Here is a 71,067-nt window from a genome sequence, read left to right as displayed (position 1 = left end):
AAATAAAGAATAATCATCTCATCAATATGTGAGAAACAGTAAAAATAAAAGAATAAGACAAGTGAGGGGCTCAGATACACTCGGAAATCATCTCAATTTTTGAGAAACAGTGGGTAAACCCAAATACCACAGAGAGTAAATCATCACAGCAACCGCATTGCACCAGCCGGGAATCGAACCCGGGTCTGTACCGTGGCAGGGTACTATTCTACCACTAGACCACTGGTGCCTCTTGTTCTTATGCATCGATCTAGTTTTATAAGGCTGCATTTACTTTGATGAAAAACGAGAAAACAATATATTTTCACATGTTTATTACTCCCCCGTCCCGCTCTAAATGTCTCCTTTCTTTTCGGCACGAAAATTAAGAAATGTGAATAAAGTAGATAAAGTGGGTTGGTGGAAATTATTTAAATATTAAATAGAGAGAGAGAGTGTATTGTCAAAAAAGGAAATGAGACATTTGGAGTGGGACAACCCAAAATAGAAAATGGGACATTTGGAGTGGGACGGAGGGAGTATGGTGAAAAAATTTCTTCGAACATGATGAAATATTTTCTCGGACAACAGCTTTTCACTCATTTTTCATTCAATGTTGGATAATGGAGTATTATCCTAAGGTAGGAGTGTGAAAATATTTTCAACATTTTCATCTTTTCATCTCTAGTAAACATGTGATAAAATGAGGAAATGATAATATTTTTCCATCTTTTCTTATCCATCATTTTCCAGGGAAAATTTTACAACTAAAGTAAACGCATTCTAAGTATCAATGATACGAGTCCCAACTCCTTCACTTCTCAATCCAAAAAATGTGGTTTATTTGTCATTTTAATTCATCCACAATAAATTTTGTGTTTTTATTTTATGACATATTCTCACCGTTCTACTTAACTTGATCTATATTCTTTTTGAATTGTTCCATTTAACTTGGTCTATTTTTTTTTTGAATAATTAATTTTCACTATAATAAATATGAGCTCACACATTTTTACATTATAAATTTTATTTTTTAAAATAATCGTGCTAAAAAGAACTAATTAATTGAAGTGGGAATGGAGAAATATATCTTTATTAGAAATCCAACACTTACTTTTTGTCATTTATCCCTTTCTCAAAAAAAAGAAAAAGAAAAAGTCATTTAATGGGCCCAATTTCACTAAACCAAAAATAAAACAATACTAACCCAACTCACTATTTTTTTTTTATGTTTAGGGTGATTCTCATACCAAATACTTACGACAACAAGATTCATCTTAAGATAGGTCTAAAATTAAAACACTAAACAATTTTCGCCACTCCATTAGTGACTAACTATACTAAAACTTAGAGTTATTGATCATATTCAAAATGTGCAAATCGATCGAAATTACAATTATTATTTATGTGATCATTGTTATTTTAAGGATTTCTTTTTATGGTATTGTTATTTTAAGGATTAAATACACATAACATCACAAATTTTGGTCAAAATACGTTTTGCCCACAAACTTTGAAAAAATTATTTTTTTAAAATAAAAAAATCTCATATTTACCATAAAATTGGTGCGGCACTGATGTAAATTTATTTTTACACATAACACTGATGTGGATTTAACATTATCTAATTACACCTAAAATCATAAAACATAAGCTTATGAAACTACATCTTATAATCTGTTGAACATCTTATAAGCTCCAAGAACTTATAAGCTTAGTAAAATACCTCCATAATACTCTCACTGTTCACAAAACATATTCCTAATTCATCTTTAGAAATAATTTCACTAACAATCAATCTATCACCGTTACAATTCTCATATATGTATACACATTTTCACTAATGGACCCATCACTTTTGAAAATAATCCCATTAATTATAACTATTTTTTAATTATAGAATCTATTTTTCACTTACCAAATATACAATTAATCTGTATCCCCTATGTTTAAGAAGTTGTTTCGTACACATAGGGAGTGTATACACAACAGGGGCGGACGGAGAGTAAGGCGGTGGGGGTACAATTGTACCCCAAAATCTTTTTTTTTTAATAGTATTATGTATATTATGTATTAAAATATTTCATAATGAGTACTTGTACTCCCAAAAAGTTGCATTTCCCTGCTTCATTATTCGGTCCTTAGGATTTTGAAATGCATGTATTATGCTTTGAATTAGTAAAAAAATATTCTCTTCCTTTTATCATATCTCAAATTCAAAATTCAATATATCACACATCACACACGTCGGATATTTGAACTCGAACATTTTGGCATTGATCCTCAAAGGGAAACTTCTATGCAAATGTGTAATTACATAAACAATGCTAGCTTGTGGGAGTGGGGCCCCAAAGATTTGGAAAATCTGAGCAAATCTAAAGCAGTCACCCTAACCTTTCACCCAAAATACCAATGTAGGGGGCAATTTCGGGATTCTTGCTCTAATTTACGCACAAGAAACGCACCACTCAAAAAATCCCATAACAAAATTCGTAACGTTTCTTCAAATAAAACTGGGACATATGAAAATGGGCAAAATAAAACTAGTTGGTGTGAAATTAATTACTCTCACTCCCTGTCGCTATCGCCCCATCCCTCCAAAAAATCAATTCTGTTGTAAATATATCTATAAGATATATCTTATGTGTGTTGACCAAGAAATCTCCCTAAAACCCTAGCTTCCTACTTGTATAAATAGAGGCCTTTGGCCCTCATATTGAATACGCTCAATACATATTCTCTTCTCTATTCTCTCGCTTCTCTCTAGTTTATAACACGTTATCAGCACGATAGTTCTACTTCTCTCGTCTCCCTTCGATCATAGAAAGGTAGTTTTACTTTAATTTTTGTGCCATCAATATGTGTCGATTTTATGTGAATCATATAAGAGTGTAGTTAATTAAATAACTTTATCTCTATTTGATTTCACGATATTGTCATATTATGAATGATTTTTAAGGTTAGTTTTTATTTGAATGTATTACCGGGGAGTACCTACAATCTGAGTTATAATTATTAATCTCAACTTCAGTTGACGCAATTTTACCCTTTTCTCTAATTTAATATGTTTTCGATCTTGTCTTTAATTGTGTTGCAATATGCACTGATATATTATATTCGTTCTTTTTATGAGATTGATTCTAACATATAGATTCATTTGACTTATATATTTGTTCGATCACTTAACTTGCTTTCAATATTTGCAATTCAAATGATTGTAATTTTTTGTATAAGATTAAGTTAAAACTCATTCATCTATATGATAGTTGGCTCTATTTCTTTAAGCGCATGTATATTCATTAGATAATTTAGATCTGTCATGAAATATAGAATCAATCTATATGTTTGTTTACTATTTGTTCTAAATTAAATCCATGCTTCAATATGTTATGCCATTAATTGCTTTTATCCCTTGAATCAATTACTTTGATAGTCAATTGCTTCAATATTTAATCCAAAAAAAAAAAAAAATCGATTGCCATCGAATTGCTTTTAATTGTTTTCAATTTTCATATATATGGATTACGGTCTTCTGTTACAATTCATATTTCTATCATCATGATTCATATATTATATATGTTTTTTTTTTGTCAAGAATTGATAAGGTTTAGTACATGAAAATTTGATATTCCTTCTAATATGACGAATTGATATTCATTAAAATAAATTAAATCAATTTGTTTATTGTGAAATTTATTGTTATCAACTTTCATGTTAAATTCTGTGATTTTTGTGCTCTTATTTCGAGATTTGATATGTTATATATAGTCTATTTTTTTGAAATAATCTTGAAAATTAATTGATGCTATTAAAGTAGCACAAGTAGTATTCCTGAAGAATATTACATTCAAAATCTTAAATTGATGCTATTAAAGTAGCACAAGCAATATTCATAAAGAATATTATATGCTTTTGAAGAACAATTCATATTACATGCTCTCGAAAATTAGACCTTGAGCACAAATAGTATTCCTACATAATATTACATTCAAGATCTTAAATTGATGCTATTAAAGTAGCACAAGTAATATTCCTGAAGAATATTACATGCTTTAAGAGCAAATAAATTAAATATCTGGATAACATATCCTTGAATCTTTATCTATTTGATTCATATTGTTGCTCCCAATGTAGCACAATCAATATTCCATGAAGAATATTATATATTCTTCAAGAGCAATTCATATTACATGCTCTTGAAAATTAGACCTTGAAGGTCAAATGGCCCTAAAGGGCGAATGGTTGTACTCTTTTTCCCTTACTAAGTTTTTTCCTACGAGGTTTTCTTAGTTAAGGTTTTTAACGAGGCAACTAGTGTAATATATGAGTAAATATATATGTCTTGTATTCTTTTCCTCTACCGAATTTTTCCTATAAGGTTTTTGCGGAGAGGTTTTTAACAAGGCATGAACATCTAAACACTAACATCATATGAAATCTTGTGATATTTGTCTTGGTGAAATAACTACACATATTATTCTTTAAAAGAAGAAGTAGTATTTCCCTAAGTTGACATTAGATGAGAGTAATGTTAACACAATATCAGGTGCATCAAACATCATTGAAGGCTCCGGAAGAGCTTGTATCATTTTGCCAAATGATACTAAATTAGATATTAAAAATGCCCTGTACTCTAGTAAGTTTAAAATGAACTTACTAAGTTTCAAAGATATCCGTAATAATGGATACCACATCGAGACAATTATGTGGAAGGTAGAAATGAATATCTTTGCATAAATTCTTTTGTTTCAGGCTATAAGCTGACAAAAGAAAAATTAGCATCACTACCTTCTGGAATGTATTATACATTCATAAAAGCAATTGAGACAAACCATGTCATGAACGTGAAGTTCAATGACACAAAAGCTTTAAGCTTTGGCATGATAGGTTTGGACATCATGGAGCAACTATGATGCGCTGAATAATCAATAATTCATATGGGCACAACATAAGAATCAAAAGGTTCTTTCTACAAATGAATTCCCATGTGATGCTTGTGCGCAAGGCAAGTTAGTCATTAGACCTTCATATACGAAGGATAATACTGAATCTCCATCTTTCTAAGAAAGAATTCAAGGAGACATTTGTGGACTTATACATCCACCTTGTGGACCTTTTCGATACTTTATGGTATTGATTGATACTTTTTCTAGATGGTCACATGTATGCTTGCTTTCTACTAGAAATGCAACATTTGCTAGACTACTTGCTCAAATCACTAGTGAGTTTACGTCTCAAGCATTTTGAAAACTATTTGTATGGCTATTGAAATTGAGATTGAACATCCAGTAGCTTGTGTCCATACTCAAAATGGTTTAGCAGAATCATTGATTAAACGTCTTCAAATTATTGCTAGACCATTACTTATGAAATCAAAACTCCCAACTATTGTTTTGGGTCATGCCATATTACATGCTGCAATATTAGTTCGACTAAGGACATAAGCCAATCATGAATATTCCCCAATGCAAATTATTTTTGGCCGAGAACTTGATGTTTCTCAATTACGAACTTTTGGTTGCACGGTTCAAGTCCCAATTGCACCCCACAACGAACAAAAATGGGTTCCCAACAAAGACTTGGGATATATGTTGGATTTGATTCACCTTCGGTTATAAGGTATATAGAACCTTTAACAGGTGATTTATTTACTGCAAGATTCGCAGATTGTCATTTTGACGAAATGACATTTCCAACATTATGAGTAACAAATCTACATCCAGAAAAGCATAAGGAACTCTCTTGGAATGAGAAAAACTTATCACATTTTGATTCTAGAACAAATCAATGTGAATAAGAAATCAAAAAGATCATTCATTTGCAAAAGATTGCAAATCAAATTTCTGATGCTTTTGTAGATACAAGAAAAGTGACACAATCTCACATATATGCTGCAAATACTCCAGCTAAAATTGATATCCTTGAAGGACAAATAAATTTGGCAACAAATGAGTCTAAAATTCGTCAAAAATGTGGTCGACCAGTTGGTTCCAAAGATTCTATGCTTAGAAAAAGAAAGGGGCAAGATGGAAACCAAACAATGACGAAAATGACTAATCAACCAATGAAAGCGATGTAATTCCTAAAGAATTACAAGTATCTGAAAATCATGAGATCTCAATAAATTATTTACATCAGATACTAGAGAGAGAAAATATCATTGTTGATGATATATTTGCCTTTCATATAGCTCTTCATGTTTTAAATGAGGATCCTCAACTAAAATCTATTGCAGAATGCAAACAGAGACTTGATTGGCCAAAGTGAAAAGAAGCTATAGAAAGAGAATTAAATTCCTGTGATAATCGGAATGTATTTGAATATGCAGCTCTAACTCCGGAATCTAAAATCCATGTTGAATACAGGTGGATCGTTATTAAAAAGAGAACCGAGAAAAATGAAGTTACGAGATATAGAGCAAAACTCGTAGCACAAGGTTTCTCGCAAAAACCAGGAATTGATTATGAGAAAATATACTCTCCCGTAATGAACGCTATTACTTCCAGATTTTGATTAGTCTGGCTGTGTCACAAAGGCTTGATATGCGCCTTATGGATGTAGTAACTGCTTATCTATATGGGTCATTATATAATGACATATATATGAAAATTCCTGAAGGATTTAACAAATGCCTAAAGGATTGCAGTCAAAACCCAAAAGCATGTATTCAATTAAACTGCAAAAATCGTTGTATGGGTTGAAACAGTATAGTCGTATGTGGTACAATAGACTGAGCGAGTATCTTTTGAAAGAAGGATACAAGAATAATGATATATGCCCTTGTGTTTTCATTAAGAAAACCGAAAGTGGATTTGCAATCATAGCAGTTTATGTTGATGATTTAAATTTAATTGGGACTCCTGGGGAGCTCAATAAAACTGCTGAATATTTGAAGAAAGAATTTGAGATGAAAGATTTGGGAAAGACAAAGTTTTGTCTTGGTTTGCAAATGGAATGTATCCGTGGAGGAACGTTTATCCATCAATCCACATATTCAGAAAAAGTGTTACAACGTTTTTACATGGATAATGCACATTCATTAGCATCACCAATGGTCGTTAATTAGATCTATTGATACTAAGAAATATCCATTTCGACCAATTGAAGAGGGTGAAACAATACTTGGTCCTGAAGTACCATATCTAAGTGCAATTGGAGCGTTGACTTATATGGCTAATAATACTAGACCAGATATAGCTTTTTCTGTCAATCTTCTAGCAAGATTTAGCGCTGCACCCACTTTGAGACATTGGAATGGTGTTAAGCACATTCTACATTATCTAAAGGGTACCATTGACCTTGAATTATATTATCAATAAAAATCTGATAATACTCTAGTGGGGTACTCGGATGCAGGATTTTTATCCGATCCGCATGAAGCTAAGTCACAAATTAAATACGTTTTCACATGTGGTGGAACTGCTATATCATGAAAATATGTGAAGCAAACCTTGACGGCAACATCCTCAAATCATTCTGAAATCATTGCAATCCACGAAACAAGTCGAGAATGTGTATGGTTGAGAAATGTGCGGGTTAGCTTCATCAAAGATCAAACCAACTGTTTTATATGAAGACAATATTGTTTGCATCGCGCAACTCAAGGAAGGATACATCAAAGGCGATCGGACGAAGCATATTTCTCCCAAGCTCTTCTACACACACGACCTTCAAAAGAATGGCGATATCGACGTTCAACAAATTCGCTCAAGTGATAATCTGGCGAACTTATTCACCAAGGCATTACCAACATCGACATTTAGAAGTTGGTACATGAGATCGGCATACGTCGACTCAAAGATCTTCTATGATTTCAAGTTCAGGGGAAGCAGTTGTACTCTTTTTCCTTCGACTAGGTTTTGTCCCATTGGGTTTTCCTAGCAAGGTTTTAATGAGGCAACAACTTTTGTTTTAGGGATTGGTCAATCAAGGGGAAGTGTTGTAAATATATCTATAAGATATATCTTATGTGTGTTGACCAAGAAATCTCCCTAAAACCCTAGCTTCCTACTTGTATAAATAGAGGCCTTTGGCCCTCATATTGAATACGCTCAATACATATTCTCTTCTCTATTCTCTCGCTTCTCTCTAGTTTATAACAAATTCCATATTTTACTAGTGATAATTGGCAAATGAATCACAACATTTTTATGAAAATTGATTAATAATTTATTTTCTTAATATAATATACTTTTCGTAATACAATTATAAATATTAACTTTTAAACCGTATAATATTTTAGGCTCATATTTAGATACTTAGCTTTTTTTTATTACTATATACTCCATCCGTCTCACCTCACTTGACCTAATTCTTTTCGACATTATAAAATATTATGACCGATTTGTTTGTGTAAATTGATAACTTAATTTTTACTTAAAATGGATTAGACCAAGTTAAATGAGACGATCCAAAAATAAGTATAAATCAAGTGAGAAGGGAAAACATAAATATTTTCTACTATAATATATTTTTTTTCTAATTTTGGTTAGGAATGCCTTTACTTTTATTTAACTATAACTATTGTCTTAATATTTTTTCTCTTAGACGAGTACTCTTTTTCCTTGTTACGATTTTTCCTACGGCATTTTTCGTAACAAGGTTTTAAAGAGGCTCGGCCCTTATTATGTTTTCGTTGTGCATTCAAGGGTTTAGTTAGGTTGTTTTTTCTTTTTTTTCTCTCAATAAAATCGTATTTTAATTATTGTCATAATATTTTTTTCCCTTCTAATTTTAGTTGGGAATGCATTTACTTTTATTTAACTATTAACTATTGTCATGCATTGCAAAACAATAGCCAAATTCATCACTTATCAAACCCAATAAAGTGCCACCCAGAAATAAACGAGTAGAGAAAGAAAGGTTAAGAAAGTATTTAAAATGTTTCCATACAATTACCAAATTCATAATCCACTTCAAGGTTAGTGGGCGTAATGTAAATGAAGAACATGTTCGTTTTAATTCGCAAAGACACTAGAGGAACTAGGAACGCTCCCCATGCCTCCTACGGTGGCTACTATCATCACCTGCCCTCCTACCGTAAGTGGAGGACCGTCGCCCTTGCCGTTCCCGGGGATCAGAATCTCTGTCGTGTCTCCTCCGTGGTGAGTAACTACGAGATCTTCGCCTGTTCCAACTGCTTCCTGTGCATAAATATAGAAGAAAGAGGGGATTGAAAGACTGTTTCCAAGAATGCAAATGCAGGACAGTAATCAGTAATGGTTCACAAAGATAGAAGAACGAGGATGTCGTTCAAGTAAAAAGCCTTGTACGGATAGTAATGGAGACAATTATTCTATCTATTTTGATATAGAAATTCAGATTCTTGATTTTACGAGGGATCATTCTTTTTTTAGTGAATTAGAAAGTTAATTTTCTAGTTATCCCAATTCTAGTTACGTGTGAAACTCAATTTAGTTAAAATAATCACAACAAATGTGCAGGAGATTATTAACTATTATTGCAACATATCTTTGCCACGCGTAAGAACATTTACTGAAAGACGTCATGCAACATTATTACTTACTTCTTTATATTTTGCCTTTTTATCTTTTTTCAATCATGCATTTGATTGCATAGTCAGCACATCAAATTCAAAGCAAACAGCTACTGGTTTATATGGGGCTCAAGTAGTGAAACTTTCTTGGACGATTTGGAAATTTCATTTGCTACTTGTTAGTAATTGTTTTTCCAGAGATTGGAGAACAACAAAATGCAGCGTACCTCTTTTATCTTTAAGACCTTCATATTGTCCAGGAGTTGGAGTTCTCCCTCGTTTCCTTTTAGCCTGCATGCAGAAAGACAGTGGGGAATTAACTTCACGTGCAGGAGTTGCAGATGCCGATCTTACATGCTACTGTAGAGTACAGCGTAATTAAGATCTAGGAAATAAACTTGACGAGGGATAAGGGCAAAACAATTTTTTTTTGCTATCCACAAAATCTAATCAACAAAACTGTTGGTTAACCTGTAGCGAGAATACTAATTGACATGACCATGAACCACAAACCAGAAATTGAAATTGAAAATAACACATAAAATTCTCTGCATCAGTGCCTCTTGAAATAAAATTTTCTTTAAGTAAGACACACACCTTCACCATGACCATGGCAAGCAGTGCCAAAACATAAGGAATAACTCTGAAGCAGAAACAATTGAATAATACGTAATCAAAGTCATGCGACCCTCTCAACAATATCAGGTTGGTACTAGGAGTTCAGGTGTCGGTGCAGAGCGCATGTTTCAACTGTTAATATATCTTAAGAGTTTGAATTCGATGGAGATACACAGACCAGGCCTGCTGCCAAACATTAGCAGGCAACATTCTGAAGATAAGTTGTGTTAGTACGATATATTAGTTGTGGACCAACATAAAGCTTCTATAGAAAAATAGAAAACTGTGAAGAGCAATACCTTTTCAACAGTAATCAATCGGCCTTCCATAACAGATCGGTTCAGGTTCTGAACACAATGCTCCGCATCTTTGGTGGTCTCCATAGTAACAAACCCAAAACCACGGGACTCCTTACTATGAGGGTCTCTGACCAAATGGCATTCAACAACCTAACATTAACAAGAATAAAGACAAAATTACTCAACGGGATACAAAGATCATTACCCTGTACGTTAAGAAGTTCGCTGATTTGCCTGCAATCATCAAATATAGAGCTTTTGATATAAATACTGTACACATTACTACTTTGTAGAATGTACTAACAAGAACAAGGAGAAATACCAAGAAACCCTTTCCCTGTGAACTCTTGTGCAGCTCTCATATGAAATCAGTTGATTTAGGGTACCCAATTAACTAAAACACACAGGCTAACTATGGTTTCTTTTTGCCTCAGCAACATTTCAGGACAATGTTACTTTTGTTTAGGGATTTGTTTAGTCCTCATGGTTTAACCACAACCGAATTCAAAATAGAGAGCTGCAAATTTTTCTTTGATAAGAAGAATCCATATTCAGTCTGTACATATACCATTATCCATCACTATAATGAGCTTATGCGATGTTTGATTTCATAAGATACATAAAGAAGCATACCTTTCCTTCACGATTGAAATACTTTTCAAGTTCACTTTCAGTAACCCTTGTAGAAAGACCGGTGACATAAAGATTGTTGCCAGGATTAATAGCATCCTCAGAATCACGGCTCCTGAGAGTTTGTAATTATAGAGCAGCAAATAAGGTCAGATAATCAAATCAACAGATCTACATGTGTGTACACCAGGTGATAGGATGGATATATTCTGAAGTATTTAACCTTACATCTCCAAATTATCTAGGGTAAACATTACTAGCAAGAAGGCATAAACAAAAATAAAAATCTTCGAAGGATACATAATTTGTGGTTAGTCCATATTTACAGGCACCAAAGTCGCGCATCATGTGCATGATGTTTACTGAAGGGAGAGAAAGGGAAGAACGAGAATTCACTGTTTCCAAAAAATCCATTGGACTTCTCCTTTCATGCCACTATATTTTGTTTATGATAACTTTTCAGTACAATACCATGTCATATGAGCTTATCCATATTCATAAGCACCATCTCAGCATCACAAGTTGATCAAACCACGATAAAACTTCAGGAATCCATACCTAGAACGACTTCTCCTGGACCTGGATAAAGAGCGTGACCTGCGACTTGAGCGTGGCGGTGAGGTTCTGGACTGTGGCGGTGAGGTTCTGGACTGTGGTGGTGAGGTTCTTGACTGTGGTGGTGGGGTTCTGGATAGTGTCGCAACATGACAATCAGCAAAATTGAACTTTATATAAACTGACTATTTAATAATAACAGACAAGGTATCACTCAGAAATTCACCTTTCCCCTTTTGTCATCTGCATAAGATTAAAGGAAGAAAGGTAAATAAATGACAACGAATAACAAAAAAATAAGTTAAAGACTAGCAAAGAATTATAAGAGTGCTCGGTTTAAATTCAGCAATGTCAACGAGTCCGATCAGACATTTAATATTTTAACAATTTTCATCTCCTTTTAACGTTAAGTCAAGTTCTTAAAAAATATTAAATCTAGTGATTTTCAATTAATTATGCATTGATCTATAAAAAGTTAACTTCAAAATCTAATTTACTCTCGAAACAAGGTGCTAGGAACTTATAAACTCTGTAATGTAAATTAAACTAAGGAGACCCTAACTTTTTCCAGGGGGAAAAATCTAATCTCAAAACTCTTTAAATCTTACAACTTCATCATCAATAATGTTTCATTAGCTCAATCATCGAAATGCTACAACAACTTTAAATAAGAACAAACATCATATAAGGTCTATAAACATCGTAAAAGATGCATCCAACGTCTTATTCAGAAGGACTGGCATTTATCAAAATTCTGAGGAAGAAAAACACAAATAATTGAAAACAAAAACACAATCTCAGCACTAGCGTAATTCAATGTCTCGTTGTTGCCTAAAATTACTAACAATCATGCTTCGCGACAAACTCAAGGAACAAGATGTTCGTAAATTTCGTTATTCAAAAACACAACCATGCTGAAACAATATTAAAGGAGCAATGCCGTGAAAATTTCAGAATTTGATCATAAGAGTATCCACGGAGCTGAATCGAACCTTAAATTCGCGCAATAACTGCTGAGAACAGAAATGGGACAACGAAAACCCTAAACTGTTGATTTTGAAAGAAAAAAAAATCACGCAGTGTTCTAACTAAGGCCGAAGTTTGGGGGCGTTGACGTTTATAAAATTTAACTCTATATTAAAAAAATATAGTATATACTTTAATGAGTTATTAGGGGAATAAATGTTTTTCTTTTGTTATATAAAATGAGTAATTGATTGAATGTGAGTTTAGCAACGACGAAGTTTGTAAAAAAAAATACTAATATTAAAGGTTAAAATTAAGAAGTTATAGGAGGTATTTTTACTAAAAATGAAAATGAATTGAGTGATTTTTTTGGAGACAAACCAAAATAACAAAATGGTTAAGTTTTTGAAGGATGAATAGAGTAGAAGATAAGGCATGGTTTAAAGGGTGTTTGACTAAATTTATTTTAAAGGATTTATAAATTGTCAAATATTTAAAAAAGATTATAAGTTATAGAAGAATTTTGAGCTATAAAGAAAATGTTCTTGTTAGAGAGAAAATTGAAAAAATATAAATTCGCAAATGTATATAATAAGAATAATAAATCATAATTGAATAAAATTTGTGAAATAATTGTTACATATGAGAACATAAAAATAAGCTGTGGTATAATTGATTGTTTTTAAAATAACTTTTTTGTTTTTGTTTTTCTTTAGAACTTATAAGCTGTTATAACTTATTTTTATGATTTATAAGCTCAGCCAAACACACTGCTACTATAGTCTGTAGATAGAAAAATATAGAGTGAACTATAATAAAATTATTTTTAGTTATTGTAAAGATACAAAAAATAATTATTAGATAAAAGGATAAAAAAAATACTTAGTAATTCTTGAAATTTTACCTTTATTATTATTATTATTATTATTATTATTATTAAACTTGAATTGACCTTATTTCGACTGTAATTCATGACCAAAATGCTTCATGAACACACTATTTTTGCTACAATTCACATTCAAATGGAGTAGTTTTCTTGTCGTGAATTGACATTATTTTACATATTATTTACAATTAGAAAGCTTTTTAGTTATGGATCGAGCTTATTTACATTTCACAACTACAAAACTTTTTACTAATGAATTAAGGATAAAATAATGCTTTAAGCAAAAATAACATTTTTTATTTCTATAATATAAAAATGTTTATTTTTATATATAAACTCGAAAATGTACAATTCAAAATAAGGCAAATTAGTGAAATTTAATCTTTGGAAAGAAAAATATTGACACTTAAAAGAAATTTTCAAAAGTTCAATTGTAGAAGTCCGATGTACACTTTAATCCAAACTAATTTGTCTAGATATTTTTCTTAATGTTTAGAGTCTTTAGACACAATTGACTATGAAGCATGTAATAAGTGTCAAATTTTAAAACAAATCATATTAATTAAAAAAAAATAATCATGTTATTGCAAATTTTGATTGACTGCCCCACTCCTCGATTTTCAATTGCGACTCATATGTAGCCATTTCAGTTATGAGGTGATCCGAAGAGACCCACAAAATATCCTAAAAATGATACCCTCATCCGTCCCACACTATTTATGCCGATATTCGATATCCACATTTCTTGCTATTAGATTTAATTTGAAGAAAAAAAATAATTATATAAAATTGTTAATAAATAAAATAAATAAATTAATTCATTAAGATTGGATATGCGGATACCCGCATTACCCAAAGTGGATACCCGATTTTTTTATAGAATTAAATACTTGAACTCGACTCTCTTTACAATTTCAGAGAGTATTGGGTACTCGATATACACGTCGGTATCGGGTCGGACCCGACACCCTCTGCCCGAATTTACAGCCCTACATACTAGGCAGCATGTACCTGTCAGACTCTCGGTACACTTGGTACGAATTGATCAATTCATACCAAGTGTACCAATTTTATACACATATTTGATTCAGCCATGTATTTGCTTGTTGATTTTTAGCCACTCTAGACATAATGTAATCTCTTACATTCTTCATCAACTTCTAATGTTCACGTGATAACTATTCAACTACTTCCTCCATCATTTTCACTCTTTTTGATGTAGATGATCTCTCTTATCTCCCTCATCCTTTCCAAACATTCAATTGCCGTTACTTTCTTCAATTTCAGCCCTGCCTTCAACGTTACGTACTTCACTTATTTCTTCAACGAATGTCACCCTTTGTGAATACCTCAGGGGGAGCTTCGGAACCTATGACATGACCTTCTGTTTGCTCAACCCTTGCATCATTACGTGCTCCTAGTTTTGTTTTTGTTATTAGAGTCTTTGAATATCTCCCCCAGTTACGTATTTGAAGGTAAATGGCGATCCAATTGGTTCCAATGCTTCTTCCTCATTTATTTTTCATCCGACTTCAATTTTGGTTCAATCTACAACAATAAATTATTCCCAATTGAAGCAGTCATTCCAATAATAAAAAAATAGATCCAATTCAAATGAACAAAATTTGCAGTTTGTAACAAAATTGATGACTAAAAATTGAATCAATAAACAAAATAAAACGAAATTGGACAACAACCATGCAAAAATATATTACCAGCAATTGCAAAAAAGGGTTTAGTTGTTCAATTTCTTACTCGTTGATATCTCCGTTAATTCTTCTGCGGTTTTGAATCTAGTTTTATCAAAGTGTTAGTAAAAGAAATAATTTTACCAACAAAATGAAGAAATTGATAGAAAAATATTATTACTAATCGGAGTAGATTGTTGTAAATGTGGTCGAAAATGTTGTTGTTGCGACACCACAATAGGAGTAGGGTTTGAGAGAATGGTCACGGTTTATGGTTTCAGAGAGAAATCATGTAGAGAGAAAGTGAGCAAATTGAAAATATTTGAAATGGTAAAATACAGCCAATGCGGTAACATAATAAATTGATAGTGTTTTACCTAAGGGGCATTTAGATTCGAAATCACAAAAATTTGCTAAAAATTATACTGCTTTTGTCCCAAATATCCTATTACTTTTAAGTACGAAAATTAAGAAATGTGTAATTAATAGATATAGAGAGAGAAATAAATTGGGTTTACAAAAGTAAGTATAGAGAGAGAAAGTAGGTGGTAGGCCCATTAATTAATTAATCTATTAATTATTGTCAAAAAATAAATGAGACATTTATAATGAGATATTTCATTATAGAAACTGAAACATTTGTGATAGGACGAAGGGAATACAAATTATGTTGAGGTTAATTATTGACTTCACTATCTATATAAGGCTAGTACAAATTTCGTCTTTTTTTTTGTAGAAAAAATTACTCCATTCATCTCTGAAAAATACGTGGTGATATATGATTTAAAAAAGTATTAAATGAGTATATTGTAAATGGAGAATGAGTCCATTTTATATAGCGATTAATGAGTTAATTAATAAAAAATAATGATGGATTATGATATTTTTTTGTGATAAGTATAAAATGACAAAATGTGCATGTTTTTACGAGACGATCGAGTATTATACCTATCCAAGATTTAGGGTTGGGTTCTTCCCTAAGCTGTATGGTGCCCTCAGAAACCATCTAAATTACATCGTCTTTCATCCCAAATTAATCTTCTTTATTTGAGGAAAAATCAAATACCTTTCACTCTTTTCCTTAAAATTCACCTGATTTCCTTTAAGGCCCCAGATTTCTATAATCTGTAGCCGTATCTCATGATCTGATTCTTCCTAAGACTGAGACAGCTAGCTAATCACCTGATTTTTTTTGTATCCCTATCAATTATTGCTGCAGGGTTTATTATACATCGTCTTGCAATTCTCACTGGATTATTTCTCCAATGCCATTGAAACCGAAAACCAGGTAAAAATCCAAGCTTTTTTTTTTTTTTTTGTGATACACAAAATGGCAGCATTTGTATGTAAATATGTGTAAAATGCTGCATGTAATCAATTTTATTTTATTTTATTTATCGAATATTTTCAGATAAAATAGGTTAATGGGAAAATGGTTAAGTTGAGAGATGGCAGTGGTGGTGGTGGCAACTTTGATGATGGAAATGATATAAAAACATTTAGGTTTGCTTTTGATCTCAATTTTCAGATAGAGAAGTACCGTTTTGATTCGTGTAAGCAGAGGCTAAAGAGTTTGTTTGATCAAGTTGTTGTTGCTTTTTTGAGAGATAAGTCTGCTGGCAAATTTCATAGGCCTATTCCTGCATTCTGTGGTGATGGGCAGCAAGTCGATTTGTTTAAGCTCTTTTGGCTTGTGAGGAAATTCGGTGGATACGATGCCGTTTCAAGGAACAACTTGTGGGGTTTCATCTCGGAAGAATGTGGACTAGGATGTGGCGCGATTGCATCCCTTAAGTTGGTTTATATGAATTATTTGAACGAGCTGGATCGATGGCTACAACAAGTGTTTAGCAAGAGAGTGTTGGAGGATGACCATTGTGGGTTTATCCAAAAATTGGATTTATTGTCTCGGGAGTTGGAAGTTCGGTTCAAAGGTTTGTTGCCGGAGAAGCAAGAGCAAGAGCAGCTAGAGGAAGTTGCTATGTTTGTTGGAGAGGCAAATGACATGTCTCTTGTCATGATTGATGATTTTGCTTCATCAGCGAATAATGCAGCAGCGGAGATCGCGAATGAACAAAATGGCATCTCTAGAGGACAAGATGATGATGATGGTGGCATCATAGGATCAGCCAAGAAACTCATTGACAACATTACCAACAAAGTCCTAAATCATAGAGAAACTACTATTGCTGGCGATGAAAATGATGGTGAAAGTTCTTCGCCCCTTGGAAAGAATGGTTCTTTTGTATCTGCCAAAAAAGTTGACGTGGTGATTTGTAGAAAACCTGATTTTTCTGAAAAAGTTCCTGATGATGAAGAAAGATTCATAGCTCAACCGAGTAGCGATGATAAGATTACATCCAGAAGCGATGCTGGAAATGTGCTATCTTCTCGAAAGAGGAAGCAAGAACCTCGTTCCTTTTCAGGAATGCTGGAGTGGTTGATCCAGGCTGCAAAACGTCCAGGTGATCCTTCACTTGGGTCGATACCTGAATGTTCCAAGTGGAGTGACGGGGATGGAGAATTCTGGGCTGAAGCCCTGTTCGTTCGAGAAGCATTGCTGATAAGAAGGCATGCTAGTAAAGCTGCAGCTGAAGTCCTCCTGAAGGTAACAGCTTTATCCTTTCTTGATAGTTTTTTATGGTTCTATGTACTGCAAAACTTTAAATAAATAAATTTGGAGCTTACATTGTTTCACCTCAGAACTATAATTTAACTGCAATTCCCTAATTAAAGTTTGTGTTGAATTTGCTACATGTGTGTATCAAGTTTTTAAACTTAGTTATTTGTTTACCACTATTCCAAAGGGGTGGCTAGTCGAAATGTGCAAGTGATTAGCTCTCTATCTTGAGCTGTTATACATATATCATGAGTCATTTTCATCTATATAACTATGGAGAACCGAACTTTAAGGGAGGGTTTACTTTGAAGGATTAGCCTTGATAGACAAAAATAGTAAGGCTAATCCCTTGTTTACTTTGATGGATTGAAACTTTGGGATATCCCAAGGCGCTTGATTATTTCTATCATTTAAGCTAGTTTTGCTTTATTCTTATTCCATTGAAAGGGTGGGATTAGAGAAATCCTACTTTTGAATAAAAATACTCAATCATGCATCTTTATCAATCATGCAAAGTAAACTCCCCTCTAAGAGAACAACATGGTCCAACTGATCTTCTTGTTCTCCAAGTTTACGTGTACCATGTGTCTTATGGCAAGATTCTAACACAAATGAGTGGACATATTTAATATGTTGTGTTAATTAGGTAAAAAAAAGAGATACTTATCTAGAACTAATGAGCATCCTGGCTTAGCTGCAATGGTTGCAACTTGGTGAATATAACTATTTTTTGCTCTTTCTATATATTTTATTACCTCAGATTGGGACAGATTTTCCTTTTAGGATAGCTCTCCTAAGTAGAGAGAGAAATCATAGACTGCCACATCATGACTGTGTAAGCTGGAAATATCCTCATAAAACACATAAAATGTGAGATTAATTTGTGGGAAATATAAATAAGTGAGTTGTGACACACAAGCCCAAGAAAAACCTCGTCCACTAACAAATTTTGATTTACATGTTCGATGCGGACCAGGATCAGCAGAAAAAGCAAAGGATGCTTCCCTCGATGTACGAGGATGAAGTTAGCAACCACCAAACTACTGAAAAACTAAGATATAGCAGGAGGATACCTGTAATAAAATCGCACTCATGTTCGTGCTGCAATTCTTCTGCAGCCCCTCATAGTCCTCGAGAAGCAGATGTGGTTAGGCCATCTGAAGTAGCTGCTACAGTAGTTAAGGAGCAGCCTTCAAACACGAATGGTCACAAGCCCTGCGATGTGCCAGCTGAGAGGAAAGTCTCTGTTGGTCCTCAGTATCAAGCACATGTACCACAATGGACGGGTATCGCTTCCGATAGCGATTCCAAGTGGCTGGGCACAAGAATGTGGCCTCCAGAAGATGGTAGAAACAACTCCATTGTAAAACTCGATCCTATTGGAAAAGGAAGGCAGCATCAGTGCAATTGCTCGTTTCCAGATTCTGTTGAGTGTGTTAGGTTTCATATTGCGGAGAAGAGGTTAAAGCTAAAGCAAGAACTTGGCTCACTGTTCTATCGTTGGCGATTCAACCTCATGGGAGAGGAGGTTTCACTTTCTTGGACTGAAGATGAGGAGGGGATATTCAGGGACAATATGAAGCTGTATGCTGCTTTCTCGAACAAGTTCTGGAACAACGCTTGGAGGTTCTTGCCTTCCAAATCGAGGGACAAATTGGTTAGCTACTACTTCAACGTCTACCTTGTCCAGCGCAGAAGCTATCAGAACCGGGTTAATCGGGAAGATGTTGATAGTGATGATGACGAAAAAGTTTGTGGGTTGATTGGTGGGTGCTTTGGACATAAAGCACTTTATATACCTCGGCCTAGTTCCGTTTCGTGTACCCTCAACACAGAGTCGACAGAATTCGTGTAGTCGAATCACAAGGTTCGTGTTTCTTCCTTCCTGCAGCATCTACAGCTTGAATGCCTTTGATCAAATTGGTTTTAGTGCTCACTATGCTGAATTTGACTCTCATGATATATTTGCATACAGTGATTTGATGGTTGTTGAAGTTATGGAAGTGGAAGTTCCAACAAATTTTGATCAAGTTTTGGTTGGGTTGTAAATACCTCTGTAGTGAAGCCAAGTTAACCAGTTTTGGTTTCAGTTGCTTCTTGTTAGCAAGGCTCTGTCTCTCTCTGGATCACATAAGCTCATCAATTTTTATTTTTTAAGCAGGAGTTTGATAACTCCAACCTAGCTGGGAATCAGCAACCAAACTAAACATATGTTACCTTTTATCATTGGAAGACTTGTGTGAAAATCCTTGTTCAGAGACTGGTTAAGATTTGGATCCAAACACATATTCAATGGCATCAGTGTGAGTGTAATCGAATCGAGCCGAACTGAATAATGGTGTTCTCAAATTTGGTTTGTTTAGTGTCGAGCCGAATTCCGAACTTTATTTACCGAATACTTTGAAGTTTACAAGCTTAATCGAGCTTATACGAACTTTCTAAATTTAGATTTATATTCAATATATTTATTATCTTCTTTTGAAAATAAATTATTTCATTCAAAATAGTAAATATATTAATTATTTTTTATAACAAATAGAATTAATTAGAGAGTTAATACAATTATTATTAATTTTAGTAGATAAATATAAGTACTTACTAATAATTTATACTAGTATTTTTTAAGTTGAAATACTTAACGAACTTGTTCACGAGCTAATGAGCCGAGTACTATCAAGTTCAAGTTTGGTTTGTTTGTTTTTTGAACTTCTCTAAATGAACTTGAACGAGCTTTTTTCGAGCCGAACTTCGAATAGTTTGCGAACGGCATGATTTATTTATAGTTCGATGTGATTATAATTTATAAACACCAAACAAAACTACAAATATGTCAAATTTGAATAAGGATCTTCAACCATTTTGGTGAGCCGGTCTCAGAAAAAAATTCACAAAATACTGGGTTCCATCCCTCTTGGGAACGAATTGGTGATTGGAGATATAAGGTGGAGTTTGGTGAGAATGGAGAGATAAGGTGGTTCTTGAAGTGGATGGAGAACTAACTACTAACATCTAACATGACTTTGTCCGATCAAAAAAAAAAAGGAGTTAATTTTGTTGATTCTCGATTGAATATCGGAAGAACACATAAGAGAATCGAACCGCAATTTTTTAATTTATCAAAATTTAATTGCATAATTCATAAAAAAAATCTCCTATATATACATTAACTAAGTAGACAAAGCAAGAGACATATCTAAATAAAAGATCTAATAATTAAAATAAACTAATACTAAATAAAACGTGCATGTACCATAATTCATCATTCTCCTATGTATCGAAACGATTAGTCACAAATCAGATGCAACTTTAACTCCAAAAGAATTCACTCGCAAAAGGCATAAAAACTCAGTGCACCTCACGACGACAAATATGTCTTTGTATTTAATGTATTTAATATTAGCATTTTCACAAATAAAATTGACTTATTTGAACACCAAAACCAATAAATGTCGATCCACAATCACATTAGAATTTTAATAGGGTTAATTGCCCCTAAATACACCACATTTTCTTGAATTCTACAATTGCACATCACCTTTAAAATTCGCCCCTAAATACACCATCTTTCCTTGAATTCTACAATTGCACATCACCTTTAAATCCGCCCCAAAATACATCACCTTTATATTTTTTCTGTTTTTGCACATGACTAAAAAATCCTCAAGAAATAAATTAAAGTGTTAATTTATAAATTTAAATATCTTTTTAGCAACGGAAATATAATAAAATAAATTCTTTATAAAGTTTAAAATCATATATATATATAAGTATTTTCGTAAAGAAATAAATTCTCTAATAAATTTTTAGAAAGAACTTGAATTAAAAAAATAAACAAGTCATGACATTAAGAAAATAAAACGAAACTTTTATTTTAATAAATTTCACACGAATTCGATATAATTTGGAATTTAGAGTTACAATAATCAAAAGTACCACATGAATAATATAATGAGTTTGAAAGAAACATTTTTTTTATTATTTTTTTTTAAAGAGGTTCGACGCGCCCATTCGACTCTCCACGCGCCTCCAATGTCATTTACCTGAAATACTATTAAATATGAGATAAGCATACATAGTAAACTTAGTGTGGAACATGCAATTATTGTCCACGTTAATAAAATGGTAACACATACGATCATAACATTCAAAACGACACAGTTTTGCCAATCTGGAAGCCACGTCATTTAAAGTGGTAACACCCTAATCTAATTAAAGTGTTAAATATAAATTTAAATATCTTTTTAGCAGTGGAAATATAATAAAATAAAATTCTTTATAAAAATAAATAAATAATTTTATTTTATTATAATTCCGCTGCTAAAAAGATATTTAAATTTATAAATTAACACTTTAATTTATTTCTTGAGGATTTTTTTGTCATGTGGAAAAACTGAAAAAATATAAAAGTGATGTATTTTGGGGCGGATTTAAAGGTGATGTGCAATTGTAGAATTCAATGAAAGGTGGTGTATTTAGGGGCAATTAACCCATTTTAAAAATTCCTAATACATTTAAAGTGACGATACATTTATTGGTTTAATAATTCTTAAATTCATAAAATTATTTATATACATATATATTTTATAAAAGTTGGTATGATTATACGAGTTTGAGACGAAAATGACTAATTAGTGGGTATTAATATGATTTATTATTATTGTTTACTTCGTAATGTGTAAATTTTATTGATACAGATAAATAATTACTACAACAACTTAAATTTAATTATGTAGATATATTATAATAAATTTGGACAATTAGCGGATACTATTATACATTAAGTGACATGTCTACATAGAATTTTCTCTAATTTTTAGTTGTTTGTTGTTAAGTCTATTTATTATTAATATTTATTTTCTAATGTTCGAATTATTATTGTGACGAATAATCAATTAGTGTAACAACTCATATATTTATAAATTCAGACGGATTCATATATGACTAGCAAATATTATTACACGAGTTTCAGAGAAGAATGAGTAATAAAATTATTTTTTAATCAGGTTTAAGATGGATACATATATATACATTTTAAACGGGTTTAATTGATTGAACTCTATCCTCATTATTTTGATTCTTCAAATTATATTTTAGGAATCTTTGCAGATGAAAGAATATAAATAAATCTCACATGTTTTTATATTTATAAAATTTATTGTTAATGCTTGAGACAACTAATTAATTATTATAATTTTTTATGGGTTAAGGTGCAGATAGGCCCCTCAAGTAGAGGCCCTTAGAGTGTTTCAGTCCCTTTACTAACTGTGTGTGCAAATTGGCCCCTCAAAAAAACGGTGAAATGCTCTAAGGGCCTTCACTTGAGGGGCCTATCTGCACCTTAACCCTTTTTTTTATTAGAGTTGTTTGCATGTAAATACACAAACTTTCAGCATTTTTTTTATTTTTTTCACGATTTTTTTTTCGAATTTAAATACACGAATTTAGTGCCTGTATGATATTTCCCATGAAACTTTTTTTTTATTTTCAAATTAATGCTGACATGTCCGTTTGAACAGCCAACATGGAATGACCGACTGACATTCTTAATTATTTTTTTGAATTATTTGCGTGTATATGTACGAACTTTCAATAATTTTTAGTTTTTTCCACAAACTTTAGTGATAGAAATTTTGGATCCAAAGATCATATTAAAACTTTTCAATTTCTAGACACAATAAAAAATTTGAATTAACATTTTAACCATACTAATAGCGGCACAAACTCATTGAGAAATATGACATGATATAGTTTTTTAATGCAAAGATCATATTAAAGCTTTCCAATTTCTTGACACAATAAAAAAAATTAAAAATTAACATTTTAACCATAACCAATTGCAACACAAACTCGTTGAAAAATATGAGGGATTGTATAGAGATATTTTTTCTCCTTTGTTGAGATCCTCTGATTTTCTCCTTTGTTGAGAACCCTAGTCCTGCGTTGGTTTTTTTTTCTTTTTCTTCTCCTGTGAGAGTCATGGAAGAACAGATGGCTTCTCTCAATTTGTCAAATGAAGATGATGAGCTGATCCTCGATGATGAGATTACTGCAGACTCGACAGTCTCCGTAGATCTGTGCTTGGTAGGAAGATTCCTTACGGATCAACCAATCAATTTCAATCTCATGCGAAGCCGACTGGCGAGTATCTGGCGACCGGGAAAAGGCGTTTTTATGAAAGATATTGGCCAAGGCAGATTTATCTTTCAGTTTTTTCATGAGCTTGATCTGAAGCGTGTCTACGAGGGAGGCCCGTGGGCGTTTGGAAACTTTCCCTTGATCCTGCATCGCTTAAAGAAAGGAGAATTTCCTCTATCAGTTCCGTTGGACTTACTCCCTTTTTGGGTCCAAATCCATGACCTACCTGCCGGTTTCTTGACAGAAGGTGTTGGAAAACTTCTGGGGAACTTCATTGGGTCATTTATGGAATACGATAATACTAATTCCTCCGGAGTGTGGCGGCAGTATATGCGAATTCGGGTTGGTATTCGAGTCAACGACCCACTTAAACGGTTCAAGAAACTCAAACAGAAAGATGGTACGCCGTTCACTGTTCGTTTCAAATATGAACGATTAAATGTGTTTTGCTTTCTCTGTGGAAAACTTGGTCATTCGGAAAGCTACTGTGAACTTTTGTTCAATGAGAAAACGAAGGATATGAAGCGTGAATGGGGTGTGGATCTCAAAGCGGCCGATCGGCGGAGCCCTAATCTTGCCGGAGACAAATGGCTAAGAGTTGAAGATGGAGGAAACCCTAGCAAGGAGGCGGCGGCTGCTAGGGTTGACAGTGAGTCGCACATTCCTGATCCGAAAAGGAAACTCCATGAAAATCGGGATATCAATATTCCCGTAACTGATGCCTACAATTATGGAAATCAAATCATACCAAATCCGCATAGATTGGCACTACAGAATATCACTTCCGAGACTAATGGACGTGAAGCAATGCAGACTGATGCCACGTCACTCGTTCTTTATGATGATCGAAAGAGACGACGTGGCGGCCCCTTAGTTAATCACACAACTTCCTCATCGGCGAATTTTCCTACAGAGTTTTCTGGGGATGTTAATGATGAATTCTCTTCTCAAACGGCAGGCTCCGGGCTCGGGGCCGGCCGAGCCCAATGAATGCTATAAGCTGGAATTGCAGGGGCTTGGGCCATCCCCTCGCAATTCCTACTTTGAATGAGCTCGTGAGAGTTCATAGGCCCCACTTTCTCTTCCTTTGCGAAACCATCTCTTGTCGCGGAAGGATGGAGGAAATTCGTGCTCGACTACATTTTGATGGCTGTTTCACTGTGGACTGTGCCGGGAGGAGCGGCGGTCTTTGTATGCTGTGGAAGTTTTCCACGACTTGTAAGTTACTCAGTTTTTCTACTCACCACATTGATATGGAAATTATGGACAGTAAGGGCAGATGGCGTCTAACTGGTTTCTACGGCTTCCCGGAGAGAAGCAGAAGACGCGAGTCTTGGAACCTCTTGCGGCGCCTTGCTGGCGTAAGCTCATTGCCTTGGGCCATCTTAGGAGATTTTAACGATCTCCTTGATCCGGGGGACAAACGGGGCCGAGTCGAGCATCCCCCTTGGCTTTTCTCTGGTTTTCGAGCGGCCATTCTCGACTGCGGTTTGGATGATATCCCTCTTCTTGGTTACCAGTTTACTTGGGCTCGAGGTCTTGGCACCGCGCATGCGGTTGAAGAGAGGCTTGATCGTTGCATGGCAACTGCTAGTTGGCGTGGTCTTTTTCCTGATGCTGCTCTCAGCACTTATGTTGTTCCCATGTCAGACCATACTCCAATTATTCTCAATATGGAAGGTTTTCCGACTACTACTTCGAGGAGGAAGTTCCGGTTTGAAAACAAATGGTGTCTTGAACCGGATCTTCCAGGTGTTGTCAAAAATTGTTGGACAAATCTTCATGGTATCACCATTGTGGAGAAGCTCTCGGCTGTTTCGGACTCTATTGCTACTTGGGCGCAGAATTTACACCGCGATGAACGAGGCAAAAAGAAGAAACTTCAGCATATTATTTCTTCTCTTCAAGGTAGAGGTGATCCTTATGCTATTAACAGTATCAATGGTGCTAGGACTGAGCTTGCTTCTCTTCTGTTGAGAGAAGAAGCACATTGGCAGCAGAGGGCTAAACAACATTGGTTGAAAGGCGGCGACACCAACACCAAATTCTTCCACGCTATGGCTTCGGCTAGACGGAAGAAAAATACCATTATACGACTGCTAAGAGATGACGGAGATTGGACAGCGAGCAATGAGGAGATTCAGGATGTTGCCCTCAACTATTTTTCGAATCTTTTTGACGAGCCAAGTCAACAGATGGACTACCACCGCATTCTTGACAAACTTAATCCTTGCATCAATGAAGATATGAACGGGAACCTTACAAGAGAGTTCAGCTTGGAAGAATTCAGCACCGCGGTTTCTCAAATGCACCCGGACAAGTCGCCGGGCCCCGATGGTTTGAATCCTAGATTCTATCAAAAGTTTTGGAGTGTGATTGGTGAAGATGTTTATAAGGGCTGTTTGTCGTGGCTTAACGAGGGACATTTTCCACCTGGCCTCAATCACACGCTTATCTCTCTCATTCCTAAGGTTGATTCCCCTTCATCCATGAAGGAGCTTCGTCCCATTGCGCTCTGCAATGTTATTTATAAGATTGTTTCCAAAGTTCTTTGTAACCGGCTCAAGGGAGTACTTCCTGATCTTATTGACCGTGCGCAGTCAGCCTTTGTGGAGGGGCGCTTAATCCAAGATAATATTCTTATTGCCTTTGAAGCCATCCATTCGATGAAAAAGAAGACCAGAGGCAAGTTTGGTTCCTTTGCCTTCAAGATTGATATTAGCAAAGCTTACGATCGAGTCGACTGGGGTTATCTTGATGCAGTGTTAAGGCGTCTAGGCTTTTGTGACAAGTGGCGTGACTGGATGCAGATGTGTGTTCGGTCGGTCTCCTACGACATTCTTATTAATGGAAAAGAAGTGGGCCCGATTACTCCTAGACGTGGGCTACGTCAAGGTGACCCACTCTCTCCTTATTTGTTCATTTTATGCGCTGAGGGCCTCTCAGCTATGATTGGCCACGAGATTGCTAGGGGAAATCTGCACGGACTTCAAATAGGGCGCCGGGGGCCGGTTATCTCACACCTCATGTTTGCGGACGATTGTATCTTCTTTTGCCGTGCTTCTGCAAATGAATGTAATGCTCTAAAGGATGTCTTGGCTTGCTATGAAGAAGCTTCGGGACAAGCTATCAATTTTCAGAAGTCTGGGATTTTGTATAGCTCCAATGTGACTGCCGCAACTAAGGAGGAAATTTCAGAGATCCTTGGTGTTCATCAGCCTCTTAACACCGGAAGATACCTTGGATTACCTTCGCTCGTGGGACGGAAAAAAAAAGAGATCTTCCAGTATCTTAAAGACCGAATGTGGAACAGAATCCAGGGTTGGAACAACAAAAAGTTGTCTAAAGCTGGGAAAGAAATTCTTGTCAAGGGTGTTGGCCAAGCTATTCCTTCCTTTTGCATGGGAGTCTTCTTACTTCCCATTACTCTCATTGATGAGATGGAGAAGATGCTCAATAGATTCTGGTGGGGAAATAAAAGTGGTGAAGGCAAGGGTATCAATTGGATGAAGTGGGAGCGTATGTGCGTTGATAAAAAACTGGGAGGTATTGGCTTTCGGAGCTTGAACCTCATGAATATTGCTATGCTCGGCAAGACCGGTTGGCGCCTTCTAACTGACACGGACTCGTTGGTGTGTCGTGTGCTTAAAGCGAAGTATTTCCCGAATACCGATTTCCTTGCAGCTACAGTTGGGCATAGCCCTAGTTTTTCTTGGCGCAGCATCTGTTCGGCTCAAGATTTGCTCCGCCGCGGTATCAGATGGCGGATCGGAGATGGTGCGCAGGTCCGTGTATTCAAGGATCCTTGGCTCAGAAATGGGGATTCGTTCCGAGTAACTGCAGCTGGCCCTATTTTCCTTGATGATCTCCGTGTGCATGACGTGATGAACCAAACGATGACTGGTTGGAATGTGGACCTGCTCAAGAGCATTGTTGGCGAGGCAGATTTTAAGAACATCATGAGCATCCCGCTTCTTCCGAACGCTGGCCCAGATAGAATGATTTGGCACTATTCTAATAACGGTATCTACTCTGTTAAATCCGCCTACAAACTTGCAAGTTCGCTCACTTTGGATACCACCTACAAAGTAGAGGGACAATGGGATTGCCTCTGGAAAATTGACGTACCTCCTAAAGTAAAGCATTTCCTTTGGAGAGCTGCTAGAGATAACCTTCCATCCAAGCACCGTCTCCTTTCCCGGGGTGTTGCAGTAGGGGGGGAATGTCCCATCTGTAAGAGTGGGTTTGAGAACCTCTGGCACTCGTTCTTCCACTGTCCGTTTGCTGAGGATTGTTGGAGACAGGGAGGCCTTCAGAGTTATATCTCTGGAATTATTGACAGCTGCGATTCCTTTGAGCAGGCCTTCTCTTTGTTGTTGAGAGATTCGGACAATGAACGGAAAGCTAAGGTGTGCATGCTCTTTTGGCAAATATGGAGAGATAGGAATGCGATGGTTTGGCAGGATGTACTTCCGGTGTCTTCTCGATCAATCTTACGAGCTGCTGTGGCGCGAAGTGACTGGAAGTCCATGCGCCAACCAGCGACGCAGAGGCAGCAGGTCGTGACCTCTTGCGCGGGGTGGCACCCTATTCCGGAAGGGTCTTTCAAATGTAATGTTGATGCTGCTTTTTTCGAGGAAGATCAGTCCATGGGAATTGGTGTTGCCATTCGAAACCATGAGGGGCATTTCGTGATTGGCAAATCCAAAAAATTGCCCGGGCGAAGGAGTATTGTGGAAGGAGAGCTTCTTGGCATTAAGGAGGCGCTTTCTTGGATTAAGGAGCAAGGTTTTGTCGAAGGCTGGATTGAAAATGATAGTATACAAGCGTGCAACCTCATCACCTCAGGAGATCGGAATATGCTTGAGCTTGGATCTATTGCTGATGCTTGCCGTCTTGAGCTGCGGATGTTGCCGAACTTCAGAATTCGTCATGTAAGGAGAGAACAAAATATTATCGCTCACTGCTTAGCGAAGGCTGCGCGAGATATCATTACACATCATGTCTGGAATGAACCCCCGTCCTTTGTGGAGGGTCATCTCCTTGTCCCATGTTCATGTGTTGAATAATATATCTCCGTTTTTCCCTCAAAAAAAAAAAAAAAAAAAAAAAAGTTTATGTATTTATATACAAACAACTCAAATTAAAATCGATATAATATGACTCGTAGAAGCTAAGTCAGTTATAATTTGATCGGAATTGCTCGTTGTGGGAAAAGTCAGACTAACACTACATTTGTATATTTAGATTAAAAAAAAGTTGATGAAAAAAAATGAGAAAATGATGAAAGTTTGTGTATTTACATTTAAATAACCAGTTTTATTCATCCAAATGAGTTTGGGGAGTTGGTGAATATTACTATACGAATTTAAGATAAGAAAATTAACGGATATTTTAAGTTTTTTCATTTTCATTTATTCTCTTTTAATCTTTCTTTCTTTATTTCTAAAATTGAGCAATTTGAATCATAAATTTAAAAAATAATTGGCTACAAATTACAGAATAACATGAATTTTTGAAAATGAATACATTAATGGCTATTTTACAATATTAGTCATGTGTTCAAAAGAAATGATCCACTTTTCTATTTGATGTAGAATAAAATTTTCTTTTATAATTATATTAGGGAAATGTTTTTTTAGTGGATTATAATTACGAAATATATTCATACAAATAGAAGGAAATAAATGATAAGAGAAAGAAAATGAAAGTTGATGTGGGTTAAAAGAAAAAAAAAACAGAAAAAATGAAGTGATTTTAATTTACACTTCAAATTGATTTACTTTGTAAACTAGATTTTTATTTGATAAATTAACAAGTAAATAAATAAATTTAATTAAAGACCACACCCATGGTGATTTCGAACTCAAAACTTTGATCTTGGACATTGATCTACTACCGCTAGGTCAACACACGCCTACACTACAGATTAGTATTTCATTTTTAGATATATAAATTTTGACTGCAGCTTCTTAACCTTCCTCTACACTTGTAAATAGGTCCCTCACATTCTTCCCTTGATGTCTGATCAAAACCAAAAATATTTAGTTAGAAAAATAACCCAAATCACTAAATCAAAAAACATGAACACCCATGAATGGAAGCCATTTCCCATCAATTTCATTTCAGCACAATACTTCCATTCACCCATTCGTAATTCATAACAAACACATTATGAAAAAAATGAGCAAATATATAAGATGAAATTAGACGATAGATTTAAATCATGAATCAGTATAACTAAATACCTTGTCCTTTGTCAACCAAACTGATCCAATACGCATTCTGCCCACTCTATTCGCATTTCATCAATTTCACTTCTAGAATAACTGTCTTTTGTAAACTACAAAACACACACAAATATATAATGTATTATTTATAACAAATTAGTTAGTATTTAACAATGCATATTAATATACCATTTTCTGTAGCGAACTTGAGCCAAGATCTCTACAAGTTTCGATGATTTTTCTCATATACTGCATTATGTAGAACCCACATTGCTTCGAATCAGGCTGGAGAGGAGCCTGTGTTACAACAATGTATTAGAGTGAAATTAGCACCTACTAGTTGTTAGTCGTATACAATTAGCAGAAACGCCGTGCATACCTTTACGACTACCCAAGTTGGTGACTTTTTCTCATTCTCTCCTTTAGATGCACAAAACATCGATAAGGCCCTGCATGCATTTACAAAGTAGAGAAAAGTTAGTATATCCTTGACCGACTAAAAAAAATATTAAGCAAAAAATCAACAAAACTTACGTATTCACAATGTCTTGCCAAACCCTATCACGAATGCGGTGAGAAAGAGGATCTAGCAAAAAGATAATCTTGTTGTAGGGTTGGATGACCGTGAGAATCCAGTGAAAACTACAAAAAGATATACAATAGTAAAAACACATTCTGAAAATCCAAATGAAGTTGAAAGTGAACTGCCATCGGGGGCGTGGCTAAGGGGGATGGTGTAAGGCGATGCTCACCAAACCGACTTTTGTTGCTATATACTTCAAATATTTCCTATACCCATATAAATTTGAAGATGCACCGTGACACCTTACTTACCCTATATTACACGGTGCCAACACGAGTTGATCTATTGATGCACTGATCAATCTATCGGCTAAAGCGCGTGCTCTTTGGTCTTCTGTTAAGTTGTTAAATTTTGAGATCAAATTTGGATTTACAAATCGAAATCTAGTGAGTATGTTTTCTTTTTTCATCTTCTGGTGAAGGTACCTACCAATTTCACCAACAAATTAGAAAGGAATAACACCGATACTAATAGTCTGAATAAGTAGATAAAAAAACTTACCACATGTAGGAAATTATACAGCAGTCTGAAATTGGCTTTAGAAAACAAAATTCTTTGATATCCTTGAGGAAAATATAAATCTTATATTTCCTACCGAACACATCATCATGCAAAGTTATTGATTGACCAGCTTCCCCACGTACAAGCTGGAAGTAGGACAGCAGCAACTCCAACTTTTCAGGGAAACATTTTGTCCTCATTGACGTTCCCTAAAAATTCAAAATTAAATGAACTCCGCAATACAATGACAGCGTGATATAATGAATTTTAAACACGTACCTGCAAGCTAAAATGTTCGTTAATAAGTTCAATATCACTGCCACTAGAGATAGTATCATCATCCTTGTGACATGATAACTTCGCCCTCTTCTGATTGACATCTTTTGAAGTAAGGGTTTTGATGATCCCTTCGAGCTTTTTTATGTAAGTATCTCGAGCCTCAATAGATCTCTGTTCAGCTTTTGTTTTCCATTGCCTCTCTTCAGGAGGATCGAGATTCATTGTTTCTTCTTCGATTTGTTTGGTTTTCTCTTCTTCAAAGTCTTTTCTTCGGTCAACTGAATTAAATATATGTAAGAACATTGTACATACAGAAATGACAATTCATATATAAGAATTTTAGTGCAAGATTATAATCCACAAGTTCATAAAATAAAACTATATGAACATTGCACGGAAAGAAATGACAAATCAGATAAATACATGTCTTGTCTTTCCTTGCTCTTCGTTTGACTGGTTCATGTGGTGACGGTGATTTCAATTTACGCTTTGCCTTGGAAATGTTCATCTTCGTCCCGCTTTCTTTACAGTCATTGCAGTTAGGAAGATTGAAACGAACAGTCTCTTTGTCAGTTTTTGCACATTTCTCTTCTTCAAAGCCTTTCTTTCCACCGGCTGAATAAGCATATATCCTATTAGTAGAGGAGCTAAAGCACTATGTAACACACAAGTTTAGGTGAGAACTTAGACGATCAAGTAACCCACAATTGGATCAGAAAACAACTAATTACATACATGCATTCTTTTTCCTTAGACATCTTCTAACATGTGTACTGGAAGATGCTGAATTCAACTTTTGTTTCCCCTTGAGAATGCTCCTTTGCATCCCACTTTCATCTTCAGCACTTTCATCCCACTTATTCTCGTGTAATGGTTCTTTGTAAACTTGTTCAACTTCCTTTTCCTCGGCATCCTTCTTTCTAGTCACTAAACAAACAAATCATATTAACTAGGAATCAGTCAAAACGAGCAGGACAATGCATATAATGGGAAGGTATGTAAGTCTTAAAGCTTACGTTTATGAGCTCGAGCTACTCGTACGAATATGGATAGGCCGCTCTGTTCTTCTATGAACTCACAGATGCATCTGTCACCCATCTCCATGAGATTCGCATCACACAAACTTCTCCATACGTGATCGGGGCACGCTAAGTGGCCCGAACGCCACTTTAAGATTTTTGTTTCCCATTTGTTCCCACGTTCATCGATGAGCGATATGATATTTGGGATCTTAAGATTGTAGTTCTTGATTACTGTTCTTGGGATAACCTGTAATTATAATTATAACTAAGAATTCTATATTGTGTATCTACAAAATCATTATAACTAATGTAAATTTTGAGAAAGTACGATATAATTTGTTACCAGCCTCCTCCTATATACTTGTGTTACTCTCCACACAAAACGAGGATTTCCCGGCATGAAGATGTCACCATCACGGCAATGTGTAGGTTTGCTTTGAACTGAATAAGCATATATCTAATTAGTCAGAAAAGTTGGGCACTATATTATCCACATAATATGAAGGAACAATGTAAGACCATTTAGAAGATAAAGACAGCACAATGTAACACACAAGTTTAGTTAGAAGCTAAAGAACTGTTGAAATTAAAAAACAACTAATTACATTCATACATGCATGTATTTTCTTAATCTCTTTTCTCACACGTAACAAACAAATTGAATTAACTATGAATCTATCAAATGTAGCATGACATGCATATTGGAAATTATAAAAGTCCTTAAACTTACGTTCATGAGCTCTTTTTATACGTACGCGTATGTATAAATCAATGCGCCCTTGCATGAACTCAAAGATACATACATCGCCTGTGTTAATGAGGTTCGCTTCGCACACTCTTTTCCATGCCACTTTGGAGCACCTATGTGATTTCCTGTTCTTAAAGACATTCACATCCCATTCTCTCCCCTGTTCATCGACGAAGGATATGATTTTTGGGATCTTAAGATGGTAGTATTCTATGACTTTTTTGGGGAGATACTGCAATTATAAAGATAAGTTAAAATTTTGGACTAGCATAAAGTAAACATAATAAACAATGCATTTCTAGTATGTGTGTGTATCTACAAAATTATACTATTAACTATTACTGAACATAGTGAGTGATGAAGGAAAAATGGAAGATTGATTTGATTACTTTTGAACATGGCATATAAATTTGTATAATCCAAGGATACATAGTTTCCAAACATCCAAAAAGTAAATTGCAAAAGAGTATATAAAACAATTTATTACCAACTCATTTATTTCTCCAGGTTTTGCTATCCACACAAAATGAGGAATTTCTGGGGGAACAGCCAGTCCCGATTCGGAGATTTCAGCGTCATCTTCAACTTTCTTGATTCTTCGCATGCTCGGAACTGAATAAACATATATATTTGATTAGCAGTGGTGTTGTTCCGAAGCGTCAGCTATTTTCCGCCGCCGCCGCCTCCGACGCCGGCGGCGAAATAAGCACAACGGTTGGAAATCTATGCTTCCTTCCGTAGATTTAAACATCCGACGTCGAATCGAGTCGGAATCTCTCTGAACCTACTTCAAATTTACTCAAAAGGAAGAAGATTGGAAAAAAAACAATTCTCTTCTTTTATTTAAACAGCTAAACAGAAATACAAACTACTGATTTTCCGGCCAACGGAAAAGGCAAGCACAGAACAAGCAGACAAAATAACAAGAAAAAAAAAATTAACAAAAACAAAAACAAATTAGCACTGATTTTACGCTTAGGTATAATTGCCCTTGGAGGTGAGAAAACAGAGACGACACAATTAAGGAGGCCGTGGTAAAAGAAGATGAAAAGGAAATGGAAAGAGAAGGGAAAAGCAAGCAGGTGAGAGAGAGAGAAGGGCACATGCAGATGCAGTACACAAACCCCTTCCGTCGATTTAAACATCCGACGTCGAATCGAGTCGGAATCTCTCTGAAGCGTTGAATCAAAATAAAATGAGAGAAATAGTTGTTACCTCGGCGACGATGAGGATGAGGATGAGGAGTGGTGTCCATGGTTGGCGTAGGTAGCTAATGGTGAAGAATGAAACCACCTCTGAATCTCTCTCTTTCTCTCTCTAGGAGCCTCTGATTTCGCGTGAGCTAAACCTCTTCTCTTTTTCCTTCTTCTTCTCCTCCTTTGTTGTGATTCCCCTAATTTTGTTGATATTGATTGCATCTTTACTTGTTTCCTCATCAGTGGCCTGAGCTTCCCATCTTTCTCGATTCTCAGACTGCTCATGTTTCCGTTTCTAGTATTTTCCCGCCTTTCTCTCTCTTACTTTTGCAGTCGCTCCTGCAAATACTTTATTATCGACGCGAGATTTTGGATTTTCATCCAACAATGAACACTACATTTCCTTCTACGAGTAATATTTTATTTTTATACTCTTTATTATTAAAATATTTTATTAATTTAATTATTATATATCATGTATATTTATAAATAATTATATTTAATTATAATTTAAATATTTTTGATAAAATTAATTAATAAAATGCTATATTTAAATATTGCATAACGATTAATTTATTTCAACAACGTAAAAACTAGCATTACATAATACTCTTAGAATTAAACATTACATAATATTTGACAAAGCATAAATTATACTATGATAATAACAAATAATTTTCTATGAAAATACATTTTAGATTCTATATATATTTGTGCTATTTTAAAAATATATATAATAAAGAGATTAATAAATTAAATTTTAAAAATTAAATCAAGTATATATAAGCATTTTCTAAAAATAAAAGAAAGAATAAATATTATAAAAAAATAAAAAATAAAATGAAAAAACAAAAAAAATGTAGCGGGTGATCAGTGCCCGCGAGACACTGTTCACAAACTCTAATCTAGCGTGAAATAGCGTGGTCTATTGGACAACATCTCCACTCCACAATAGCGGCTACCTCTGTAATAGAGGAGCCTTTGGAGATGCTCTAACAACCAGTGACGTAGCTAGAGGGGGGGCAGTGGGGGCACTGGGCCCCACTGAAAATTTTAAAAACATTAGGGGTATTTTAGTAATTTTATATTTAATATTAAATAAATACATAAATATTAGTATTATTTTTAGTAATAATTCCAATTTCTCTCTAGTCAATCGTATATGAGATACGTTATCGAATGATTGTCTAATATCTTACATCAGAAATGATGAATTTGTAAATATGCACTAATGAAACGATTATGTAGCGATTTCAAAACATGAAAATTATATAGAAGAGAAATTTTATAATGGTAGAATATTTATTTTTATTTTTGTAATATTATGGTGCAACTAATGTAGCATTATGATTTTATTGAAATTGCTAATATTCAGAGTCTTTTATAATATTATGATTATTACTTTCTTCGTCTCAGCTAAGTTGATCAACTTATTTTCGACAGAAAATTTAAGAATTTAGTATTTTAAGTGTCTTTAGTAATAAAGTGAAATAAGTGATTTTTTTTTTGCTTATATATATTTATTCCATATAAGAAAATTGATCATCTTAATTGAGACGGTCAGAAAAAAAATATTTATGAAGTTAGTTGGAACCAAGAGAGTATTTGGCCCCCCTGACTGAAAAGTCTGGCTACGTCACTGCTAAAACAAACTTTTTTTAATATAAACAAATAAAAAAAAATGATTGAGGCATAAGTACATTAATTTTTGGATCAGTTCTTGTTTTAACAATTTTTTAAAAAAAGTATAAAAAATACATCGATTTATTGATTATAATAATTTTAATACGAATTTGATTTTCACTCAAATACATTAATTATTGGATCGATATGTGAACACTGAACTATGTCTTCTTCTCATAATATTTCAAGAATGTTATTTTCTCTTTCTCTATACCACGTTTCTCTCCCAGTAAAATTATCACATATTTATGTCCTAAAAATAAACCTAAAATGACATCTTTTATTTGTCTTCAAGTCATTACTTTCTCTCTTTTTGATGTGTAGATTCTCTCTCACTCAATTATGAATTGCCAAATCAGTTTTTATTTGCCCCAAAAATAAATTTCGTGTTTAAATTAACTTTGATCAATAAATTAATATTATATTTCCTTCGTCTACAAAAAGTATGACACTTTTGTCATTTTGGATGTTCACCAAAAGTATGACACCTTCATTTTTTGAACATGGACCCACATTTTTTTCTTTATCTTATATCCTTACAAATACCCTTTACATTTTTACAAAAAAAAATCACCATCAATTCAATCTAAACCACTCATTTCAAAAAATGGTGGGACACTTTCTCCAATACATAAAAATCACCACCAATTTTATTAAAATATGTACCCACCAATTTTATTAAAAATCACCACCAATATGTATCTTTTAATATTTTCAGAATTCGTGTTAAAGCTCAAAATTTATCCAAAGTTGGTGCTACGTCAATTTATTTTCCCACCAAAATCATCTTACTATTTTTTAAAATAATTAATTTTTTTTAATTTTATTTTTTTGTTCATTTCATTCACTTTAAATCATACAAATATATTTTTATTATAATTTTCTACTCATATAATTTCTCACATTTTCATGGTTTGTAGTTTTTATTTTAAAATGAGTTTGTAGACTAACTCTATCCTATATAACCACATTAAATATGTAATAAGATATTTTTATCTAATGTATATAAAAGGGTTAAGTATCAAATAAGTCTCTGCCATAGTAGCCTTTATCACGTTTACCTCTCTATAGTCTAAGTTGGGCCAACTAAACCCTCATACTACCAAAAATTGAATATTCGGGCCGTCGCCTATAACGACGAGATAACGCCGTCTGTCATTTTTGTTTTTGAATCGGTGGGCCCCACCTTAAAATCTGAGCGCGGGTTTGTTAACAACCCATGAAATACCAAACGTCCCTTCGTCCTCTTCACATTATCCCTTTCACCGGCGAAAGAATCAGTGGACTCAAGGAACTCCAGAGAAGACAAGCAAGCGAGGAAGACGAACCTGCGTTGATCAAGGTATTTTCAGAGCATTAATTTTGTTTGTGAAAAATCATTATTTAGGCTGTTGGATTTGATTTCGGAAGTTTTGTAGTCTTTTTCGTACATGCAACTTGAATGTGGACTGGTTTTTTTGTTCTTGTGTTGCAGAATGACTCCTATAAACTTCGTTTTTAATTATTATGGTTTGTGGAAGAAGGATTCTGATATTGGTGGTTTGTTTTATGACGGTTATAACTCTGTAGAAATTGAAGAAAATTATGATAATATGACTTATGATCGTATAATAGATGAGTTTACTGCGTGTTATGATAGTAGACCTAAGAACGTGTATGCCTTATATGATGATTACCCGCTTGAAAAAGGCTTGGTGCTGCTTAGGAATAATGAACATTGTAAGAAGGTTTTTGATTATTTTGATGTACTTGGAGCGGAGGAAATTATTTTGTTTACTGACCATGATACAGACCCCATGCCCGATATTAAACCTTTAGCTTTGTTTGATGAGGAAGAGGGAGGAAAGACTTAGAGGTTGTACATGGGTTAGAGATTGCAAAGAAGGGTGATGGTGTTAATGCTTCAGAGATGAGAGAAGGGTTAGACAGTGGGGTAGATGGGCAAGAGAGGAGGGAGTTAAAGCTTCAAATATGGGAGAAGGGTTAAACAGTGGGATAAATGGGGAAGAGGGAAGAGACGATGAGCTACAGCTAGAGGATCTAGAGAGAGGGAAGGGTCTAGAAGATGATAATGTTATATATGTAAATGTAATAGAAAGTGACAATGATGATGATGATTATGATCACACATTCACTGATCCTTTAGGGCTTGGTTCAGATTCAGATACAAACTCTAGTACTTTTAGTGAGAACATGACAGACAGTGATGATGAGTTAGTAAAGGATGAAGCCACGGTTGGGTCTATTGAGCAGGGAGACCAAGGAAACTTTCAATTAGGCATGACATTTGCAGAGGCCAAAGATGTTAGAGATACAATTAACACATATTCTGTGAGATTTAGGTATAAACTTAAGTTTTTTAAAAATGAACCTAAGAGAGTGAGAGTGGTATGCATTGGTGAGAAGGACTGTCCATTTGTTCTACTTGCATCAAAAGATGGTGATAAAGAAGGCTTGATAGTTAAGACTTTGGTGGCAGAGAACAATTGTGTTAGGCAGAGAGAAGTTCCTAGTGCTTCTCAGGCATATCTTGCAAACTACTTCAAAGATGCAGTCTATAGGAATCCTAGGTTTACAGCCAAGGATATGCAGGGGCATGTCAAATAGCACCTCAAATTACATGTTAGTATGGGCAAATGTAAAAGAGCAAAGAGGATAATAATAACAAAGCTTCAGGGCAGTTATAAGAATGAATTCAATATGCTTGTGGGGTACATTGAGAAGGTTAAGGAGACCAATCCTGGAACAAAGATGGAGCTGCAGTTGTCTAAGAATGAACTGGTACATGGTAGAAGGGTATTTAAAAGGCTGTTTGTAATGTTTGATGCATGTAGGAAAAACTGGAAGGGGGGTGTAGGCCTCTGATATCACTGGATGGTTGTCATCTGAAAGGAGTAACCTTTGGTTGCCTGCTCACAGCAGTGGGCAAAGATGCAAATGATGGTGTGGTTCTTATTACTTGGGCAGTAGTGAACAAAGAAAACAAACACAATTGGAGCTGGTTTGTCAGCTGGCTGAAACATGAGCTTGAGCTTGGTGATGACTCAACAGTGACTAAAGTAATCCATGTCTTATTTGTCAAGAAGAGGACAAAAGCAACACTGCAACATATGCAAAAGTGGAAGCCACAAAAAAGGGGATTGTCCAAGAAGACCAGCTCACGTATTACTATCCAAATTGAGTTAATAACAGTTAATACTTCTTAGAATTCAATAATTTGTTGATTTGGTTCCATATTTGTTAGACTATACATGGCACACAATGTTCTACTTCAAGTGTTCCTACCAAGTTGAAGGCAAAGAGGGCTGCTAAAGGAGTTGGATTGTATATCAATCCAGAGAGTGGTAGGACAGTGTTTAATGTAAGATGTTTTCCAGCTACTTCTTCATTTGATTCTCCTTTTATATCTTATTACATGTCAGCTAACATTATGTTATTGCTCAATCAAAATAGCCTGGGATGTCGCAGTCAATTATGATAGATGAAGGTACCCCCAGAGATCCAGATCCAAACACAAAATTTGCAATCCCAAATGAGCAAGAGCTGAGGAAGGAAAAGAGAAAGCAGTTGGTAAGCAAAGGAGATGGAGAGAGCTCCAAGACCAGAAAGATGGCATCGAAGCCATTCAAGGCTCCAAGAGGCAAGGGAAAACAGCATCCTGAGCAAGTAATCCTTAGGAGATCACCTCGAGGCAAAAATGTCAATTCCACTGTTGGATCAAGCAGTTGAAATGTCATTTTGGAACCTACAAATCCTTATGTTTTAATTATCTTTTGATAGCTACTGTTAAGAACATGTATGGTTTTTTGTGGATTTGTCATTTTGGTAGTTTTATATAGCTGTGATACATTAATGACACAGTAGAATGATGGTGAAGAATAGACAATAAATCTTCTTATTTGCAGCAGCAATGAAGGTGTTATTGTGACTCTATTTACATTGTTATTGAATCCTTATTTCATATGAAAGAACATATGGTAAATTATGCTCCAACATGATAACACATTACATTAATAAAAAAGGCTTCATTACACTAGCAAAAATACAGGGAGTTTAAGCCTAACAACAAAGAGAATTCATTCATAAAGAAGGCTGCATTACATTAGCAAAAAACAGGGAGTTTTAGCCTAATTACAAAGAGCTATTATACTAGTGCAAAATAAGCTAACAACATCCAAGAACCAAACAAAATATATGTGATTAATCTAGTTTTCTTTTTCATTTTCCTTGAGTCTTCTTTCATAGCCTGCAAAACATCCCAAAGTTTGCAATTTCAGTATCGACGTCCATGGCTGTGGAGCTTGAAGTACCCTTCATTTTCATGAGCTTCCAATTCTTCTTCTTCAACTCATTGATTACATCCCTTGCTATTTCAGTCATAGGTTCGTCCAACCAATCAAAATAGCCACAATTCTTGGTCTAAGACAATGAAAACAGAGAGTTCAACCAAAAAAATCCACATAAACATAAGCAATGAAACTCACGAACTTACCTTCCAATTACGACATCCATAAAACCTCCTACTGGGTTTTTGTCCGTCCATGATGTCATTAACGAGGCCCTTAACATTTTACCATCAAATTCGCACTCACAAAACTTTGGATTATCAGAGATGAACTGCCGTCGCACGCGCCACGAGCTCGACCCACACCCACCGGAGACGGATTTGAAACTCATGCTGCACTGCGAATTGTAAAGAACACGGTGAAACCCGCAGGGAATTTCACCAAATCACGCGAAATACTCTCAAATTTTGAAGCCCTAGTCGCGATTTAGGGTTTATGCCATTTCGAAATAGACCCAAATTAAGAAAGGGATTTCAGGCAGCTAATACCTAATAAAATTTAAAAAATAAATAAAAAAAAGCGAACGACGTTATCTCGTCGTTAGAGGCGAGGGCCCGAATATTCAATTTTTGGTAGTATGAGGATTTAGTTGGCCCAACTTGGACTATAGGGAGGTAAACGTGATTAGGGCTACTATGTCAGGGCTTATTTGATACTTAACCCTATATAAAATAATAAAATTATTAAAATAATAATATAGATGAGATTTATGATTGTATATGAACTTTTAACATATGTATTTATTTATTGTTTCTTTCATGGACATTTAGTCAACAATTAAAAAAGATATTTTGAACATATAAGATTAATCAAGCCACTATAATTGTGTATCAATTATAATTTCATCATATTAATTATAACATAATCATAGCATTATAATTTATTCTATTATACTCCCTTCATCCCACAAATATCTTCCTCTTTTTCCTTTTTGGGACGTCCCCCAAATAACTTCCTCTTTCTTTCTTTTCATTTTTGGACAACGGTAGAGACACGAGAAATGCTTGGAGACATGCGATATTTATTTATTCTTATTTTTCACTTTTCACCACTCTTAATACCAATTATAACACATTTTCACAACTTCCAATAATATTTATAACACTTTTTCTCCACTATCAATATACTTTCGACTTTTCCTTAAAACCCGTGCCGTCGTCAAAGAGGAAGCTATTTGTGGGACGGAAGGAGTATTTTTTATCACTTAAATATTTTATAAGTGTTAACTATATGTGTAAATATATATATATATATATATTGATTGTGTGTGTTATCATATTACATAATTTATTTTTAAATAAAATATGTAACAAAATAATTTTTTTTTATCTAAAATGATTTCATATGTTAAGTAAACGTAAATAAAATTATTAAAATAGTAATATTAATAAGATTTATTACTATACATGGACTAAATAATTTATTTATTTATTTATTTATTATTTCTTGAATATTTAGTCAACATATTACGACTGAATTGCACAATGCTGAACACGAGTCTTCAAAATATGACATCGAGCATGAAGTCCGATGAGTTGAAAGAATTTTCAGAATGAATTGCGAGTATTGAAGAAGGAACATTTGGTTAGCATATTTATGACTCAAAACAATGTTACAATTGACTAAGAACACGAGTATTGAAAATATGACATCAAGCAAGGAATCTGATGAGTTGAAAGAATTTTTAAAGTGAATTGCAGATATTCGAGATGAAATAAATTGTGCCGATAACAATGACCATGCATCTGATGATCATCCTTGATGATGTATTGATTAAATAATTTAAATATTCAATAAGAGACATCGTTTTAAATACTTGTTCGTTCTATTCCAACAACATCCATGACAATTCTTATTTCAAAAAATAAGCAATAAATGTTCCTACTCATAGTATTATTATGCAATCTAAAAATTTCAATACTTATATATCATTAATAAATAATTAAATTTTATGTATTGAAATGTCATTAATAAATAATTAAATTTTAAATATAAAAACTTCCTTTATTTAAATCGAAAACTCTTTAAAACGGAATAACCCTTCAAATATTTACAAGCCCATATTATGGCCCGATGGGCCAGCGGAATGGTTCCGGGTCAAAATCCGGATTCGGATACAGATCCGACTGCAAATGCTATATAAATTAGTTATTCAAAACCACCGAAACCGCATAGTGGAGTAGCAGCAGAAATGGGCGCTCCATTTTCTCTCACTTCCTAATCCTCTCCAACGCTCCTCCGCGCTCCATCGTCTCACTGTAATTCATTCTTCCTTCTTTCTCACCGTTCATCCGTTGCTTCAATTTCTCCATTGCAATTGTAGTTCGATTTTTGTTTTTCGGAATTTTGAGCAGGCCGCTCGGTGTTCGTCTCGGCAAATGCTTGAGCAGAGCTGCTGGAATCCACGCGTCGCGGCGGATGAGGATCGGCGAGAGTCTGTGCTGCCTCTGCAGCCTTGCAGTGTCGGAGCATTCGACTTCGCAGACTTCGTCTAGCTCCGTGAAGTATTAACTCTTGCACTTTTTTTTTTTGCTGTTTATTTGAGTATATCTCTAGCTCTGAGTATTTGTTTGAGAAATGATTGGCGTGGCTGTGTCTTTTGAGCGTTGCATGCCTTGTATATAAAAAATGTAGTTATTCGTGTTTAAAATTTGATGATTATGTTTTTCCCTATTTTGGAGTTAGAGCATTGTTGCATTTCTCTCACATTGATTAAGGCGTGCAAAATTGTAACTTTTGTGAGGTTCGAATGCTTTGTGAAGTAATCCGGTTGGTATGACACCATGATGAATGCTGGTTGGTATTGAAGTTGCCAATTTGTAAGGAACTCTGCTGAGACTGCTTATTGACTACATGACTGGTATTAAAGTTGCCAGTATTTTGTGTGAATTATTGTACAATAGCTCCCATCACCAAATCAAATCATAAGAAATTTGTGTTCTAGAAATTTCGAACTTAAAGTTTAGAAAATATAGCCCCCGCCAAGGATTTTTTCTGCGTCCACCCCTGGTTCTTTCAAGTAGTAAAAGGACATGAATGGTTTGTTGCGTGTAATATACTAGACTTCTGTAGGTTAGCAGTCCCATTACATGAACAAATGTGAGTCTGCTACTCTATTATGGGATACACATACATAATAAAGGCACTGACTTCCCTAGCTCCACCAGATTCTCATGCTTTGTGTGAAACGGTTTGAGTATCGTTTAGCTACACTCCTACCACAGCTCTGTTCTCATTATACAATTGTATTCAATTTCTAGCACTTTCTTTTTGACAGTGCTCTGCTCTAATTGCCCCGTTGTTTCACCTCCAATTTGCTTTTTGCAGAATACATATGAGACACTCTTTTTCATTGTGGACCTCCATGCAGTACGCTCGGTTTCCTACATGATTTGAGTATCATACATTCTGTATTATGATAGCTCCCTGTATGAATAATTTTATTAAAACACAGTGCTTTGAAACTTATGATATGGGAGTATATATTTTTAAAGTAGGTTAAACGCGGTTGATTTACTTTAAACTGATAGGTATATCACTGAGTTTCCACCCTCTAAATAAATGTCATTTTAATTAAATTATCTCTTGTGATTTTTAAATTAGATCGGACTCATCTTTTTCTTGCAGATAACTTTGCCGTATGATGCACAAGAATTATCTAAAGCTACTACTGCAGCTCTTTATTTAGCATGTGGTGTGGATCCTTCCAAGGTCTAACAGTTACTTATGCCCCTTTATGATTAATCATTATAGCTACTTGTCACTTGAAAATTATTTGCATGACTCTGTTGAATGTGTTAGGTTTCATGTTGCGGAGAAGAGGTTAAAGCTAAAGCAAGAACTCGGCTCACTTATCTATCGTTGGCGATTCAACCTCATGGGAGAGGAGGTTTCACTTTCTTGGACTGAAGACGAGGAGGGGATATTCAGGGACAATATGAAGCTGTATGCTACTTTCTTGAGCAAGTTCTGGAACAATGCTTGGAGGTTCTTGCCTTCCAAACCGAGGGACAATTTGGTTAGCTACTACTTCAACGTCTACCTTGTCCAGCGCAGAAGCTATCAGAACCGGGTAAATCGGGAAGATGTTGATAGTGATGATGACGAAAAAGTTTGTGGGTTGATTGGTGGCTGCTTTGGACATAAAGCACTTTATATACCTCGGCCTAGTTCCATTTCGTGTACACTCAACACGGAGTCGACAGAATTCGTGTAGTCGAATCACAAGGTTCGTGTTTCTTCCTTCCTGCAGCATCTACAGCTTGAATGCCTTTGATCAAATTGGTTTTAGTGCTCACTATGCTGAATTTGACTCTCATGATATATTTGCATACAGTGATTTGATGGTTGTTGAAGTTATGGAAGTGGAAGTTCCAACATATTTTGATCAAGTTTTGGTTGGGTTGTAAATACCTCTGTAGTGAAGCCAAGTTAACCAGTTTTGGTTTCAGTTGCTTCTTGTTAGCAAGGCTCTGTCTCTCTCTGGATCACATAAGCTCATCAATTTTTATTTTTTAAGCAGGAGTTTGATAACTCCAACCTAGGTGGGAATCAGCAACCAAACTAAACATATGTTACCTTTTATCATTGGAAGACTTGTGTGAAAATCCTTGTTCAGAGACTGGTTAAGATTTGGATCCAAACACATATTCAATGGCATCAATGTGAGTGTCATCGAATCGAGCCAAACTGAATAATGGTGTTCTCAAATTTGGTTTGTTTAGTGTCGAGCCGAATCCCGAACTTTATTTACCGAATACTTTGAAGTTTACAAGCTTAATCGAGCTTATATGAACTTTCTAAATTTAAATTTATATTCAATATATTTATTATCTTCTTTTGAAAATAAATTATTTTATTCAAAATAGTGAATACTCCCTCCATCCATGAAAGAACTTCCTAAGAGGGAGTGACCCACGTTTTAAGAAAAAGATTGTTATGTGTATTGATAGTGGATAAAAAGTTGTTGAATGTATTGAGAGTGATGAAGTAATTACTATTGAGAGTTGTGAAAAAAATGAAAGTAAGAGTAATTATGAGTGGTGGGGTATAGTCCAAAAATAGGTAGAAAGTTTTTTTATGGACGTCTCAAAAAAGGAAAGATAGGAAGTTCTTTCATGGACGGATGGAGTATATTAATTATTTTTTATAACAAATACAATTAATTAGAGATGTAATACAATTATTATTAATTTTAGTAGATAAATATAAGTACTTACTAATAATTTATACTCCTTCCGTCCACGAAATGAGTACCCATATTTCCTTTTTCGTCCGTCCACGAAATGAGTACCCATTTCCCTTTTTGGCAAGTGTACCCCACACATCTCTTTAATTAATACACTCAAAAAGTGGGACCCTTAAACTATTCACACTACACTCCATACATTTTTTAAAACTCGTGCCGTCCACAAATGGGTACTCATTTCGTGGACGGAGGGAGTAATATTTTTTAAGTTGAAATACTTAACGAACTTGTTCACGAGCTAATGAGTCGAATACTATCAAGTTCAAGTTTGGTTTGTTTATTTTTTGAACTTCTCCAAATGAACTTGAACGAGCTTTTTTTCGAGTCGAACTTCGAATAGTTTGCGAACGGCCTGATTTATTTATAGTCCGATGTGATTATAATTTATAAACACCAAACAAAACTACAAATATGTCAAGTTTGAATAAGGATCTTCAATCATTTTGGTGAGACGGTCTCAGACGGAGTTTTTGTACTTATGTCATTATTAATATGGATTGAAAATCCATGCTTATAGGGAAGCGTCTAGTCCGTTGATTAAAATTCACAAAATATAAAAAAATAACGCAAATAGGAGTTAATTTTGTTGATTCTCGATTGAATATCGGAAGAACACATAAGAGAATTAGGGGTGGTAATTCAGTGCCGGTTTTTCGGTTAAAACCGTAACCGAACCGGAAAAACCGGTTATCGGTTAACCGAAAACCAGTTTTTCCCGGTTCGGTTATCGGTTAGTACTCTCACTGTTAACCGGTTAATCGGTTTAATCGGTCGGTTAACCGGTTTTTTTAATTTAATTAATTAATTAATTAATTAAACAATAGTTAGTCATTTCATTTAGGTTAGGGTTTCCGCCATTTCATCCAAGTTCGAATTTCCAAACTGTTCCATCCAGTCCAGTTGCTCTCTCGCCTCTCTTCCTATTCTGTTCGACTGTTCCCATCCCCGCCTCCCACCGGCACCGGCGCCGGCGTCGCTGTCTCTCCCACCGGCGCCTCCCTCCCTTTCTCCAGTCCGGCAGTCCCAGCAGCGCTCGAGCAGCAGCAGCAGCTCGTCCCAGCAGCAGCAGCGCTCGAGCTCGTCCCTTGCACCGACGCCTCCTCCGCCGATTTTGCCCTCCGGAAGCAGCAGCGCAGCTCGTCACTTTGCCGGCGTCGTTCAGTCTGCCAGGCTCGCCTCCTTCCCCGTTTTTCCCTCCGTCAGCAGCAGCTCGTCCATTCAGAGGTTACCATCTTTTCTTTTCTTCCTTTTTTAGTTTTTCGGCATTGTTTAATTTGAGAAGTTCATGAGTTGCTATAATGATGTATTATATGTGTTGGTGATTTGAATATGTATGATATGTATGATATGATGTATATGTATTTGAGAAGTCCATTCAGCAGCTCGTCACTTAGTTTATGTATGATATGATGTATATGTATTTATGTGTTGGTGTCTTGGTGATTTGATTTCGCAGTTATATAGTTTTCTATTTGTTATGAATTATCATTTTAATTATGGTCTTTTAATACCGATGAATGATGATAAATCGATGATGATATAAATTGATTATGGTCTTTTAACTCTTTTTTATTATATAAATTGAGATGATGATAGGCAATGTGTTTAATAATCTTTGCTTTGTTAATTAAATTGATTTGGACAATAATTTTTTTTTAGTATGTTGTCTTGATTAAGTAATAAGTTGACTAACTTCTTGATTAGATGGAGAGAATTGAAGATGGATCGCAATCTATCACACAACAAGCTAGCAATAGGCTTGGAATTGAAGACGATGATATGTTTGAAGAGGTTGAAATACGTGAACTACAAGGTGATGATGAAGAACCAAAGGCAAAAAAAACTAGGAAATCTTCTGGGACAAGGTCCGATGTTTGGGCTGATTATATTCAGCTTATGGACGGAGAAGGGGATGAAAAGATTAAGAAAGGGCAATGCAAGCGTTGTGGCAGAAAAATTAGGGCTGATCTGAATAGAAACGGCACCACTGCTTTGAGGAATCATACTACTTCGTGCTTGAAGAAGCATCAAGCAACGGCTAGTCAATCGGTTCTCAACTTACAACCCACTACTGATGGAACATGATCGTTGACAAGTTGGAAATTCGATCAAAATGTCGTTAGAATGGCATTGTGTCATATGATCATCATGGATGAACTTCCATTTAGATTTGTCGAGCGTGAGGGGTTCAAGATGTTTATAGAGGCTGCATGTCCTATGTTCAAGATCCCGGGCAGACAAACAGTAAGAGCTGATTGTATGAGATTGTTTTTGGAGCGGAAGGCTATTTTGAAAACTTTTTTTCAAGCTAAAGGCATGGGACGAGTGTCGATCACGACTGATTGTTGGACAGGGATCAACAACACAAATTTTATTTGTGTCACAGCACATTGCATCGACAAGGACTGGAAATTGCATAAAAAGATAATCAGTTTTCGCAAGTGCATGAGTCACACAGGCGATGATCTTGCTACTGCAATCATATCATCCGTGGAGGAGTGGGGCTTGCATAAGGTACTCTGTTGCACGATGGACAATGCAACGTCAAATGATGCTGCAATTAGGTACATGAAACCAGACTTTGAGAGGTGGGGGACAAGTGTTGTTGGTGGCAAGTATTTGCACATGCGTTGTGTTGCTCACATCCTAAACATAATTGTGAAGGAGGGATTGGATGAGATTGGCATGTCCGTGAGACGAGTAAGAGAAGCCGTCAAATGGATAAAGGCATCACCATCTAGAGCGGATAAGTTTAGAGGTTATGTGGAGGCCTTGAAGATTGCTTGCAGCAAGTCTTTGACTTTGGATGTGCCGACGAGATGGAACTCTACATATTTGATGCTCGAGTCTGCTGTGCCATATGTTGAGGTCTTCAATCTACATGTGAATGTAGTTAAGGAATTTGTACATGATTTGAATCAAAAGAAGCACAAAGACTTGACAATTGGAGTTCCTGACAACAATGATTGGGCTAAAGTGAGGATGATTTGTGATTATTTGGACAGATTTTATGATTTAACACTTCTCGTCTCAGGTACCACTTATGTCTTAGTCAATTTATTTTTAAAGGAAATAAGCAAGTCTTTTATTTCATGATTTGACACTTCTCTTCTCAGGTACCACATATGTCTCTGCCCATTTGTTTTTCAAGGAAATGTGCTCTATCTTTGAGTTCATTACTCAGTTACAGAGGGACACCGATACTGAGATTAGGTCCATGGCCAATGAGATGAAGGACAAGCTTGGAAAGTATTGGTTGGAAACTGATGAGATGAACCCAAGAATGAACAAGTTGTTCTACATTGCTGCATTGTTGGATCCGAGACAGAAGATAACACATGTGGAAAAGTGCTTGAAGAAAGTTTATGCTCCGCAGCGAGCAATTGAATTGTTGGGGGAGGTGCGCAACTCATTGAATGAGTTGTTTGAGTATTACAATAAACAACTTGGTTCAACTGATGAAGCACTTGCGAATGCACCTACTTCGGTTCAAATTGAACCTTGAGTTAGTGGTGCTCGAAGTCATGTTGATGTTATTTCTGATGATAGTGAAGATGAAGATTCAGGCGATATGTCAGAGATTACTGTGTACTTTGCTAAAAAGAAATACAAGCACAAAGCTATTGAGGGGGATCAGTTTGATATCCTACAGTGGTGGTCCAAAAATAGCCCGCGCTTCCCTGTTCTATCCGAGATGGTGAGGGACATCATGGCTATCCCTATATCGAGCGTTGCTTCTGAGTCTGCATTTAGCATGGGTGGTCGTGTTTTATCTAAATTTAGAAGCTCGTTGACTGTTAATATGGTGGAGGCTTTGATATGCGTTGAGGATTGACTCAAATCTAGTTCGTCGGATAAATTTCTCCAAGATGAAGAAGATGTGTCTGAGACTGAGTTAGAGAAGGAGTTTGAATCGGGTGAGTACTTTAATGTCTTATAAACTATAAAATTCAAATCATTACAATTTACAAATATGTTAATTATTCTTTTTGTTTAATTTTAAAAACTTAACAGTTTTGACACAACTTGGGATGAGTGGAGGACATGGAGTTCGTGGAGAAAGTAGTGGAGATGTTCCTAGTCAGACAAGCCGAATTGTCTTACCGTGAATCCATTTATTTGTTGTTTGTGTTGACTGTTGAACTTTAGACTTATGTTACTTTATGTTTGTTGCCTTGTTGGTGGAGTTTAGATTAATTTTATTAGATTTTTTTATGGATTGAAAGTAATTGACTTATTATTGCTGTTTTTGGGTTTTGGCTATAATGTGAGTTAATATTGTTGTCTAGGTTGTGAATTAATTTATTATCATTGTTCTTTTTTTTTTTAATATAAATTACACGTGTCTATAATTTTTTTTTTGTTATTAAATTATCACAAGTTATGAATTGGTGCAGTGGATAAGGTCTCATTCTTTCTTTCAAAGGTCATGAGTTCAAATCCTATTGCACAAATTTAAAAATTCGAATTTTTTTAAATAAAAACCGGTTAATTTTAATTCGCCAAATTGAGAACCAGTGCATTAATCGGTTTCGACCGGTTAACCGATTAACCGGTTCGGTTTTCGGTTAGAGGAATCCCTCTAAACCGGTTCCGGTTTACCAACCGAACCGACCGGTTTACCAGCCCTAAAGAGAATCGAACCGCAATTTTTTAATTTATCAAAATTTAATTGCATAATTCATAAAAAAAAAATCTCCTATATATACATTAACTAAGTAGCAAGAGACATATCTAAATAAAAGATCTAATAATTAAAATAAACTAATACTAAATAAAACGTGCATGTACCATAATTCATCAATCTCCTATGTATCGAAACGATTAGCCAAATCAGATGCAACTTTAACTCCAAAAGAATTCACTCGCAAAAGGCATAAAAACTCTGTGCACCTCACGACGACAAATATGTCTTTGTATTTAATATTAGCATTTTCACAAATAAAATTGACTTATTTGAACACCAAAACCAATAAATGTCGATCCACAATCACATTAGATTTTAATAATTCCTAATACATTTAAAGTGATGATACATTTATTGGTTTAATAATTCTTAAATTCATAAAATTATTTATATACATATATTGGTATGATTATACGAGTTTGAGACGAAAATGACTAATCGGCGGGTATTAATATGATTTATTATTATTGTTTACTTCGTAATGTGTAAATTTTATCGATACAGATAAATAATTATTACAACAACTTAAATTTAATTATGTAGATATATTATAATAAATTTGTACAATTAGCAGGTACTATTATACATTAACTGACATGTCTACATAGAATTTTCTCTAATTTTTAGTTGTTTGTTGTTAAGTCTATTTATTATTAATATTTAATTTCTAATGTTCGAATTATTATTGTGACGAAGAATCAATTAGTGTAATAACTCATATTTATAAATTCAGATAGATTCATATGACTAGCAAATATTATTACACGAGTTTCAGAGAAGAATGAGTAATAAAATTATTTTTTAATCAGGTTTAAGATGGATACATATATATACATATTAAACGGGTGTAATTGATTGAACTCTATCCTCATTATTTTGATTCTTCAAATTATATTTTAGGAATCTTTGCAGATGAAAGTATATAAATAAATCTCACATGTTTTTATATTTATAAAATTTATTGTTAATGCTTGAGACAACTAATTAATTATTATAATTTTTTTTATTATAGCTGTTTGCATGTAAATACACGAATTTTCAGCATTTTTTTTCACGATTTTTTTTTTCGAATCTAAATACATGAATTTAGTGTCTGTATGATATTTCCCATAAAACTTTTTTTTTTCAAATTAATGCTGACATGTCCGTTTGAACAGCCAACATGGAATGACCGACTGACATTCTTAATTATTTTTTTGAGTTATTTGCGTGTATATGTACGAACTTTCAATATTTTTTAGTTTTTTCCACAAACTTTAGTGATAGAAATTTTGGATCCAAAGATCATATTAAAACTTTTCAATTTCTAGACACAATAAAAAAATTTGAATTAACATTTTAACCATACTAATAGCGGCACAAACTCGTTGAGAAATATGACATGAATCCATGATATAATTTTTTAATGCAAAGATCATATTAAAGCTTTCCAATTTCTTGACACAATAAAAAAAAAATTAAAAATTAACATTTTAACCACACCCAATTGCAACACAAACTCGTTGAAAAATATGCGGGAATAGATTTTGTGGAAAAAAAAAATCAAAAAAGCATTAAGTTCGCAAGAAAAACTAATTTTTTTTGAAAGTTGATGTATTTATATACAAATAACTCAAATTAAAATCGATATAATTTGACTCGTAGAAGCTAAGTCAGTTATAATTTGATCGGAATTGCTCGTTGTGGAAAAAAATCAGACTAACACTACGTTTGTATATTTAGATTAAAAAAAAGTTGATGAAAAAAAATGAGAAAATGATGAAAGTTTGTGTATTTACATTTAAATAACCAGTTTTATTCATCCAATTGAGTTTGGGGAGTTGGTGAATATTACTATACGAATTTAAGATTATTATTAAACTGCGATTTTATAAAAAGAAAAGAAAAAACCTAAAAAAAAATCCTTGAAAACACAAGAAAAACAGACTAAAGGCCGAGCCTCATTTTCATTTATTCTCTTTTAATCTTTCTTTCTTTATTTCTAAAATTGAGCAATTTGAATCATAAATTAAAAAAATAATTGACTACAAATTACAAAATAACATGAATTTTTGAAAATGAATACATTAATGGCTATTTTACTATATTAGTCATGTGTTCAAAAGAAATGATCCACTTTTCTATTTGTAGAATAACATTTTCTTTTATAATTATATTAGGGAAATGTTTTTTTAGTGGATTATAATTAGGAAATATATATTCATACAAATAGAAAGAAAGAAATAATAAGAGAAAGAAAATGAAAGCTGATGTGGGTTAAAAGAAAAAAAACAGAAAAAATGAAGTGATTTTTAATTTACACTTCAAATTGATTTACTTTGCAAACTAGTTTTTTATTTGATAAATTAACAAGTAAATAAATGAATTTAATTAAAGACCGTACCCATGGTGATTTCGAACTCAAAACTTTGATATTGGACATTGATCACCTACCGCTAGGTCAACACACGCATACACTACATATTAGTATTTCATTTTTAGATATATAAATTTTGACTGCAGCTTCTTAACCTTCTTCTACACTTGTAAATAGATCCCTCACATTCTTCCCTTCATGTCTGATCAAAACCAAAAATATTTTGTTAGAAAAATAACCAAAATAACTAAATCAAAAAACATGAACACCCATGAATGGAAGCCATTTCCCATCAATTTCATTTCAGCACAATACTTCCATTCACCCATTCGTAATTAATAACAAACACATTATGAAAAAAAATGAGAAAATATATAAGATGAAATTAGATGCTAGATTTAAATCATGAATCAGTATAAATAAATACCTTGTCCTTTGTCAACCAAACTGATCCAATACGCATTCTGCCCACTCTATTCGCATTTCATCAATTTCACTTCTAGAATAACTGTCTTTTGTAAACTACAAAACACACACAAATATATAATGTATTAGTTATAACAAATTAGTTAGTATTTAACTATGCATATTACTATACCATTTTCTGTAGCGAGCTTGAGCCAAGATCTCTACAAGTTTCGATGATTTTTCTCATATACTGCATTATGTAGTACCCACATTGCTTCGAATCAGGTTGGAGAGGAGCCTGTGTTACAACAATGTATTAGAGTGAAATTAGCACCTACTCCTTGTTTGTCGTATACAATTAGCAGAAACGCCGTGCATACCTTTACGACTACCCAAGTTGGTGACTTTTTCTCATTCTCTCCTTTAGATGCACAAAACATCGATAAGGCCCTGCATGCATTTACAAAGTAGAGAAACGTTAGTATATCCTTGACCGACTAAAAAAAAATATTAAGCAAAAAATCAACAAAACTTACGTATTCACAATGTCTTGCCAAACCCTATCACGAATGCGGTGAGAAAGAGGATCTAGCAAAAAGATAATCTTGTTGTAGGGTTGGATGACCGTGAGAATCCAGTGAAAACTACAAAAAGATATACAATAGTAAAAACACATTCTGAAAATCCAAATGAAGTTGAAAGTGAACTGCCATCGGGGGCGTGGCTAAGGGGGATGGTGTAAGGCGATGCTCACCAAACCGACTTTTGTTGCTATATACTTCAAATATTTCCTGTACCCATATAAATTTGAAGATGTACCGTGACACCTTACTTACCCTATATTACACGGTGCCAACACGAGTTGATCTATTGATGCACTGATCAATCTTTCGGCTAAAGCGCGTGCTCTTTGGTCTTCTATTAACTTGTTTGAGATCAAATTTGGATTTACAAATCGAAATCTAGTGAGTAAGTTTTCTTTTTTCATCTTCTGGTGAAGGTACCTACCAATTTCACCAACAAATTAGAAAGGAATAACACCGATACTAATAGTCTGAATAAGTAGATAAAAAAACTTACCACATGTAGGAAATTATACAGCAGTCTGAAATTGGCTTTAGCAAACAAAATTCTTTGATATCCTTGAGGAAAATATAAATCTTATATTTCCTACCGAACACATCATCATGCAAAGTTATTGATTGACCAGCTTCCCCACGTACAAGTTGGAAGTAGGACAGCAGCAACTCCAACTTTACAGGCAAACATTTTGTCCTCATTGACGTTCCCTAAAAATTCAAAATTAAATGAACTCCGCAATACAATGATATCATGATATAATGAAATTTAAACACGTACCTGCAAGCTAACATGTTTGTTAATAAGTTCAATATTAGAGATATCATCATCCTTGTGACATGATAACTTCGCCCTCTTCTGATTGACATCTTTTGAAGTAAGGGTTTTAATGATCCCTTCGAGCTTTTTTATGTAAGTATCTCGAGCCTCAATAGATCTCTGTTCAGCTTTCGTTTTCCATTGCCTCTCTTCAGGAGGATCGAGATTCATTGTTTCTTCTTCGATTTGTTTGGTTTTCTCTTCTTCAAAGTCTTTTCTTCGGTCAACTGAATTAAATATATGTAAGAACATTGTACATGCAGAAATGACAATTCATATATAAGAATTTTAGTGCAAGATTATAATCCACAAGTTCATAAAATAAAACTATATGAACATTGCACGGAAAGAAATGACAAATCAGATAAATACATGTCTTGTCTTTCCTTGCTCTTCGTCTGACTGGTTCATGTGGTGACGGTGATTTCAATTTACGCTTTGCCTCGGAAATGTTCATCTTCGTCCCGCTTTCTTTACAGTCATTGCAGTTAGGAAGATTGAAACGAACAGTCTCTTTGTCAGTTTTTGCACATTTCTCTTCTTCAAAGCCTTTCTTTCCACCGGCTGAATAAGCATATATCCTATTAGTAGAGGAGCTAAAGCACTATGTAACACACAAGTTTAGGTGAGAACTTAGACGATCAAGTAACCCACAATTGGATCAGAAAACAACTAATTACATACATGCATTCTTTTTCCTTAGACATCGTCTAACATGTGTACTGGAAGATGCTGAATTCAACTTTTGTTTCCCCTTGAGAATGCTCCTTTGCATCCCACTTTCATCTTCAGCACTTTCATCCCACTTATTCTCGTGTAATGGTTCTTTGTAAACTTGTTCAACTTCCTTTTCCTCGGCATCCTTCTTTCTAGTCACTAAACAAACAAATCATATTAACTAGGAATCAGTCAAAACGAGCAGGACAATGCATATAATGGGAAGGTATGTAAGACTTAAAGCTTACGTTTATGAGCTCGAGCTACTCGTACGAATATGGATAGGCCGCTCTGTTCTTCTATGAACTCACAGATGCATCTGTCACCCATCTCCATGAGATTCGCATCACACAAACTTCTCCATACGTGATCGGGGCACGCTAAGTGGCCGTCACGCCACTTTAAGATTTTTGTTTCCCATTTGTTCCCACGTTCATCGATGAGCGATATGATATTTGGGATCTTAAGATTGTAGTTCTTTATTACTGTTCTTGGGAGAGTCTGTAATTATAATTATAATTATAACTAAGAATTCTATATTGTGTATCTACAAAATCATTATAAGTTTATAACTAAAGTAAATTTTGAGAAAGTATGATATAATTTGTTACCAGCCTCCTCCTTTTTTCTTGTGTTAGTCTCCACACAAAATGAGGTTTTCCCGGCATGAAGATGTCACCATCACGGCAATGTGTAGCTTTGCTTTGAACTGAATAAGCATATATCTAATTAGGCACTATATTATCCACATAATATGAAGGAACAATGTAAGACCATTTAGAAGATAAAGACAGCACAATGTAACACACAAGTTTAGTTAGAAGCTAAAGAACTGTTGAAATTAAAAAACAACTAATTACATTCATACATGCATGTATTTTCTTAATCTCTTTTCTCACACTTAACAAACAAATTGAATTAACTATGAATCTATCAAATGTAGCATGACATGCATATTGTAAATTATAAAAGTTCTTAAACTTACGTTCATGAGCTCTTTTTATACGTACGCGTATGTATAAATCAATGGGCCCTTGCATGAACTCAAAGATACATACATCGCCTGTGTTAATGAGGTTCGCTTCGCACACTCTTTTCCATGCCACTTTGGAGCACCTATGTGATTTCCTGTTCTTTATGACATTCACATCCCATTCTCTCCCCTGTTCATCGACGAAGGATATGATATTTGGGATCTTAAGATGGTAGTATTCTATGACTTTTTTGGGGAGATACTGCAATTATAAAGATAAGTTAAAATTTTGGACTAGCATAAAGTAAACATAATAAACAATGCATTTCTATTATGTGTGTGTGTCTACAAAATTATACTATTAACTATTACTGAACATAGTGAGTGATGAAGGAAAAATGGAAGATTGATTTGATTACTTTTGAACATGGTATATAAATTTGTATAATCCAAGGATACATAGTTTCCAAACATCCAAAAAGTAAATTGCAAAGGAGTATATAAAACAATTTATTACCAACTCATTTATTTCTCCAGGTTTTGCTCTCCACACAAAATGAGGAATTTCTGGGGGAACAGCCAGTCCCGATTCAGAGATTTCAGCGTCATCTTCAACTTTCTTGATCCTTCGCATGCTCGGAACTGAATAAACATATATATTTGATTAGCAGTGGTGTTGCTGGGCACTATATTATCACAGAACATTTAGAACAAAAGGACCACAGAAATTCAAATTATGGATGCAGAATCCTAACTCCATTTTGAATTGATGTCAGTTTTCAGTTTAATGTATTTTGCTTTTGCTTCCCTACTCTGTTGGTTTGAAATAAAATGGTTGGTACGCAATCCATTGGAATTTATGTTAACTATGATTCAAAAACTCCCTGATATTATACTACTTTGACATAAATAACTCAACCAAGTTTGAGTAGGAATAGCATTCTTCACTATTTCATTATTTGTTGCTTATGTCTAGGTAAAAATTTCATATTGAGATACTGTATTTGCTTAAAACTTTTTGGGAAAAAAATACTAGTAATAAAAAAAAAAGATCAGCCTTCTTAATTGAATTTTTTGGAGATTTTAGTTTTCAATTCGTAAATTTTTGTTACAATAAAGTTATCTTTCTTAAAATAGGTTGATATACCGGGAAAAGTTTTGGCATTGTTCCGAAGCGTCAGCTATTTTCCGCCGCCGGCGGCGGCGAAATAAGCACAACGGTTGGAAATCTATGCTTCCTTCCGTCGATTTAAACATCCGACGTCGAATCGAGTCGGAATCTCTCTGAACCTACTTCAAATTTACTCAAAAGGAAGAAGACTGGAAAAAAAACAATTCTCTTCTTTTATTTAAACAGCTAAACAGAAATACAAACCCCTTCCGTCGATTTAAACATCCGACGTCGAATCGAGTCGGAATCTCTCTGAAGCGTTGAATCAAAATAAAATGAGAGAAATAGTTGTTACCTCGGCGACGATGAGGATGAGGATGAGGAGTGGTGTCCATGGTTGGCGTAGGTAGCTAATGGTGAAGAATGAAACCACCTCTGAATCTCTCTCTTTCTCTCTCTAGGAGCCTCTGATTTCTCCTGAGCTAAACCTCTTCTCTTTTCCTTCTTCTTCTCCTCCTTTGTTGTGATTCCCCTAATTTTGTTGATATTGAATGCATCTTTACTTGTTTCCTCATCAGTGGCCTGAGCTTCCCATCTTTCTCGATGCACAACTGCTCCTCTTTCTGTTTCTAGTATTTTCCCGCCTTTCTCTCTCTTACTTTTGCAGTCGCTCCTGCAAAAACTTTATTATTGACGCTAAGAGAAATGCGGAGATTTTGGATTTTCGTCCAACAATAAACTCTACATTTCCTTAATAGAATATTCTATTTTTATACTCTTTATTATTAAAATATTTTATTAATTTAATTATTATATATCATATATATTTATAAATAATTATATTTAATTATAATTTAAATATTTTTAATAAAATTAATTAATAAAGTGCTATATTTAAATATTGCATAACGATTAATTTATTTCAATAACGTAAAAACTAGCATTACATAATATTTTTAGGATTAAACATTACATAATACTTGACAAAGCATAAATTACATGATAATAACAAATAATTTTCTATAAAAATACATTTTAGATTTTATATATATTTATACTATTTTAAAAATATATATAATAAAGAGATTAATAAATTAAATTTTACAAATTAAATCAAGCATATATAAGCATTTTCTAAAAAAAAAGAAAAAAAAGAATAAATATTATAAAAAAATAAAAAATAAAATGTAATAGCGTGCCTTTGGAGATGCTCTAACAACAAACTTTTTTTAATATAAACAAATTAAAAAAATGATTGAGGCATAAATACATTAATTTTTGGATCAACTCTTGTTTTAACAATTTTTTAGAAAAAGTATAAAAAATACATCGATTTATTGATTATAATAATTTTAATACGAATTTGATTTTCACTCAAATACATTAATTTTTGGATCAGTGCTGGTTTTAATAATTTTTTAGAAAAAGTATAAAAAATACATCGATTTATTGATTATAATAATTTTTAATACGAATTTGATTTTCACTAAAATTAAAATTAATGTGGCACGTCAGAATATTGATATGAACAAATAAAATGTTTATAAAAATGACATTGTGGTGTGTGGATACATTATTTAAACATCGTCGTTTTTTAAATATATAGATATTTCTTAGTTCAAATTGAGCAGAATCATGAGACATGACCGTTGTTTAAAAAATTTGGTTCATTAAATGTCCTTTTCTATAAATACATCAAATTCTTCTTGGAGTCCGAATATAGCTGTCATTCGTAATAATTCTGAAAAATGATCGATATGTGAACACTAAACTATGTCTTCTTCTCATAATATTTCAAGAATGTTATTTTCTCTCTTTCTATACCACGTTTCTCTCCCAGTAAAATTATGGATAATGTTAAACGCACATAATATATGCGCACATAATTGGACTTTTTTTGTCATTTTACACATTTTCATAAAATAAGAAATTAATTTTATTTTCACAATTTACATAATAAGCCATGGGAATTATAAGGAAAGGATTATCCATAATCTTTCCTTAATATATAATTGACAATCTTATTCCCTTTGATTATTGAACGTGATCTTAAAGAATTATCAGTACACCCCCACGTCAATAATTACAACAAAAAATCAATTTTGAACTAAAATAAGATAAAGCATATGAATTAATTTCATTGTTATTCTCCCACTCAAATAATTACCATGGTTATCATATGAACTTCTAATATGAATAGAAGTTAGTTTTAAATTCCCAGTAAAAAAAATACTAAGGGCATGTTTGTTTGGCAGGAAAGTAATGTTGTTAGGGAATATGATTCCTGGGAATGTGATTCCTGGAAATATGATTCCTGATATATTACTTATCCTGTGTTTGGAAAGTACAAAGAAACTGTCAGGGATTCTGAATTTTATATTTGATTCAAATTTACCAACTACAAAAAGTAATAATTAAATTACTATTAACAGACATTAAAAATATCTCATATCACTTTTCCAATATCAACAATATTCTTAATGTAACACCCCGCCCATTTATATTATGATTAGAATTATTTTTGAACTTAGATTTAAGATGATTCACGCCGGATTGAGAAAAGAATTTATTTTTAATTCCAACAAAAATGATTTACAAAAGCATTTGTAAATTTAGTAATTAAATTTATATGCATTGCATATTTATTTAATTAAGCGTTCAAGCATTTATGTGTGTTGAGATTTATTTCATGTTGGGCCTTATGTTTTATTCACATTTGAGTGCATAAATGAAAGCCCAACCCATCATCTTCCATCAAAGCCCAACCCACCCCTTTCCTTGATATTTTCGACCACCACCACCGCCCCACTGTTCTCTCTCTCATCAATATATATACATATCTCCTTCGCTGCACTCCGATCTTTCTCTTCTCATTCACTCACTTCTCTCTCGTTCCCTCCCGGACTGAGCTTCAAACGCTGAACTCCAAGAACAGCAGCTAACGATTCACCCAGCAAATCCAAGCCAAGGTTTCACCTTTAACTCCCCTGCTTCTTTACTTCACTTTTCGTCCAAGAATTCAAAATGCATGTTCATGTGTTCGTGTGTTTATATGTGTTTTAGCTTCATAACTGTTAAATGAATAAGAAAAGGTAGAGTCTTGAACTGAGTTGCTGTAAGTTGAGTCTTGAGCATGTTGTTTTGTGGAGTTGGCTGTGTGAGGGTCGTCGGAGTAGAGGGAGAGAATTTGGGTTGATTGGGGGCTGATGTGGGGATTTGGAGGAAAGGAGCGTGAGGGTAGCGGTCGTGGCTTGCTGCGGTTGCCAGAAAGAGAGGGAGGTGACGGCGCTTCGCCGTTGCCAAGGAGGTGATCGACGCGAACTGTACTGGTGAGCTGAGAAAGAGAGTCGTGAGGTGTTCAGAGGTTGGGGGTGAAGAGCAGAGCAGGGAGATGAAAGCCAGAGCTGGAAAGGGCAGAGCAGAGCTGGAGGGCAGAGCAGAGCTGAAAGCCAGAGCTGGAAAGGGCAGAGCATAGCTGGAAAGGGCAGAGCAGGGCTGAAAGCCAGAGCTGGAACGCCAGAGCTGAAGGCCAGAGCTGAAAGCCAGAGCTGAAGGCCAGAGCTGGAAGCCAGAGCTGAAACGCCAGAGCTGAATGCCAGAGCTGAAATGCCAGAGCTAAAATGCCAGAGCTGAAAGCCAGAGCTGGGAGGCCAGAGCTGAAAGCCAGAGCTAAAATGCCAGAGCTGGGAGGCCAGAGCTGGAAAGCCAGAGCTGGGAGGCCAGAGCTCGGAGGCCAGAGCTGGAAAGCCAGAGCTAGAAGGCCAGAGCTGGAAGCCAGAGCTCGGAGGCCAGAGCTGGGAGCCAGAGCTGGGATAGCCAGAGCTGGTAGAGACCAGAGCTGGTTAACGTAACAGAGCAGAATGAACTGGAAACTTGGGCATATTTTAGTAAACACTTTTTATGCTTAAGTATGAAATGAGTCATGCATTGCATCATGTTTTGATTGGTCTTATTTATAATTCTAATTACAAAAGAAAGATGAGTAAGAATATTGTTGGTGTTCTTAACTCAAGAGAAATGTTTTCAATTATTTATTCTTTAAATTTTGAAAACCCGGCTAAGTGAACATAGAATGATAAGCACTTTACCGTGACTTGAGTTTAGATTTAAGAGACCTATTAAGAATAGATTTCTTGTAGGCTTTGAACGTCAGGAGGATTAGCACTGCTATTCCGATTCAGAGTTAAGAATAAACGACAGGCATTGCCTAATCAGGTGGGCTTATTTTCCAAATGTATGATTTAGCTATTGAGCTTAAATGTTTCAATGAAATGAAAACTGTTTATCCGATAAAATATTTTGTGCACTCTGCTCTGTTTAAGGCTTGCAATAATGAATCGATCGAGGTTCTCTCTTGACCTAACACGTTATTTGAGAATTGTGTACACATATTAGCTGACTCGGTGGGTTGATCTCCATTCGGGCACTAATCATGTATGAGGCGTTATAAGGGTGCTTGACGGGATGTGTTCCGGAGCATTGGGTCCCAAATGGGAACTTGACTGGGTTACGCCCTCAGTTCAAGTAAGCAGGAGTAATGGATCCGTCGGTGGCTAAAAGGTCCGGGATCACAGCGAGTAACGGAAAGAGAGTGTGACAATTGCGCGCAATACAATAAAATGTTTTAGCATGCTTAGAAGTTATTCACTTAAAAACCTTCTAAGTCATGTCAAAATAATTGGATAAACTGCTCTTATGATTATGAAATGTTTATAAAAATGCTAGCCCACTAAATACATTAGTACTTAGCCCAAAAATACTTTCAAATGTTTTCAGGTTGATTGGTGAGTGCTGACGGGGCGGAGCTGAGGCTAGGGTTCAACTCCGTATTTTGTCTTCCGCTGTTGCACTAGCTCTTTTGTCTCTTGTTTCTCTAAACATAAGACCTTTATGTAAATTCTGAATTATGTTTCATATCGAGCTTAGACTCTCAACTTCTATATATTTTGTTGAGCCGAGACTATTATTTCACAAGTATATCATTCTAAATGTTGGTTATCAGAAGCATGACACTAAACTTGTGATCCAAAGGGCATTAGCCCGACTTCTCATCTTATTCGGGTTTTAACAAGGTTGTTCCTTATTTATTTCTATGAATTAGTAGCACCTCAATTATATTTATTCATTCAAGAATTGGGGTGTGACACTTAATTATTGAGATACATGCGACATATTTCATAATTTTATTTTTTTTCGTTAACACGAAAAAAATGCTGAATCTTTGCGTTATCAGTACAATGTGTAATTACCAGTAAACACTTCTGGTATGCTAAATCCAAGTTCTAAATTCTTCTTATTTTTTCATTTAACTAAAAATAAACTTGGAATATATTGAATCACGAATTTCATCACCAAAGGTCCAATTCCAAACGCTATACTTGCAAACTAGTTGCAGAAAAATGAAGCAACAAACAAATTCTTAATGCAGATTTCCTAATCATTGCTAGCAGCTAGAAAAATAATGGTCAAAGCAGGTCTATATATATATATATATATTGTTGAGTTTTTGATACTCAAGTTTGGTTATTGTCATTATGTAGACAAATTTGCTAGTGTTGCTCTCAAAGTATCTGACAGAGTTGATACTTCGGCTGGTACTGTTCATTACGGGAGTACTGTTCATTACGGGTTTTCAGCTTTGCGATTTTCCAGCTCATTAGTGTTTGAGTATATCACGTCTCTTATGGTTATATCTCACATTATATGAGCTATATGCTCGAAATATTGAGGGTTTATGATTATAGATTGAGTATATCATCTTTATTAGAGTTCTACTCAAGATATAACTCTTTCTAGGGTTTGCCTATTTAAGGAAGAGAATGAGGACATTTTTGGGGGCTAATTTCTTTGATATTCTTCTACATATTGGAGAGTAATTTCGTGGGTTTCAGATCATACAATTTCGTGAGTGTGTGTGATCTTGTTCGATTACTTTTTCGTGGGTTTATTGAGCAATCTGTTGGGGTAGTGTTTTCTTATTCGTTTGTTGCTTTCTCCAGCCTGTTGGTGGATGTTATTTTCGTGGGTGTTGGTGGTGAGTGAGGTTCATTCACGCTTCGAGATTAGATCGTTGTTCTTTTCTCAATTATTCATCGTTGTGAGGGTTTGGGAAGATATTGAGGCTAGAAGGCTAGAGAGTCTGTCGCATAAGTCCTGTAAATATCTTATCTTCACTAGTGGATAATTTACCCTGGGTGTGGCCCCCCAGACGTAGGTGTTTTATCACCGAACTGGGTGAACAACTCTTATGTTCAGTGTTGTTACTTTCGTTGATACTTTGTGCTGCACGTTTGCTTTTTGTGTGTGCGACATATGCAATTGGATAGGTAACTTTTCATATATATATATATATATATATATATCATATTATAATACAGTCAGCTGCTATGATCTCTTGCAACTACAGAAAAGAAATTAACAAAAACGTCAAGAAGCGAATCCAAATTGAATCTTATATTCACTTGTGTTTATGAAGAAGGTCATGAAGACGCAAATTGGAAGAAAAAGAAACAAACAAATTAAATAATGAACGAAATTAATAGAGATATAGAGACTTTAGAGAGTAACCTTAGTGAGATCAATTCGGAGGACGAATTTGCAGAGTATGTATGAATTAACAAGCGGCAGGAAAATTTGCAGAGAATGGGAGAGAAGACAGCAGAGAACGAAAAAGAAAATTAATGCAGAAAAAAAATAAACGAGGGCAGAGGAGTATAAGAGATACTGTTTTCTCCGTATCTTTTAAAATCCTCAAATCAGGGAAAAAGAATACGCGGGTTGGACTGAGGAATAAGAATCCTCGAATTCCACGCAACTTTCCTCATATTTAAGAATTAGATTACTTTCCTTATTTCCTTATGATTAAACCAAACACAATAATTTAATAATTGGGAATCAGATTACTTTCCCACATCACATTCCCGGCCAAACAAACACGCCCTAAGAGTTAGTCTTAAATTTGTTATATGAATTTCTGATACGAATCCTTTTAATAAAGATTAAAAACTCACTCCTAATATGAATTGAAATAAAAATTAGAGGATATAAATGAATAACTATAATTGTTTTGAATAATGTCATACGTTGGGACATCAATCGAAATCTAAATAAAGATATATTATAAGACAATATATTATACTCCCTCTGTCGCTGAAATAAGTTCATCTTTTTCCTTTTTGAGACGTCCGCCAAATAAGTTCCTCTTTCTTTCTTTCCATTTTTGGACAACTACCCCACCACTAATAATATTTTATTTATTCTTACTTTTCACTTTTTCACCACTCCCAATACTAATTATAACATTTTTTCACCTTTTCATCACTCTCAATACTAATTATAACATATTTTTCTCCACTATCAATACACTTTATCATTTTTCCTTAAAACCCGTGCCGTCCCCAAAGAGGAACTTATTTTGGGGACGGAGGGAGTAATAAATTAGTGAACTAGAAATAACAAAAAAAATTTAAAAGAAATGACCATATATGTTAAAATAATAGCATATGTTGAGCATATTGATCGCTTACTCAATGAAATGTAGGATATATATTATAGTATTATATTACTCCCTCCGTCCCAATAAAAGTGGCCACATTTCCTTTTTGGGTGTCCCATTAAAAGTGGCTACTTTCTAAAAATGACAAAAGTTTACTTTAATTAAGTCAACAATTACTCACTAATTTGGTCAACAATTGTAGGCCACTTTCTAAAAATGTCAAAATTACTCACTAATTTGGTCAACAATTGTAGGCCACTTTCTAAAAATTACTCACTAATTTTGGTGGGTCACACTCAATTAAAACATAACAATCCACTTCTTAATCTCCGTGTCCCAAAAAAAGTGGCAACTTTTATTGGGACGGAGGGAGTAATAAATTAGTGAACTTGAAAAAAAAAGATGAAGGAATTACTATAATCGTTTGAATAATATCATATGCTAGTTAGGTTCTTTGATTATTTCATAAATGAATGAACTATAATTTTTTTGAATAATGTCATACATTGCGACAACGTTCAATAAGTCAATAAAAATATACTACATGGTAATAAATTATAATAAATTAATGAACTCGAAATAATAAAAAAAATGGACTATAATTGTGTAAATAATAGCATACGTTGAGCATATCGATCGATTACTAAATGAAATTATGTTGTAGGATATTATATTATACTAACAAATTAGTGAACCGTGAAAAAAAAGGAAGAAATTATTATAATGATTATAATAAAATCACACGCTAGCTACATTCTTTAATTATATCATAAAACTATAGATTAAATAACAAATCCGACAAATTAGTAAAATTTAAATAAAAGTTAGAAGACATAAATAAATGACTATAATTATTTTGGAATAATCTCATACATTGAGCATGTTGATCTCTAAATAGAAGTGATACTTTCTCATTGAATGAACGTAAATGAAAAATATGATACTTTCTTATGGAACAGAGGAAATATTATATTACAATAAATGAGTGAACTCAAAAAAAAAATAAAAAATACATTGATTATTTTTACTAAGAGACAGTGTCGCTATTATAAGAAAATGATATCATATATTGTGATTTATGTAAAAATAAAGTATAAAGTGGTCACATTACAAGAGAATATTTGCGAATGTTTTTAAGTTAATAATACGTGGATCCATGTTTTGTTGAATTGATTAATCATTTTTCTAAATTACTGTAACAACCCGCTCTTTTATATTTATTTAAGTCCAGTATTGCGTGTTTATTAATCTATTTCTAGTAAATGAAACGCTTTATGAATTTTCAACTATGATTCTGAATTACGTAAATTGGAAACAGAGTCGCTACACTAGCAGTATGCATTTATTTATCTTCGCGTGTTTAAAACCGCGACGTTAATCTTTGAATCAATGAATGATTATTATTCAAGGTTATAACCAACTTAGCAAAGTTGTGTTATTTATTAATCAAGATGGAGGTTATTTATAATATTCATATTGTTCCTTAAGTCGTGAATTATTTCCGACTTTGTAGCTAATTAAATCTACGGATTTAATTTAATGATGATCGAATTAAATCTATGGATTTAATTTATCAATCTACAGTTTTAATTTAGATTTTTACAAGACAATATAGATATCAGACACAAGAATTATTCGATTAATCTGTATCTGAATACAAGTGCTCGACATTAGAAAAACTCGATACCAAAGTTCTAATACAGAACCAATGAGGGATTTATTATAGATACACATCAATCATTCCAATAATATTTTCCTACACCTACCATCTGCCAACACCCTAATTTAAGGAAAAGATAGATAAAGGAGAAAAGAAGAAAAGGGGACGTTTGGTGATTAATGACAACTGCTGCTAAAGTGTTGCTACAGTGCTCCAGTACTCAACAGTGTCGCTACAGTGCCCAGCCACCCATCCAACACTTCAAGTCCACCTTAGCCACTCTATTCTCACCCGTGCTTAGTTTTTATTTCACTCCTACATAGTCAAAGAAAATATTCAACAGACAAATCTCAATTGTCAGCAGAAAATCTTATCAATTAAATTCTTCAACCACGCCTCAATTTAGCCGCACTATTCACCATATTTTCACACTATCAGCTTCAGTATTTACTCCCTATAAAAGGCATCCTCACTTACCTAAAATCCTTAGCAGCTGCAAAGGATTTTAAACGAAGCAAAATCACCATTCATACAGAACATCAACCAAGCATAATCTCCTCATTCCCATTTCACAAACGTTCCTAGCAAAAAGAGGAAAGACTGCACTGCTCTTCATCATTCTCTGCCAAAGCATTTTCAAGAATCAGTTCATTCAAACAATAACCAACCAACAAAACCATTCAAGGTATTTCATGCTATTTTCAGTTCACTATCTTCATATATGCATTTCACTTCCCTCACTTCATATAAAAGAAATTCGAAACATAGGATGAGAAATATTACAGAAAGATATAGCGAACCACATATGCATACTTGATCGATAACTTTTCTCAACAAGTCGAGGATTCATACATTGTTATACTCTACACCTTAGAACAGCGAATCATGAGAACCCCCACGCTTAACAACTAGAAACTGAAGTAGAAGAAGAATGAAAGTAGATAACTTAGCTTGTTAGAAGAGTAATGGCTGACCGCCCTGTTCAGTCGAGTCCAAGGAAACAACTGACTGCTCTGCTCGACTCGGCTTCGAGTCAGCGGCGGCGAGCGAGCGAGATCAATCGACGATACACATAGGCAGCAGAGCCCGCTGCTCGTCGGAATTAAACAGCAGCGGCGACCTTCGGCTCCGCCGAAGGAAGCCTCGGACTCGAGTCGAGGAAGGAGAAGGCAGAGGCCGTGGCGACAAGCGATCGAGACCCCGGCTGTTCGTCGACCTCCCTACTACAGCGGTGGCAACGACGAGATTTCCAGAAGGGAGAAGAGGAGGACTGTCGCCGATTTGGGAGGACGAACGGTGACGAACGACGACTGTAAGTCGCCGGATTTACAGAACCACGGCGGCGGCAACGACGTTCTGCAGAAAGAGAGGAGCTAGAGCTCGATTTGCAGAAGGAGATGAACTAGGGCTCGGGCTCCACCGACGCTTCGAATCGAGAGAGAAGAGATCCACTCTCGTCGGGTTACAGCAGCAGCGACGTCGCGGATGGAGGCGGCGGCCGCTCGCCGGCGACGGCTGGAACGGCCAGAATACAGCGCGACGGCAGCTACACAGGGAGCAGCAACAGATCGATTGAGAGAAGAGGAAGGAAGGAGGGCGCAGGGCTGGGCTCGACGGCAGCCAGCGCCGGATTCCGGAGCCACGGCGGCGGAACTCCTCGATGACGGCTGGAACGGGCGAGAGAGGGAGAGGATCGATGGAGAGAAGGGGGAGGATTCTGGATTGAGAAATGAGAGAGAGAGAAACCGAGTTTGAGGAAGAAGTGGTTTTGGGCCTGGTTCAGTTGGGCCGGATACTATTTCTTTGGGCCATTTTTTTTTATTCTATGTGGGCCGAATTTCTTTAATTTTCTTGGGCCTGTTTGAGTTTTGTTGGGTCAATTATGTTGGACTCCTATAATTATTTAAAATGGGCTTCAAATTCATATAATTGGGCACCTATTATTTATTTATTTAGGCCCAATAAGACTTATTATTTTAGGCTCTCATTATTAATCCTAATTATTTTTAATTAGTGATTAATTTTAATACTTACTAATTATTAGTTGGTAAGTGAGTTAGATTAATTCAAGATGAGTAGATTATTAAGATTAATAATCCGACCTCATAAGACGAGCTTAAATAGGATTAGCATCTCATAATTTAATTAAAGGAATATGAGTCATGCATAATCATTTCACGCATCCTCATTTATTGAGATTTTTCGAGAATTAGAATCTTATTTTATTTTCTCGGATTAAAGGTCAAGCACCAGAGTTAGAGCTAAACCGTGAGTCTGCTATTCAGGTGGGCTTTCTATGTATAAACCAAAATTATATATTAGAATTGCTAAAACTTTATGCTTATGAATTTAAATGATATTGTCAATGCCTAAATGCTTTATGTTTTATTATTAATTGCCTATCTGATGTTAATCGAATTCGGATTCTGGATGGGACCGCAAATCCCTTCGGAATTAGTGTACACCCTTGTGATCGTGAGTCATCTAGCGGGTTGGCCGATCATAGTGTCCGTAGAGGGAGGCCTCCCTCTCGGCACGAGTTACTGATATGGTGATTAATGATATAAAATACCTGTACAGGTTATTGATAAAAGAAATGATAATATTTTGGTAAATACGAGTCTTTAAAGGAAAACCCTCGTATCTTACTACTGTTGAAAGGCTTGACAATAAAATATTATGCATGTATGTAAATTTCGGCAAGTGTCCACTAAGTACTCCCGTACTTAGCCCTGCATGTATTTTTAAATGTGCTGGTTGAGCTGTGATCGAGGATGTAGTGTGCAAGCGGAGCTTTTGTCGATCTAGGATGATTACCTCAGAGTAGAGTATATGTCTTCATACATATACTCAAATTGTTATTCCGCTGCGAACACTGATTATGTTAAGATATTATGTCATTTGTCAAACAATATGTATTATTTAATAATGTACTAAAACCATTGAGTACCCCGTTTTGGGATAATATTATGTACGGTCCCCTTGTGGCCTTCGTTGATATCTAGATATTTCGATTGATTTCTTTATACAAGTCGAGTCATCAAGAAAACGAATATGCCCTTTCTAAATCCCGCTCCTAAATTCCCTCCCTTAGTCGCGGTTTTCCCGAATTTGCTATCCTTAGCAAGTGCGGTCGTGACAGAATGGTATCAGAGCATTTCTTTTGCTCTGAGTACTACTCATTCCTTCTAAGTTGAGTCTAGATTAAGTAAGTTAATACACTTTTGAACTAGTTGACAAAAGCTTGGCACTACATCTCGTCACGCTCAACGGAGGTTATGGTAAGTGCTTTCAAGTTTTAATTAAGTTAATTTCTTGAAATGTATGAAGCATGAATAAGTATGACTATTGTATGAATCACAAGAACTTAGAACTGTTAAGTTATATATGCTCACTCTCACGACGGAACATAGAAGAGAACTTAGGGAGATGCCTTAACTTTTTCTTCATGTTACGATGACATCGACAATGACGGTCGAAATAGAGAAAGAAGAATCACACGAAGGGTCGCATGATGAAACCACGAGCATGAAGATTGAGCAGCGTAACGAACGCCAATAGTACGTTGATGGCATGGGCATAGCTTAAATATTCGAGTGTTTTTCTACGATGAGATCTCGAATTAGCTTGGCCTTTTGAACTTATTTTGTTGAAACTTTTAGTGCTCGTTGCTAGATCTAAGAGTATATCATCATTTCATAACAAGCCCTAAGTTCGGTAAACAACGACACTAGAACTATATGATGATTGTCGAATCCTTAATCTATGATTAAGTATTAGGGAGGTCCTTAATACAAGTTATGATTTTGTGCTTGAGAACTAGATTTAGATCACCTCTATGACATGTGCTTGAATACTAGATTTAGACGATGTTGTGATATCTAGATTTCACGAGTTATGATTTTCGAACCGATTCTTGATTGCCAAGTATAGATGTTTGGAACCATATCGTTTTAGTTACTTGTCACGTTTTACTTTGAGTTGACGATAGAACTTCTTTCGTTAGATGGCGAGGACTGCCTATACTCGACGACGACCCTTGCCCCATGGGCTAGTCCAGAGGAGGTCGAGCGGTCCTACCGCACCTATGCTCCATGTCACGGGGATAACCTCGGACAGTTCCTCGCAGGTTTTCACAGACACTGGGTCGAGGCGAGTGCACATGGAGTATCAGGGTATGACGGTATCCAGAGGTTGATCTTACTGTTACCTTCCGAGTGGCAGGGATGGGCTAGGCAGATCTCTGCCCACTACATCTTTCGCCGAGAAGATTACCACGACCTCATGGGAGACTTCCCTAGCTTCATTGCGGAGCTTCAGGCCTGTTTCACCTTGTGGGGCAGCGCCCCTCTAGGGCCCTACATCCTTCCGGGAAACTACGTACAGGTGGGGACGCCTTTGCCAGCGGAGGCACCCGCTACTGCTCCCGAGCCTCGATGGCCTTGCCACGAGACCCTCCACCACGTGCCTCAGTTCTAGGGCGCCGTGGTAGGCATGATGACGAGGCAGGCCCTTCTCGTCCACGGGCTCGCAGGGATTTTCCATCGCCTCCTG

The 71,067-nt window shown here is 34.9% G+C and overlaps 6 protein-coding genes, 1 long non-coding RNA gene and 1 other non-coding gene across 14 annotated transcripts; 4 read left to right on the top strand and 4 right to left on the bottom strand.

Moving 5' to 3' along the window:
- Positions 1-158: 158 nt before the first annotated feature.
- Positions 159-229, bottom strand: TRNAG-GCC (transfer RNA glycine (anticodon GCC)). The gene has a single exon. It is a non-coding gene; the product is annotated as a tRNA-Gly (tRNA).
- An 8,613-nt stretch (positions 230-8,842) lies between these two features.
- On the bottom strand, positions 8,843-12,708 carry LOC130994946 (serine/arginine-rich splicing factor SR45a-like). 2 transcript variants are annotated; one of them, XM_057920145.1, is made up of 7 exons: positions 12,570-12,708; positions 11,804-11,820; positions 11,581-11,709; positions 11,026-11,137; positions 10,393-10,542; positions 9,703-9,766; positions 8,843-9,122 (listed from the first exon to the last, which is right to left on the bottom strand). In XM_057920145.1, the coding sequence occupies exons 2-7, from the start codon at positions 11,818-11,820 to the stop codon at positions 8,962-8,964; spliced, it is 633 nt and encodes a 210-aa protein (XP_057776128.1). In that variant the 5' UTR covers positions 12,570-12,708; the 3' UTR covers positions 8,843-8,961. The 2 variants fall into 2 exon arrangements, with proteins under 2 accessions (XP_057776128.1, XP_057776129.1); XM_057920146.1 differs by having other exon boundaries at positions 11,581-11,688; positions 12,570-12,701.
- Positions 12,709-16,045: 3,337 nt separating this feature from the next.
- Positions 16,046-19,998, top strand: LOC130994829 (AT-rich interactive domain-containing protein 2-like). Of its 2 annotated transcripts, none has more exons than XM_057919908.1 (4): positions 16,046-16,405; positions 16,529-17,725; positions 18,714-19,604; positions 19,713-19,998. In XM_057919908.1, exons 2-3 carry the CDS (start codon positions 16,550-16,552, stop codon positions 19,590-19,592), a joined length of 2,055 nt encoding a protein of 684 aa, XP_057775891.1. In that variant the 5' UTR covers positions 16,046-16,405; positions 16,529-16,549; the 3' UTR covers positions 19,593-19,604; positions 19,713-19,998. The 2 variants fall into 2 exon arrangements, with proteins under 2 accessions (XP_057775891.1, XP_057775892.1); XM_057919909.1 differs by having other exon boundaries at positions 16,048-16,405; positions 16,646-17,725.
- A 3,715-nt stretch (positions 19,999-23,713) lies between these two features.
- Positions 23,714-24,862, top strand: LOC130994431 (uncharacterized). The gene has a single exon (XM_057919474.1). The coding sequence runs from the start codon at positions 23,714-23,716 to the stop codon at positions 24,860-24,862; it is 1,149 nt and encodes a 382-aa protein (XP_057775457.1).
- A 125-nt stretch (positions 24,863-24,987) lies between these two features.
- On the top strand, positions 24,988-28,941 carry LOC130994430 (uncharacterized). The gene has a single exon (XM_057919473.1). The coding sequence runs from the start codon at positions 24,988-24,990 to the stop codon at positions 28,939-28,941; it is 3,954 nt and encodes a 1,317-aa protein (XP_057775456.1).
- A 785-nt stretch (positions 28,942-29,726) lies between these two features.
- On the bottom strand, positions 29,727-34,811 carry LOC130994821 (uncharacterized). 2 transcript variants are annotated; one of them, XM_057919894.1, is made up of 15 exons: positions 34,451-34,811; positions 33,723-33,847; positions 33,218-33,467; positions 32,831-32,928; positions 32,482-32,734; positions 32,201-32,392; positions 31,889-32,080; positions 31,466-31,743; positions 31,187-31,395; positions 30,937-31,110; positions 30,637-30,744; positions 30,482-30,551; positions 30,292-30,399; positions 30,121-30,215; positions 29,727-29,896 (listed from the first exon to the last, which is right to left on the bottom strand). In XM_057919894.1, exons 1-14 carry the CDS (start codon positions 34,488-34,490, stop codon positions 30,132-30,134), a joined length of 2,181 nt encoding a protein of 726 aa, XP_057775877.1. In that variant the 5' UTR covers positions 34,491-34,811; the 3' UTR covers positions 29,727-29,896; positions 30,121-30,131. The 2 variants fall into 2 exon arrangements, with proteins under 2 accessions (XP_057775877.1, XP_057775878.1); XM_057919895.1 differs by lacking the exon at positions 30,937-31,110.
- A 7,818-nt stretch (positions 34,812-42,629) lies between these two features.
- Positions 42,630-45,310, top strand: LOC130994989 (uncharacterized). Of its 3 annotated transcripts, none has more exons than XR_009091969.1 (6): positions 42,635-42,718; positions 42,815-42,964; positions 43,788-43,829; positions 44,088-44,171; positions 44,262-44,688; positions 44,797-45,310. It is a non-coding gene; the product is annotated as an uncharacterized LOC130994989 (long non-coding RNA). The 3 variants fall into 3 exon arrangements; XR_009091967.1 differs by having other exon boundaries at positions 43,788-43,990; XR_009091968.1 differs by lacking the exon at positions 43,788-43,829 and having other exon boundaries at positions 42,630-42,718.
- A 7,450-nt stretch (positions 45,311-52,760) lies between these two features.
- On the bottom strand, positions 52,761-58,050 carry LOC130994823 (uncharacterized). 2 transcript variants are annotated; one of them, XM_057919896.1, is made up of 15 exons: positions 57,714-58,050; positions 56,765-56,889; positions 56,260-56,509; positions 55,886-55,983; positions 55,523-55,775; positions 55,242-55,433; positions 54,930-55,121; positions 54,519-54,784; positions 54,240-54,448; positions 53,996-54,163; positions 53,696-53,803; positions 53,540-53,609; positions 53,350-53,457; positions 53,179-53,273; positions 52,761-52,953 (listed from the first exon to the last, which is right to left on the bottom strand). In XM_057919896.1, exons 1-14 carry the CDS (start codon positions 57,751-57,753, stop codon positions 53,190-53,192), a joined length of 2,163 nt encoding a protein of 720 aa, XP_057775879.1. In that variant the 5' UTR covers positions 57,754-58,050; the 3' UTR covers positions 52,761-52,953; positions 53,179-53,189. The 2 variants fall into 2 exon arrangements, with proteins under 2 accessions (XP_057775879.1, XP_057775880.1); XM_057919897.1 differs by lacking the exon at positions 53,996-54,163.
- Positions 58,051-71,067: the final 13,017 nt, after the last annotated feature.

The sequence above is a fragment of the Salvia miltiorrhiza genome, chromosome 7 (assembly GCF_028751815.1).
Source record: "Salvia miltiorrhiza cultivar Shanhuang (shh) chromosome 7, IMPLAD_Smil_shh, whole genome shotgun sequence".
Taxonomy (NCBI): Eukaryota; Viridiplantae; Streptophyta; class Magnoliopsida; order Lamiales; family Lamiaceae; genus Salvia; species Salvia miltiorrhiza.
This window is presented reverse-complemented; position numbering and strand designations above follow the sequence as displayed.

What these genes read in the sequence shown, in the direction of transcription:
- LOC130994946 (XM_057920145.1), bottom strand. An exon ending in GATTGATTACTGTTGAAAAG is followed by an intron (nt 9,767 to 10,392) that starts GTATTGCTCTTC and finishes TTCTGCATGCAG; the next exon opens with GCTAAAAGGAAACGAGGGAG. An exon ending in AGGTCTTAAAGATAAAAGAG is followed by an intron (nt 9,123 to 9,702) that starts GTACGCTGCATT and finishes ATTTATGCACAG; the next exon opens with GAAGCAGTTGGAACAGGCGA.
- LOC130994829 (XM_057919908.1), top strand. Translation starts at nt 16,550, where the DNA reads ATGGTTAAGTTGAGAGATGGCAGTGGTGGTGGTGGCAACTTTGATGAT. An exon ending in CAGCTGAAGTCCTCCTGAAG is followed by an intron (nt 17,726 to 18,713) that starts GTAACAGCTTTA and finishes GATGCGGACCAG; the next exon opens with GATCAGCAGAAAAAGCAAAG.
- LOC130994431 (XM_057919474.1), top strand. Translation starts at nt 23,714, where the DNA reads ATGGAAGAACAGATGGCTTCTCTCAATTTGTCAAATGAAGATGATGAG.
- LOC130994430 (XM_057919473.1), top strand. Translation starts at nt 24,988, where the DNA reads ATGGAGGAAATTCGTGCTCGACTACATTTTGATGGCTGTTTCACTGTG.
- LOC130994821 (XM_057919894.1), bottom strand. Translation starts at nt 34,490, where the DNA reads ATGGACACCACTCCTCATCCTCATCCTCATCGTCGCCGAG. An exon ending in TATAAAAAGAGCTCATGAAC is followed by an intron (nt 32,929 to 33,217) that starts GTAAGTTTAAGG and finishes ATGCTTATTCAG; the next exon opens with TTCAAAGCAAACCTACACAT. An exon ending in ACGAACATTTTAGCTTGCAG is followed by an intron (nt 31,396 to 31,465) that starts GTACGTGTTTAA and finishes TTGAATTTTTAG; the next exon opens with GGAACGTCAATGAGGACAAA.
- LOC130994823 (XM_057919896.1), bottom strand. Translation starts at nt 57,753, where the DNA reads ATGGACACCACTCCTCATCCTCATCCTCATCGTCGCCGAG. An exon ending in TATAAAAAGAGCTCATGAAC is followed by an intron (nt 55,984 to 56,259) that starts GTAAGTTTAAGA and finishes ATGCTTATTCAG; the next exon opens with TTCAAAGCAAAGCTACACAT. An exon ending in AAGAAAAAAGGAGGAGGCTG is followed by an intron (nt 55,776 to 55,885) that starts GTAACAAATTAT and finishes TTATAATTACAG; the next exon opens with ACTCTCCCAAGAACAGTAAT.